This window comes from Gossypium hirsutum, chromosome A06 (genome assembly GCF_007990345.1).
Source record: "Gossypium hirsutum isolate 1008001.06 chromosome A06, Gossypium_hirsutum_v2.1, whole genome shotgun sequence".
NCBI lineage: Eukaryota > Viridiplantae > Streptophyta > Magnoliopsida > Malvales > Malvaceae > Gossypium > Gossypium hirsutum.
The window spans coordinates 88488275-88560363 of NC_053429.1; the positions used below are offsets into that span (position 1 = coordinate 88488275).

At 32.9% G+C, this 72089-nt stretch overlaps 3 protein-coding genes across 3 annotated transcripts in view; 2 read left to right on the forward strand and 1 right to left on the reverse strand.

The window, feature by feature from the left end:
- The first annotated feature begins 23463 nt into the window (after positions 1-23463).
- On the forward strand, positions 23464-24358 carry LOC107895351 (uncharacterized). The gene has a single exon (XM_016820662.2). The coding sequence runs from the start codon at positions 23779-23781 to the stop codon at positions 24217-24219; it is 441 nt and encodes a 146-aa protein (XP_016676151.1). The 5' UTR covers positions 23464-23778; the 3' UTR covers positions 24220-24358.
- Positions 24359-27218: 2860 nt separating this feature from the next.
- LOC107895350 (vesicle-fusing ATPase) lies at positions 27219-36899 on the reverse strand. Its single transcript, XM_016820661.2, has 21 exons — positions 36460-36899; positions 35971-36066; positions 35806-35887; positions 35652-35702; positions 35034-35204; positions 34514-34668; positions 34321-34429; positions 33648-33747; positions 33508-33563; positions 32966-33031; positions 32751-32833; positions 32152-32285; positions 31558-31768; positions 30475-30606; positions 30339-30399; positions 30191-30250; positions 29121-29179; positions 28948-29035; positions 28520-28642; positions 28066-28131; positions 27219-27744 (listed from the first exon to the last, which is right to left on the reverse strand). Exons 1-21 carry the CDS (start codon positions 36642-36644, stop codon positions 27601-27603), a joined length of 2232 nt encoding a protein of 743 aa, XP_016676150.2. The 5' UTR covers positions 36645-36899; the 3' UTR covers positions 27219-27600.
- Positions 36900-69581: 32682 nt separating this feature from the next.
- The window catches only part of LOC107895347 (50S ribosomal protein L21, mitochondrial), a 2580-nt gene continuing 72 nt past the window's right edge, over positions 69582-72089 (forward strand). The window contains exons 1-5 of the mRNA XM_016820660.2: positions 69582-70109; positions 70199-70279; positions 71178-71279; positions 71606-71680; positions 71766-72089. The exon at positions 71766-72089 is cut by the window's right edge and continues 72 nt beyond it. Of these exons, the coding sequence (XP_016676149.1) occupies positions 69714-70109; positions 70199-70279; positions 71178-71279; positions 71606-71680; positions 71766-71885 (774 nt within the window). The 5' untranslated portion in view covers positions 69582-69713 and the 3' untranslated portion in view covers positions 71886-72089. The remainder of the gene's footprint in view (positions 70110-70198; positions 70280-71177; positions 71280-71605; positions 71681-71765) is intronic.

Below are 72089 nucleotides of genomic sequence, written 5' to 3' on the forward strand. Positions count from 1 at the left end.
TCCTTCCTTTTCATTCACTGTAGTTTTGAACAAGCCGGCTCAGGAATCGGGACAGGTCGAAAGTTCGATCACACTATCCAAAGGACTTTTATCTTGGTAAATGGCTTGTACAACTACTTAAGTATGGCATGTATAGCAGTATACCTATTTTGTGTAAATAATTTTATGATATGGCCATGTTTGGTTGAGAAAATGTTTGATATTGATAAGTCATGGTGATGGCTAATTTAGATCATGTTTGATATCATGGAAGTTTAACAGGTTATCTAGTTCATAAAAATTCATGGAAAGATGAAACTTGCCTTAAAACAGAATATTGCTGCAGCAATGACATGAATTTGAAAAATCAGTAAAAATAGTATCAATGGAGCTAAATAATGAGTAAGTTATGAAATTGAATATTAATGAGTATATTTTCATGTGGATTGAACAAAACAGGCATATAAATTATATTTTATGAGATATTTAAACTTTTGTGAAACAGGGCCAGAGTGATTTCTGGATCCCCTGTTCTGACTTTAAAAATTCATAATAAATTTTAAAAAAATAACTAGAATTTTTTATTTATATGTACAGATTTATTATTGAGTCTAGTTTTAAGAAAAACAAACCTTGTAGTCATTGAAATTCTGTATAGATAGATATCTGATTCGTAATACACAGATGTCAGAGCAGTCAAACCCTGAAACAGGGAAGACTTTAACTAATAAACTGTACTAATTGGCCCAACCAAAAATTCTAGAAAAAAAACTAGTAAATAGATATATGAGTCTATATTTAGGTAAAATTTACAGATCTTGATTTCGAGTTTCGTAACTCGAGATATGATTTTTCTTGTAACTGTGACGCGGGTAGTTAGAAAGCTGTGAATGTAAAAACAAATGATTTGAAGTTCTTAATTTGATAAATTATGTTCGATAACTCCTCAAGCTTGACTCCGGCGATGGTTTCGGGCATGGGGGCGTTACAAAACCACTCATATTTACTATTAATTCAATTAATTAAAATTTCTCAAATCAAAATTCAATATAAAAATTTTTATAGACTTGTATAATTTAAATGCTAATTATATGAACTTTCTCGTCGATTTTGTGGTCCCAAAACTATTGTTTCCAACACTACTGAAAATCGAGTTGTTACAACTCTCTCCACCTTAGGAAAATTTCGTCCTCGAAATTTTTACCTAGCAGTACTTGTTTATTCTAAAGTTTGTCTCATGAATTGAAATTATTACTAGTTCATCGTTTGTCTCATGAATTGAAATTATTACTAGTTCATCCGAATATGGAAGATAAAAAAACCCCATAACAATCTCGAATGACACGAACTTTACCTTTGCTTTCACTATTCATGAATCATATCAGGCTGTAATAATTCCGACGGTACATGATGTTTAGTTTTTAATTCAGCAAATACAAAATTATTATTGTAATCATCACTTCCCTTCCCAGATTCAGGATAGGTCAATACAGGAACTCCCAGAGATATTTTTCAAAGTTTTCCACATAGTAATAGAAAATATTCTTACCTGGATTTACACGAACCTATCAACTAGATTTACGTAACCAAGGAAACCAACTCAGCTGAGCCAATCTCACCGTTGTTAATTTTCACATAAATTATTTTCTCGTATAAAGTCTGTAGTACAATTCTCAATTATTCAGCATGCACAGATTTTATTTAGAGTGGATCAAAATAGCATCAATAAACATAACTATGACTATATATAAATATCAATCTAAAACTCAACAACCTGATTCATCAAATTCATAAATTAACAGAGACATTAGTTATCCAGATAATATTACCAGAAATGTTTTACAATCATTTCAAATAATTTTCTGTACATAGATAATTGAAAAAGCTTTGGTTTGTACTAACTGATTTATTGGACGCAACTCTAATCACTACAGTAGTCTGACACTTCAATCAATTCATTTTAGTCACCAATTCACTACAGTATTATATAAATTTAGCCAATCTATTCCCAGAGTAATACAAGTTCATGAAATGGTAGTAACATCAAATTACTAGGAAAATCACAGTCTTAGATTTTCAGCAGACAATTTTGACATGCCTAATTAACCTTTATACTCTATTCCAATGGATTATGACCCAAGCATCAAACTCATTTGACTTAAAAAATAGATCCTGTTAGGATTTCGACCCGATCACTGTATAACCTTCCAGAATATAAAGATTGCCGGTTCTTTTACCTTTTAACAAAACGAGAGCTCCACGAGATACTTTAATACCGCTCGACTCGATGTTGATTTTGCATCCTTTCAAGTCCAAAATACTTAAGGAGATGAGATTCTTTCGTAAATCAGGTACATATCTGACATTTGAGAGTGTCCTAATCGTCCCATCGTGCATCTTAATTTTAACAGTACCAATACCAATTACCTTACTAGATGAATCGTTTCCCATGCGCACAACTCCACCTTCAATCGAACTGTATGTGGAGAACCATTCTCTATTGGGATACATGTGGAAAGAACATCCTGAATCTAGGATCCACTCGGACGTGAGCTTGGTGTTATCACTTGTTGACACTAACAAGAAATCATCCCCATTTTCATCGGCCAAATTAGCACCAGCTACATCTTCCTCGTTACTCTCAGCAGCTTTTTTATTTCGCAGTTTATAACAATCTGCTTTGACGTGACCTAACTTTTTACAATAGCGACACCTTTTATCTCGTTTCTTTGATGCTACCAAAACGGAAGCTTGCCTATCTGTCTTGCTATCCAAATGAAGCTCATTGTCGAGTTTGTCTCTACTCAACAAATGACCTTTCACATCTTCGAACGAGAGTTTATCTCTGCCATAAATCAAGGTCTCCCTAAAAGACTTGTATGAAAGAGGTAAAGAGCACAATAATAGCATAGCTTGATCTTCATCATCAATATAAACCTCAAGGTTCTTTAAATCATTTAAAAGAGTAATGAATTGACTGATGTGATCCTTAAGAAGCTCACCTTCGTTCATGCAAAACGTAAATAGACATTGTTTCAACACTAAACGATTAGCAGAGACTTAGTTGCATAATGAGTTTCTAACCTTTTTCACAAGGCGGATGAGGTCTTCTCCATCAATACCTCCTGCAATACCGTATTCGCGAGGCACAACTAGATTGCAGACAAAGCCTTTTCATCAAGCTCTTCTCATTCTGTTTTATTTAGATTCTCAAGCTTTTTCCCAGTAACAACCTTTTTCAAACCGGATTGAACTAGAATTGCCATCATCCGAACTTGCCATAGATTGAAATTTGTCTCACCATCGAACTTCTCAATTTCAAATCTTGTTGCTGCCATCTTTGAACAGACTGATCTATGAAAATTCAACTAGCTCTGATACCACTTGTTAGGATTTTGACCCGATTAAGCAACGAACAAGAAAATAGCGAAAAAAATTGAGAAATTGAAAATACAAATTTAACGTGGAAAAACCCCTCTAAAGAGGATAAAAAACGACGGGTAAAGATAATTTCACTATAATGGCAAAATAACGAAAAGTACAAAGATGGAGATAAAAACTAAACCCCGAAAACCCGAAAACAAAGAACCCACTAAATGTAAACACAAAATTCTTTAAATGTGTTATGAGTTCTAATCTCTAATGGGTATATTTTTCTAAGGTTGTAAAAGAGCCTATTTATAGGCTAAATTCATAGGTCAAATAATAATAAAATAATCTAAACTAACCAGTATTTGATTGAAACAAGTAAACAGAGTTTAATTGAAAGATAATTTTTCAAATTTGACCGAAAATAGGAGTCATATTTAACAGATCCTTATCCATTACTAATACAATGCAAATATATGAGTAGGTTGATCCAATATCACCCAGTGAATATATAATAAATAATATCAAAGAGATAGAACGAATGTACCAGAAATAATATCAGATGCGGTAGCTTTAAATCAGACAACTGTGTTTTCGGTCCCACTACATTTAATTCCAATGTTACTACTTTTACCAAAGATTTTACCTTTTCGAGACGTAGACAACTACTTAACACTATTCATAGACATAATTTATCAATTATATTTATTAACATGTACAAGTTCCTATCTAGATGACATTTGATGACATTTCCCTTTCTGAATTCAAATCTTGAAGAAATCCCAATTAATCTTGTCTCTCAATAGAACTTTTGTTAATGTCAACCACCAATTATGAACATTACCGTTTTATCAAATACATGACACATCTTTTTAATTTATTAATCAAGAGTCATCAAACTATGTCAGTTAGTTGAGGATTCAAGGGTTGCCATAAGACACACAACATGGGGTAGAAGTTTTGTAGTCACTAAATTGGCTCGCACCAATTTTCTGAACCACTGTCTCATTAAATCAAAAAGACATTTTGGCTTCACCATCAGACATTTACAAAACCAATAAATGGGAATTTACCTCCTGTTTAGAAGTTAGAGTATTATCATTTACCTCATCAAGGTCATTACGATAAGCTTTTATTATCATTCATTAAATCAGTAAGAAAATACTGTTAACCTCTTTTTTTACATTTTTGGAACCAGTATTCTATGACTTGCACCAGAAACAGTAGTCAGAAGGTTACTGTTAACTTCATTAATTTTTACCACGTTTAGAATCAGATGACATCTTTAAAGTCTACAATAAAACAGGGATTAGATCGGATCAATCAATATCACACTATCACAGGTTATTTGGTATGTAATTTCCAGACTTGATTCACGCTATGTTCAGTCTGAGAATTGGCCAAACCTTAGCTCTAATACTACTAAATGTAACACCCTATACCTAGTCCAATTGCCAAACCCAAGCTATAGGATATTACAATAGTAAACCAAAATATTCACAAGTGATTTATTTGATAATACTTAATAATTAATAAATACAAGTTAATTCCATGTTAAACATGCATTACAATCAAAACCGAGCCTTAATCGAGCTTATAAAAGCCTTCAAACAAGTTTAGAGCTAAATCATGACCTGTAACACTCATATCTTATTTTTGCCACTGAAATAGGGTTCCGATATATATCAGGACTTCTCATAACAATTGGCATCCAAATATCAAATAAATTCCATTAATATGGATATGTTTAAAAGAAATAAAACATATATGTACAGGCTTTAAATTGGCCTTCGAGGCCCTAAAAATAGTTTATGAATAATCAAGGACCAAATGGGAACAAATTAGGACATTTCAGGCAAAACTAAAAATTTTTCACCTACAGGGGTCACACGGCCATGTGGCTCTCCCACACGCCCATGAGATCTACCATGTACCTGCTTGTGTAGCTCACTGACTTGGGCCACACACCTGTCTCTTAGCTCGTGTGCCAAACCATGTGAACCCTGCACCTAATACATCCAGACACATACCCATATGGGCTGCCCGTGTATGACACACGGTCGTGTGCCAACCCGTTCCCTAGGCTATGTGCACCATTAATTGACCCAAAACTTGCCCCTTCCATGCCTAAATGATTGTGTATCTAAACATACCCAAAGTATATGCATACTAACCTTTAAAGTACATTAAAATATGCTCAAAACAAAACAAAGCAATTAGTCTAAGTGCCAAACCAATTTGTCATCAATGACACCACAACTCAAACACCTAGTCAATTCTTTACTTTAAATTGACATACAAGTCATAAATGCACATCTAACGTCTTGCTTCCACAACCAAAATGCCTTACTCATTTCATACTCAAACCATACCAATTTCCAACTCATTCAACACACTTGCATATGCTACAACATGACTCGTGTTATCAAACATGTACTTACCTTAGACCACAAAACTCCAAGCCATCGCAATGGTGTGTATCGACAGAGCAGAATGTTCGTTTAGTATTCACCGACTCAAAGCCTGATAACTCGTCAATTGATCATTTCTTAGATATTTTCAACCAATCAATTATTAAGCATACTACGAATTTAATTATATAACAAAGAATGTATAAAAAGAATCATTATATTAGAGAAATAATAGTACAAACTTACTAGACTGTTTTGCAGTAACTGTGAAAGTAAAGGGATTATTTACCAACTTCTCTGTGCCTCGATTTTCAACCTATTCTTGATCTAAAATGTTAATTTCATTTAATTAACAGAATCCAACAATAAAATTAATTAATAGAATCCAACAATAAAATTAACTCTTTTATGCATTTAAGTGTTTTTATTTTTACATAATTGCCCCAAACATTTTACTTTTATGCGATTTAGTCCTTAAGCTTCAAACATGCAAATTAACCATTTTTACCTTAAACCCAATGCAACTAACACATTAATGGTCTCCAAATAGCACTTATTTCTAATTATTACACACCAAGTTCTTGTATTTTTACTATTTTCACATTTTAGTCCTTAAACATTAAAATTAACAAAAATTATTTTACAAAATGGTCCTATTTAGCAACCAAGATTAATATTTTACCATAAAACTTCAAGAAAAACTCAAATTCATTAATGGCCCAATGCATAACATTTGACAGTTTTACAAATTAGTCCACGGGTTAGCTAGATTAAACTAATATGAGCTCAAAAACATAAAAATTACCAAAAACAGACATCAAAACATACCCAATAGAGAATCCTAGCTAGTCGAAGCTTGTTCTCCCCTTAACAGTGGTGTTTTGGCCTTTAGAAGAAGAAACAATGAAATTTTCCTAGCGAATTTGGCTTTTAATTCATTTAAATTTTATTTATTTACTTAATTACTATTTTACCCTCAATTAGTTCTTGAAATTCTAGCTAAATGAAAGCCAAAACTGTCCACTACGGGTAACGGTGATTTATTTACAATCCAAACCCCTTTAATTTAACCCTTTTAACTAATAAATCTATTTTTTCAATATTTATAATTTAGTCCTTTTTACTTAATTAACCATCCAAACTTTAAAATTTCCTAACCAAATTTTAATACTACACTTAATATTAATGACATGAAATATCATAGTTATTGTAACACCCTTTACCTGTATCCAACACCGGAACAGGGTCCGAGGCGTTATCGGACTCAAACATAAACAAACATACAAAATCGGGCCATAATATTTTGCCCAATTTAAAACCATTCATTAAAATACTTGTCGTCCCTTATATGAGCCCACGGGGCCCAAAACATACATTAGGTATGGATCGGGACTAAACCGAGAACTTTTGAAACTTTTGTGACACTTAGAAAAACTTCTTGTATTGGAAGGTTACAAGCCTATGTAGGTAGGCCGTGTGGTCACACACGCCCATGTAGCTTGGGACACGCTCGTGTCCTCAGCCTGTGTAACTCTCTGTTTATGATGTTATCAACACAATTAGGGTCACATGGCCAAGTCACACGCCTATGTGCTTAGGCTGTGTAGCGAATTAAATTCCAAAAATTAGGTGCAGACTTCACACGGCCAGGGCACATGCACATATCCTGAAGCCTTGTTCTACACACGGCTGAGACACACGGCCATGTCTCTGCCCGTGTGTCTACTACTGGGCTATCTGTTTTTACCTACTTAGGGTGCAGGGGACACACGGACGAATCATACGTCCATCAAGCAGACTATGTGTCATACAAGGCCTAGACACACGCCCGTGTGTCCACCTGTGTGGACAACTATAAGGCTATTTTCCAAGCCTTTGCCACCCTTAGACACTCACATACTTAGACATATTTCATATCACACAACATGTCATATTTTAACAATCAATCATTCCTAATCAAGACTAATTCATGCCCATTAAATGTCACCATTTCACATACTCAAATTAAGAAGCTTACTTAAGGCATTCCACACCAATTTCATATCCAATCAATGTCATTAATCTACTCTCATTTCACACATTTAAACCTAGATTATAACCATACCAATTTGTCATCATTCATTCACCATACTTATATGCCATATAACACCATCCATCATCATCAAGACTTTGACACATGCATGCATAAATAATTAGGTTTACAACCTAAAAATCAATGTGAGCCACATCTCATGGCCTTATACAAAATGAATCAAATTTCATCATAAGCCAACACACTTGGCTAAACCAATATGACATATAACAAAAAAACCAAGTCCCTATACATGACATACTCAAAATGTTAAGACTAACTATACCCAAATGTCCAATTCATAGTGTGATCAAGCCTCCGACGTCCTTCGATCCTCGAGCTAGCTTGGCGATACTATAAAAAATGGAAAAGAAAGAGGAGTAAGCATAAAGCTTAGTAAGTTCACATGCAAATAAATAGCAACATAAACATGAATATTATACAATTAACATAACAGGATTTACATATATGTCATCATAGTTACATAGGCATAACTTACTCATTTTCAATCTTACCAAAAGTTCATCACATATCGAGCTCATTCATATGAGTTTTTCGTACATACCTGTACCAACTCGTAACACATTGTCATATTTCCTCATCATTGACTTACTTGTCGAATAACTCACTGATTTACCTGTTGAACACTTGGAATACTATCATATACACGAAAAGTAAAGTGCTTCATACGTAGCCACATGCTATCTCTTATCATATATTACACATTGCTCAGTCTCGAGCTAATCACGGGCCAACTCACACAAGCTGACAATTAGGACATAACTACTCGAGCTACTCACACAAGCTGACAGGTACCCGCAACACATGCCGGGCTACCCAGCCGTCGGTAGAACGTACAAGACCAGCACCCAGATTCACATAGACACATATCACATATCTAATGAGCTCAACACATATAGTTCCTAGTGATATGTTACTTGTATCCTAATCTATTCCTAAGGTTCAAACGGGAATTTCTCGATGTCACATATTTGTTGAACTCATTCACAATGTTATTCATACACTCGTCATAACAATTAAACATAGAGACTCATACATTAATAAAACATTAAAACATGAAACAACATTGCATTATTTATACATGAACTTACCTTATTACAAAATATGGACAATTAATTCATTTTAGTCCAAAATCTTTTTCTTTTCCCGTTCTAAGTCCAGACTTCGTTTTTCTTGATCTATAGTAGCAAATTCAACTTATTTAATCATCACATTATTCAAATAAATCCAAAAATTATATTTTGGAAAAATTACAATTTTGCCCCTAAACTTTCACATATTTACAAATTAATCCCTAGGCTCGTAAAATGAAATGTGTCCATTTTCTTTGTTGCCCAAGCCTAGCTGACCCTAACACATGCTCATAAAAACCCACACTTTCCTTCAAATTAGATTTTTACTACTCATTTTAACAACTTTTACAAAAAGGTCCTTTTAGGTGTTTTCAGACAAAATCACTTAGAAAAAGATGTTTATCACACATCAAACTTTCATATTCCTCTATTAAACATCAAAATACTTTCACATCACACATGGGTAATTTTTTGAACATGAACCCTAGCTTAAAATAATGGTAGAAATAGCTAGATCATGCTTCAAGGATCTCAAAAAACATAAAGAACATTAAAAATGGGACTAGGGTGTACTTACAATCGAGCTTGAAAGTTGAAGAAAAACGCTAGCTATGGCTCTTCAAATTTTCGGCACACACTTGAAGAAGATGAGCAAATTTTGCTTCATTTTCCCTTTTTATTCTTTTATTAACCAAATGACCAAAATGCCCTTTAATGCCTTTCTTTCAAATTTTCCTAACTATATCCATTTTGGTCCATAAAAATAGAAATTGGACAAATTGCTATTTAAGAACCTCTAATTAATAATCTGTGGCAATTTCATACTTAAAGCTTCTAGAACTCACATTTTGCTACTTTTGCAATTTAGTCCTAAATGTCAAATTGCACACTTTATTAATGAATTTTCTTCATGAAATTTTCACACAAGCATGCAATAATATCATAGACCTCATAATAATCATAAAATAATTATTTCTATCTTCGGACTTGTGGTCTCAAAACCGCTATTTTAACTAGACCCTAATTCGTGATGTTACAATTATGGCCCTGAAACCACCATTTTTGTTCATACTGAAAAACAGACTAATTAGTAAATCATTATTTAATTAGGATTTAATTGCAATTTACCACAACCTAAAGAATTCCTCATTATTTGTATTATTAGGCCATTTAATGAGGGTTCAATTACACAATTGGTTCTTCAATTATATTAAAATCAAATTAAACAAACTTATTTACAATTTAGCCTTAAACTAATTAAGACTAAATGAATAAATAACCTAAAAGTTAGTGGAATGATTGACATCCAGCACCGCTCAGACTTTTTAACCATGGTTTAACCACCATTTTGATCCCTTTACTATTTTAAATATATAGCAATTAACTTTTACCTAATTTTCAATTTAATCCTTTTATCTTAATTAAGCAATAAATTATCAAACTTTTCAGATAAAACTTCAATTCACATATAATACAACTCTGTAAATATTCAATAAAAATATTTTCGGTCTTAAATTACAAAAACAAGGCCCCAATAACTCATTTTCAACAACCACTTGACTTTTGGACTAAACTAGTCATATTAATTATTAATTCAATTAATTAAAATTCCTCAAATAAAAATTTAATATAAAATTATTATAGACTCGTATAATTTAAATACTAATTATATGAAGTTTCTCATCAGTTTTGTGGTCCCGAAACCACTATTTCTGACATCATTAAAAATAGGGCTGTTACAATATTTTTATACCAACTCTGTAAATATTCCTATTTTATATTTATGGAATCAGCTTATGAAAATGAGATTCTGAAATCGATTTTTCTAACTCCATTAAAAATCGGGTCATTACTGTTAAAGGCCTAGAAGTCCTTTGTAACCTTAACATCTCTCTGTTTATAAAGCCCTAACTTGCAACACTTTGTTGAGAAATGAATGATTTGAATTCCATCTTATGTATATACATAATATCTATATAGACTATTTTGATGGAATAACATGAACTACAATACTTTTGCATGTCTCTATGTTTGTCCATTCTGTAACTTTGTGAACCAAGTTGATTTACTATCAAAGTTGTAAGTTTACTACTCATCATTCTTAAGTTGTATGTTAGAATTATTGATTGAGTTGTACATATCTATTGATCAAATTTCATGTCTCACCATTGCTCAAGGGTCATCTAGTTGCATGTGTAGTGTCTTGAGTATTTGCTTAAGGACAAGCAAAGACTTAAGTATGGCGAAGTTTGATCTGTCATAATTTAATATGTCGAATTAAGCTCTCTCATGTGCTTAATAAGCTTGTTCTCAATTAGTTAAAATTCTTTTAATGTATTTTTATTTATTATTAGTTTTTAGTTTAAATGCTAGCTTTTATAATTTTTTAGACCCAAATTGGCAAAACTATATAACAACCCGATTTTGAGCCTAGTCGGAACAATGGTTTCAGAACCAATAATCTGAGGTCGGAGAAATTATTTTAATATTATTTTATGTGTTATAGCATGATTATATGAGTGTTTGAAATTTTTAGTGAACTAATTTCAGTGATTGCATGCTTAATTTTGAAAAAGGACTAAATCGCATAAAGTGCAAAAATTTTGTTCTACCAGCTAAAGGTGTCAAATAGCTATGGAACATTAAATTAGAGGCCTTTATTGAGTAAATAGACCACAATTTTTTTAGTGGCTAAACATGGAGACAAAGAAATTGTAAGGTCAAAGTTAGGTGAAATTTGGTGACTAATTTCACTAGAAATATAATAAAATAAGGAGAAGCTTTCATCTTTTTCATTCTATCTTTCTTCCCCATAAATTTTCTCCAAGAAAGAAGGCCGTGAAAGCTTGAAATTTTCAGCAACTTTAGACTCTTGCAAGTAAGTGATTTTGATGGTCTTTCTTGATGATTTTTGTACTTTTAGGGCCCTTGTAGCTTAAGCTAACTAATGGGGGGACTATTTTGCAAAATGGTTAAGAGTATAGGGTTTTACATGAGAGTACTAATGTTGGTTTCTGAATTTTTATAGAATAAAATGAATCATGGTTGTTAAATAAACAACTTTAGTGAAAGGGGTTTTCATAAAAACACCTAAAAGGGACCATTTTGTAAAAGTTACAAAATAAGTAGTAAAGGTGTGAAATAATTGGATTTGTGAGTTGAAATAAGCGTAAAATAGATTTGGATACGTTTGATTAATGAGGAAATTTGATGAAAATCGATTTACGAGCCTTGGGGCAAAATCATAATTTTGTGAAAGTCTAAGGGCAAAACGATCATTTTTCCAAAATATGAATTATGAAATGTCTTGATTAATGTGATGATTAAATTAGTGAATTTTATCATTATAGATCAAGAAATACGAAATTCGGACCTAGACCAGGGGAAGACCAAGCTAGTAGACTAATTCAATCTAGTCGTCCACTTTTTGTATACCGAGGTAAGTTGTACGTAAATAATACAACTTTATTATTATTATATATTGAAAAATTAATATGGCATAAAGTGTTTGATAACTGTTGTGATTGTGCATGATGAAAACTGATGTAGTAAAAACTCACGGTTGAACGTTAGAAATAGATTGAATATCCATGCCATAACATTTGGGTGATATGTGTGCTAGTGTAAGACCATGTCTGGGACATGGCATCGACCACATTATGAGAGCTAGTGTAAGACCATATCTGGGACATGGCATCGGCGTTGATATGTGTGCTAGTGTAAGACCATGTCTAAGAAATGGCATCGGCATTGAGAAGAGAGCTAGTATAAGACCATGTCTGGGACATGGCATTGGCCTCGACATGTGAGCCAGTGTAAGACCATGTCTAGAACATGGCATCGGCTATTTACCCTCTCGTGTGAGGCTTATCAGATATCTTTTAGTATTCCAAATGGTTCCACGGGTTACTTAACATTTTGAGTATGGCATGTATAGGGATTTGGTCTTTTTATTAAGTGTCATGTTGGTTTAGCCATAAGTGTTGCCTCATATTGATGTGATATTCTTTTTGTATAGGCCATTGATGTTGATTAATATTGATTATTTCTAAATGAATTTAATGAGAATTTTCATGGATGTGGTTATTGCATGGTCCACATTGATAAGTAAGAGATGTTGTACATGATAGAAAATAGATTAAAATCGATGGGTGGATGTTTGGTTGTGGCTGTTTTGGGTATGTGTTTATGCTTGGTTTGGAGATGTTTGATGTTGTGTAGGTTGATGCAAGTAAGGGTGGCAAAAAGGCTTGGTAGATAGCCTTATTTTAGTCCACACGGGCAGACACATGGGCGTGTGTCTAGGCCGTGTGTGACACACGGTCTACCCCATAGGCGTATAGTCAGGCCATGTGTCCCTTGCACCAAAATCTGGCAAAATAGAATGCCCAGTAGTAACTATATGAGCAGAGACATAGTTGTGTGTCTTAACCGTGTGGAGGACACGACCACAGTAAATGGGCATGTGCCCAGTCCATGTGAAGTCTGCACCTTAATTGCGAAATTAAATTCACCACACGGCCTAGCACACGGGCATGAGCCCCTAAATGGTTGATGCCGTCAGAAACAAAATGTCAAGGTTTTAGTACACGGGCTGAGACACAGGCTTGTCATGGCCATGTAAGGGACACCGGTCATGGACACGGACGTGTGCGAGGCCATGTAAAAACTCCTGTAGGTTCAAAATGAGAATTAAATTCACACGGGATAGGGACACGGGCGTATCCCGATAGGTTCAGGTCATGTGAGCTATACGGGCCTTCAACATGCCCATGTTAAGAGGACACGAGCATGTCGCACTCCCACACAGGCGTATGCCTTTGTTTGCATTGAAATTATTCAAAGTTTTCAAAAGTGTTCGGTTTATTCCTAAACCGTTTCCAAAGTGTGTTCTAGGCCTCATAGGTTCATATTAGGGACGTTAAGAGGAAGTTTGAAAGTTTTAAATTTGAGCAAAATTCTACTACCCGAAATTGTTAGTATACAAGTGTTTAAGTCTAGTAATGCCTCGTACCCTATCCCAACGTAGGATACGGGTAAGGGGTGTTACGAACTATGTCATTAGGAGTCTGGTGTTTGATTTGAGCTTGTGTAGGGGAGAGAATTAAGGTCATACATCAAGGAGAACTTCAATTGATATGTGTATCATGACATTGATTCGCCATCATCCCAAGGAAGTCGAACTTCACCAAAACTCACCTTGGAGGTGGCTTGTTTTTGAGGTTGCAACATTAAGCATTGGTGACACAACACTGAGCCCAAAGATCACGACTCCAAGTCTGCAGGGTTACAACTTTGAGTCAAATTTTGAAGTGAAATGAACCAAATGGCCTGTTAACTAAGTCGTGACACCAATAAGGGTGTGTAACGACACCGAGTGCTCACATGCCCCTCTTTAGTGTAGACTGCTTTGCGTGTCACAACACCCAAGCATGAGTGTCGTGACACTAAGGTCTAACATGTAAAAATACTACAAGGGAAATTTTGTGTCAAACTCAACTCAAGTCATCACATTTTTAAGAGCATTTTTATCAATGTTAGAGTTAGGAAATCTTATATAGTTAAGGTATTTTTATGGCACAAAAAGCTAGACATCCTTTTATCATTATATTTTATTCTCTTAATCATTTTAGATTCTTAGTTTTTTTTCCTTTTCTAAATTAGTCTTTATTTTTGTTGTTTGTTCTTTATTTTGCTTTACTTTTATCTTTATTCCAAAAAGATACAATGACTTATATTTTTATTTTGAGTTTTCTTTCAAAATATTCAATATATTTACGTGTTTTTAGTTATCAAAAGTGCATAGTAATAATTTGGGTTTTGGATTTGTGAATATTCTTGCTTACCTTCATTTTAATCAAGGACTTCTTCAAGATTCAATAAGCATTTCTCAACCCTTATCTCTTTTATGGTTATTTGATGATCCAATTTTGCATGAAATTGGTTGGGCTTTATGTTTTGATGATGAGTAGAAACTAAGATTTATAGTTGTTGATTAATTGAAATGTAGCATGGTTAATTTTAGGGTTAAAGGCTAAATTGAATAAACTTCAAAACCTAGAATTGACAACTCTATGGGAACATTTAGGTAGGTAAGACCAAGAGCAAATCCTATTGTAAACAAATTTAATTTTCTCAATTTAGTTTAGTGATGTCGAGAGATAAATTAGACTAAATCGTCCAATTGGTTAAAATGATAACAGTGAGGTAAAATTGGACAAATTAGGATTTTAAGCAATTAACTTGGATATCAATTGATGATTCTTTTTATCGAATTAATACTTTTTTAATTTTGAATTTTTTTTAATTTAGTCCTTTTAGGTATAGTTTAGTTTAATCAACCTTGAATTATGGATTGTCGTAATATAGCAGCCATTAGCTATCTAGACTTCCTAATTGCATGCTTGATCATTGTTCATTCACCTTATCACCCAATCTCTTTTGGGTTCGATTCTCGAAATACTCTGTGTCCCATTGTAACATACAAATATTGCAACTGACTTGTCACACTTGTAATTAAAATTTCTTTTAAATCTATATTTGTGTTAATTATCTTCTTGGTGTATGCACATCAATGTGAGCAATCAAGCTCAAGCTAGGTAGTGCCGGCTTACACAACAAAGCATAGTTAGGGAGTATGTGAAATAGTTCAGTGAACTCATGGTCTAGATTTCCAATTTAGGTGAGAAGAAGGCAATTTTCTCCTTTATGGATGGGCTGAATCTTTGGGCGAAGCAAGAGTTGCAACATGGAAGGGTCAAAGAAATTACTAAAGCCATAACCGTAGCAAAATCCTTACTCGTGATTGTTTCAAGGAAAGATAAGTTTGACTTTTCCAAGCCCAAGGAGAAGGGAAATGGTAAGGGAGATTAAGCAAGACATGTTAAGAATGGTAATGGCATAAATGATAGTAATGGGAAAGCACAAAAATGGGAAGTTGAAGCCCAAAAAAAAATCGAATGAGCTAGTGAAGTTCTTCTTAAGTTGTGGTCCACATAGAGGATATGAGACTGTCTAGAGCAATCCAAGTTGTCAGTAAAGAAAATAAGCAAAGCCTGATGAGGCAAAGGTACTAAGGATTGGATCAATGATACTCAATATTGCAAAAGCGAAGAAGGATCACAAGTAGAAAGGGTTGATGTTTGTGGATATCAACGTCGTGGGTCAAAGGAGTGCTATTATTAATATAGGGGCATTAGACTTGTTCATGTTAGAAAAAGCCGCAAGTAAACTTGGTCTCTCAGTTAGAAAATCGACTAAGAATATCAATATTGTTAATTATAAAGAGGTCCCAACTATGAGAGTAGCACAAGGAGTTGAGCTACAGATCAATCAGTGGAAAGGCAAGGAATACTTTGAGGTAATTCATTTAGATGGTTATAACTTTTTTCTTGGCTTGAATTTCCTTGACAATTAATTCTATGTTGGTTCATTTTGCTGATTGCATATGTATCTTGGACACTCACCTACAATAATGCATTTACCAGTGAGTTGTGATGAGAAAGGTGAAACCAATTTATTCTCGGCAATCCAACTAGTCGAGGATGTTCATTGTGGTATGAACATTGACTTGTTAGATTGAAGGGATAAGGAGACTATAACACCCCTTACCCGGCTCGGTTGCTAAACCTAAGTAAAGAGATGCTACATTAACATTCTACAATTAACAATCACATTATTAAACAATACATATTTAAATTTAATTGATATTCTATATAAAAAACATATTAAATTTTATATGAAAAAAATTATAAAATTACTTAATGATAAAATTCAAGCTCGGAATAAGACTTACTTAAAAGATATTTAAAGTTTAAAGTTTAAAATGAAAATGTGTAGTTGGTATTGATACCAAATCGATACCTTTTTGAAAATCGATACCAAAATCGAATATTGTTTTCTTTGCAAAACAATGGTATCGATACTTATTTTAGGGTATCTATATTTTATGAAAAAATATCGATACTCAAATAAAAATCGATACCAAATTAGCATTTTGTTTAATTAGAAAACTATTCAAATGGTCAAGTATCGATACCAAATGCCAAAGTATCGATACTTGCTTTAAAATGGTAAAACCTCATCTTTAAAAGTTCAACTCATGCCAAAATTCACTTATTTTACAATAGATAAATAAAATAATCTATTCAAACATCTAAAAGACTAACCAATGTGTCCTCGTTGATACCACAATTCAATATCCAAACTAAAATAACATTTCAAACCAAAATAATTGCATTTAAAGTACTCAAACATCTTTAATATCGATACGTACCAAAATACCACCCCTTTCAATCTATAAGTTAAATTGCCATATTCACACACTTTCATTAAACTTATACCAAATATGCCAAACAAACTCCAAATATAAATATATACCAAATCAACAACATATTCACATGTACCAAAATATATCTAAAGACAAGCATCATTCAAGTTTAACAACTTCACAAAAAAACCTCATAAATTCATTTAACCTATTACATGTCATATAACCTAATACGAGCATTCAAAAACTACCAATAGATTTTTGGATAGTGTGAATCTTGAAATTGATCCGATCGCCTAAAGCCTCAAAAAAATCTACAAGAAAGCAATAAAAAGAACACAAGTAAGCTTACTTAAATTTAGTAAGTTCCACATATTAAACAATTGACTTACCGAATAAACTTAATCAATACATAATACAGAAATGTCATAAATCATAGTCTTGCCATTCATAACCAAATCACAGGTGAGTCATAAACTTGTATACGAGTGAATCAATTCAATCAAATATGTTATATCATTAACTATACCCAATGAACATTGTAATGGATTTGGATACACAATTAACCAACCAAACACACCAAATCGCTTAAATGAGCTAACTAACTGAGAATACACCTGGGCACTAAGTGCCAAACCCGTAGGCTAACATCCCTCCAAAACACACCTCGGCACCAAGTGTCAAGCCCGTAGGCTTTACATCCTCCCTCAAAACACACCTGAAACACTATAACATAACGCGATAGTTCACAACAAATGCTAAACTTCAGTATATTCAGTAAACATGAATGAATTTATAATCATCATCTCAACATCAACCAATCTCGGACAACGCGCGATATAACATATTGGCATGTCAATCGTATCCTATCTTACGTTCATTGGCTCGCATATTTATCATTTAACAATTTTAATACAATTTCTTTCCCAAATCAATTCACTTACCACAATTTAATACTTTCAAGTCAATTAATAATTTTCAATCCACAAGCAATTTAATATTTAAATTATACTAAATTTTAACCATACAAACTTACCAAGGGGAAACAGTAGAAACAGTAAAAGTTCAAGGACTAATCCACAACACTCCCTTTTCCACGATTATCAACTTGATCTTGATTTATAATAGAATTTGTTTTATTTATTAGCCTCAATTTCACGTTCTACTCATTTAATACATCTAATGTCTTATTTAAAATATTTATACATTTGCCTCAAATATTTACATTTAATACAATTTAGTCCATAGTATTGAACAAGCCAATTTCCACAATTGATACAAAAACCCATTTAACTAAATTTTTATTCATATTACCCATAAATTCCAAGGATTCTCAAGAAAAATCAAGCTAACTTCCATATTTTTCCTATTTAGTCTCTAAAGTCAAATTTACTAAAATTTATTTTACAATTTGATCACATCTATCAACTAAGCTTCCAACAACACCAACTAACAACAAAAACATTCAAAATCATTAATGATAAATTTCTAAACACCTGGCTATTTCACAAAATAATCCTTGACCTAGCTACCTTAAGCTATAACTAAATAAAAATGTCAAATTTACAAGAAACAAATAATAAAATCACTTACATGCAACACACCAAATGACCAAACCTTCAAAACTCTCCCATGGCTATTTCTTTCTTCTTAATTTCGGGAAAAAAAAAGAGAAAGATGATAGGATTTGTTTGTTTTTATTTAATTTCAGTTTTATAGTCTATTTACTATTTTTCTCTTAAGTAAACATCCAAATTTCACACTATTTACTTACCAACCGTCCACTACATTTACTTACATGGTATATTTATCATTTTAGTCCATGAATTTTCAGTTCTATAATCATTTAGTTCTTTTTAACTAATAGGGTTAACTTTTACTTCTTTTTCAATTTAATCATTTTTAATTCATTAACTATCTAAACGATAAAATTTCTAAACAAAAATTTAATACAACACTAATGCGCTTGTAAATATTAAATAATTAATATTTACGGGCTGACACATCAGAATTGTGGTCCCGAAACCACTATTTTCTACACCACTGGGAATCAGGTTGTTATAGAAACCCCTTTGGAAATGCTGGAGCTACAACAAACTAATGTAAAGCCTGTTGAGTTATCAGTAAGGCTACCACCTATGAGAGAGGTGGGTTGTGCATCAAACTTTGTGGGAAAAATGATTATTGAAACTAGGCAATCAAAACGAGTAAATGCTATGAGCAAGGTACATTACAAACATTTTTCTAGTGTTTTTCATTACAACTTACATTGGCTTGGCAAAGACACAGGGGCCCTTTCAGAGTTCTAAAGCGGGTAAGCTGAAGGGCTTACAAATCAGAGTTGGTGACTACTCAAGGTTAACCCAATGTTTAGTGTGAGTGTGCCTAAGCCTATTTGTAAGGATCAAGATCAAGGGGATCCCAAAAAAGGCAAGTCAAAAATTGGGGAAACCAATAGTGGCGGGCTCTTAGAAGATGTACAAACGAGAGAGACAATTCGAATAAGATGAAGGCGGAGACATAAGCCAAGGAAAATGTTTAGAGGGGAAAAACTACATAATAAAGAGACTAGTTGGGAAACAACTAAGGTATTAAGGCTGTTCTAATACAAATCAAACCAGTGTCATTCTAAGGATGTGACGAGGGCATCGCGAGAATAGGTGAGGGAGAATGTCACGGGTCGCGAATTAAAGCTTGTGACGATTGCGCACAAAATCGTATGGGGCTTATTTAACACATTTGAACTAGCCCAAGTCATGGAACACATGGATAAGCCCATCTACTTGAAGCATTGGTGGCCTAGTGAAACACTTTAGTAAAATCAGGGTTATCATGGTGAATATTGTACATAAGCTTTGATCTTGACCATCGATGTAATTTAAATTGTATTGTTGGATTTAGGGGAACTCAACTATAAATAGAGACCTTCCCCCTCATTTGTAATCACTCAATTGTATTTCTTTAAAGTATTAGAATATTTTGAGAGCATACTCAAACATTTGGTGAGCTTAATTTTCTTGTGGCTTTTATGTCCGCTTTTTGCTTCTTTGCTTGATAGTTTGCTTCCGTTTTGTTTCAATGGCTTTGAGAATTTCTTTGAAAATTCTCGCCTTTTCGAGAGATAGGCTGACTTGGGCAGATTTGAAGTAAAGGAATCACTTAAGACTACATGGTTTGCCTGCCTAAAGTTCTAACCCCGTGACATTAGTATGTTGCATATTTTATAACTTCAATTATAGGTAGAATTGAGATTATCCATACTTTGAAAAGTATATAAAATTTATAATACATATGATTTTTATTTTGTTATTTTTATTAGTAATTATATTATCATCTACTTTTTTAGACTAACATAATACATATGATGATTTGATTTTAATTTTTGTTATTTAAAGAAAAAAACATTTTTATCATACTAATAAGTTTTATAATAATTATATAATTGTTTAATCACAATTTATATTACTAAACATGACATAGAGAATTATAATATAATTACTCTAATAAACAAATATGTGTAAGAAATTACAATTATTTGTGATGAAAGAGATTATAATTATTACCCTAATAATACTGGGTACAACACAAACAACACCTAATGAAAAATGTAAAAATAAATAAAAATCAAAACTCAAAAAAGAATTTCATTATATGATTACTTTTCCAAATTTAAAGTAAATTGAAGAAGGATCTGGATTCTAATTTCCAGATTTGTCAAATTAAATCAACTGCCGCAACAATCATGATTTCGACATTGTCAAAAGTTTCAACCAGCAAGTCTTTTGATTTTTTGCTTATTTGTTCATAGGTTTGGGATTTTCTAACTTTTTTTTTTCTATTAAGAAGGGCAGTAATTGATTAATCATTAATCTTAGCATCACAACTTCATTTATATCTACATTCAGTATATCCGATAGAGAATAAAAGATAAAATATTATAACTGTTGATCTCAAGCCATTGAAGTTAGGCTATCAGTGAGTTAATTTTTTCTGACTTTTATTAGTTACATGACCTATTTTTTTTTCTTTTGCATTATTCTATAAATATAAAAATGGATTTAAAAATGCTAAATATTGTATTTATTAATTAAATTATATTCTACTAAAAATTCTATTGTACACATATACATACACATGTGAAAATAATGTATTTAAAAATAACATAATAAATAATAAAATATATGGTTTGAAATATTAAAATGAAAAAAAAATAAATTGTGAACATGTAAATACATCAAATTAAGAATATATTGTTTATTATTGTATTGTCATCAATCTTTAAGTTAATATCGAATTAACTTATGACACAAATTCAATTGAATATTATCAATATATACAATTGATAGGAGTAATAATAAAAGTAAAATTTTAGTTGAATGATAAAATTAGTTATTATTTTTTTAAAAAATAAAAATACAAAACTATTTCTGTGAGCATGTTATGGTAGATATTCTCATCTACCAAATTAAGTGACACTGTTTTAGAAGACAGAGAAATATAATTTCATTTATCTCACTTAGCAATCAATTATTTATGTTAATTCACTTAACTTACTATTGAGTTTGATTTTTTATTAACTTCTACCTTTCACCTCCTATAAAACAAACCAACTCATGGCTTTAAAATGTTAATTTCTGTTCTCGGTCTCTATAATTTTTATATTTTTGAAATTTAATCCTTCAAATTTATTTTTTATATTTGTTTGAATTGAAAATTAAATTTTAATTGATAACATTGTTATTGGATTTTCAATAAATATGAATAGTTGGTGTTTTAATTTTTAAAAAATTTGATTTAAAATTTAAAGTCCAATTTCTAACACATTTAAATTTAGCAAACATTAGTTACCATTGTTATCAATTGGATTTTAATTTTCAAATTTAACTAAATGCTTGAAATTAAAAGTGAATGGACTAAATTTCAAAAAATTCTAAAGAACATAGGGACTAGAGACAAAATTAAATCTTTAAAAATTTATGTTTCGAAATAAAATATATAATATGTAAATGGTAAGAATGAAATGCATATATTATGAACAAATTAGTTGAGATTCAATATAATATATAGAGTTAATTTCTCCAAACATCCCAAAACTATTACCCTCATTCTAAATTTATCCCTAAATTTCAAGTCATTCTAATTAATCCGTAAACTATCAAGATTATATCAACCAAGTCCTTTCGTTACTAAAATTATTAATTTAACTATTAAATAACATGTTAGATCTTATGTGACATAATTTAAAATGAAAAAGATTAAGAAAAATAAATATGGTAAAAAATATATTTTTAAAAAATATTAGTTTTGGGGTTTTCAAAGTTTTTACAGAAGATTTATCATTTATTCTTCCTTTTTTTAGTTTTACTTTTAAAAGTTATGCAATAACATTCTATTTCTTTAAAATTTTCCATTTTAAATTCAATTGCATAAGATTGGCCGTGTAATTTAATGGTTAAATTAATAGTTTTAATAATGAAAAGACTTAATTGGTATAACATTAATAGTTTAGGGATGTAATTAGAATATTTTAAAGTTTAAGATCAATTTAGAATGAAGGTCACAATTTAAGGATATCTGATGCAATTAACTCAAATACATAGTAGAAAAATACAAAAACATTGATTTATCAAATTCAAAAATATTTTAAGAATTGCAAACTCATTACTAAATAAGCATATAACAGAACCATTTAATTGAGAAATTGTTATGAATACTATATTTCTAAACAATTTACTACTCAATTTACATTATTTTTAAAATCCAAATTTTAAAAATTCTACTTCCCAAACACCACAAAAAGTTAAAACATATTTCAACAAACCCATTTATCATCTAAACTCTCGTTATAAAATGGTTAAAAATGCTACAAGTTTTTTTACTTTTTTTTGTAAATTTAAAATTTAATCCCTCAATTTTTATTTCACTAAATTTAATTATAGATTTTATAGATTTTAAAATTTATGTCCAATTGTTAACTTCACCTTAAAATTATTCTTTCAAATTTATTTTACAATTAAAAAAACATTTTAATAATTTAATAGAAAAACTTTGAGGATGTTAATAATTAGATTTGTATTTTTAAATTTAAAAAATAAAATGGCTAAGTTCTTTAAAATAAAAATGAGAGGACTAAATTTCAAATATAAAAAATAAAAAAGTATAGGGAATTAAAGAAGTTTTTTTTTTTTAAGATTACTTAGTTAAACTTACAAATTGTTTACTAGTCAAATAATAATATAAAATAAATATTTAAGGGAAAAAAAAAGGAGATGGAAGCGCGGAGTAATCCGGCCGACAAACTGGCGTAAGCTAAGCTGAAGTTAGCGATTAATTTCAAACATTAATAATAATAATTATTAATATTATAAACCTTTGAAATTAAATAAAACTGGAACTAACCAAAAATCACTTCCCTTTCCTATTCATCTTCCTCTTTCTTCTCATTTCATTCGGTTCCCAAAATGAGCTTTTGGGGTTAGGGTTTCTTTCCACTACAATCATGTCTATTTTTAAATCAAACCACTGATCACCATCCCTTTCAGACACAAACAAAAAACCCCAATCCCCCCCTCCCCACCACGAAAAATGTCAACATCAGCAGCAGCTTTCAGGCTGATCTGTCTCCTCCACTCGGTGATCGCCTTATCAAGCGGCGCACTCATGATGTTCTACATGAAAGAAATGTACACATTCACCCACGGGATCGAGACGGCCACCAAGCTCTTAGGATCCACTCCACACGATCAGCTCTTGATCCGGACCTCCGATTCCTTCGCGGGTCTGCTATTGTTCGCCGTGGGGTTCTTGCTTTTCATGGTCTCATTTGTTAAAGACAGAGAGTTCCAATCATTCTTCGCCAAAGGGTGCACGGTTTTGCATGTATCGGTGGCGATGTGGAGGTTCTGGTTCGAGAGAAGAGTAGAGGATTTGGCTTGGGATTGGCTTCGACAGACGGTTGGTGACATATTGTTGGCTTTTTCTTGGGTATTCTTTTTGGTTTACTCTTGGAGAGAAAAGTATGATTAGATTTCAATTTGTTTTTGTTTGCTGCTTGGGTAGTTATGGTGTATATTTTTGTGAAGTTGATAAATTTGGGTTGTTTTGATTCGAAATTCAGTGTAAGATGATTGGGTATGAATCAGAATTTGAAAAAGTGATTTATTTACACTTGATTGTTCAATCTTTCTTGCTATTTTTTTGTTATTAAAATGCTAATGATCTCGTGAAATGAAATTAGATAAAGTGTTTTTAGGTTAAAATTGGGTTCTCCTTGTACCTAACATACTGAAATATACTTCATTTAAGGATGAGATAAGCGATTCTGGTACTTCACTCTTGGTTACACATTAGACCATCCATTGCAAAATATATTGTAAGAAAATAAAGAGAGCTATAATCACAATTGCAATTATTATTTCTACCATTATTTTTTACTTTACCCAAAAAAAAAAATATGCAACTCACCACACATCCAGCAAAATATATGGTAAGCACAGACATTTTAAATGATATCAGATCACACTTCTTTTAACAGATCTGGTATTTGTGAATTTCCATTAAGGTTCTTTATTTTGGTTCTGCCCGGTGATGTTTTAAATTTTGGAATTTTATAAAATTTTATAGAAACATTAAAGAAATTATAAAAAAAATTGTAAAGAAATATAAAATTCGTAAAAAATTTATAAAAGTTATCATATTAAAAGAAGTATTTTATAATTTTTCTATAAATTTTTATCATTTTTCTCCACATTTCATGTTATGTTCATGATGGTTTTAATTGAAAAAATATATAAAATTTTACAATAATTTTTACGATTTTTAAAAGAAATTCTAATTTTTAATAATTTATAAATAATTTTACATTTTTATTAAAATTTAATGATTTTTATAACTTTTATTGATTTTTATTTTTTATAATTTTTTGTCACATTTCACGCCGTGGTTGTGGCACGGGGTGACTTTAACTGAAAAAAATTAAGGATAGTTAGTTTTAACGGTCAAAGGGTCTTTTTGATATATTTTGAAAATTTAAGTACCCAACTAAATGTAAAAAAAAAAAAGCAAGGGCTTAATTGTTTTTTTTTTTTTTAAGTTTGAGAGCCTTTTACATCCTTAAACCCTTTTTATTTTTATTATGGATACTTATTACCTCCATCAATTGTATATATGTATTAATAATGTTGTTGATTGAGAATTGAACACAATGAGATTTGACCAATTTAATCTAATTTTTTTTAATTTTAATATAATGCATATTTCATTTGTTATTATTATTAATTAGTAACAATTTTTTTGTTTCATTATTTATTAGATATTATTTTTAAACACGCATTTGTATTTTAAATTTATTGTTTCTACACACATACACATATAATAGTAAATTCTTAATACTTCAAATGTGTAAAAAGTAAAAATAAAAACTTTTTTCATTTTTTCCTTTCCTCTCTCTCTTTTTTTTTTCCTCCTTTCTTCTCTGATATATGTTATACATGTATAAATTATATTTTAAATATTAAAATAATTTCAAATTATTTTAAACAATTGATAAATATGTTTATTTAAGTAATAACATTTTAAAAACTTTTTTATCAAATAAACAATTTCATGCTTTACTAGTCTCATAGGTAACAATATAGTAACAATAAAACAATTTCAATTAATACAATAACATCAATGGCATTAATGAAATTTTAATCAATTGTTCAACTCATGTAGTTAATCAAATTACTAATATTGATAAATGAATAATGGTGTAAACATCAACAATAATAATATTCTCAGACATTGGAGATTATCCATACAATATAAACTCTTAAAGTTTCTCAAATTTAAGTAATGTTTATTATATTGTTATTTTTTTAAATGTTTATTTAATGTACTAACATTTTTAAAATGTTATCAATTTCAAAATATGTTGAACAATTGATAGAAATGTTTTTAAAATGTTATTACTTAAATATTTTATGTTATTAAATTTAGAATTAAACTTGAATAACATTTATAAAATATAAGTTAGGATAAGATAGAATATTAGAAATTGATACAACATAATAAATAAATAAAACTAACATGAATACATGAACCTGCAAAAGTCGGTAAACATTTATATTAAAAATTATCAACAAGGTCGTATGAATATTTTCACTAAATTCAATTATTACAACAAATTATGAAAAGTATATATAAAAATTAAAATGCAATGTAAAACATGTCAAATGAATGTCATCGTGTCCATTCTTAATAATTTTAGGGCGTGAAACAATAAATTAAGATTTTTTTTAAAAAAAATATAAAATATAATACAATAAAATAAATAAACTTAGAGTTTTTTTTTATCCCTACTTATATTGAATCGTCAATCAAAAAACTTAAAAGATTAATTTTTTTTTCATGTTAAAAGTAGGAAAAAATTTTTGAACCCCTTCCTGCCCTAAGCCCTAGGTGACCACACTCTCAAACTAACTCTAAGCCAGACTTAAATATGATATGAATATATAAAAACATCTAAAATAAATTAGTAATATATAAATTTTTAATACTTCAAATGTGCAAAAAGTAAAAATAAAAACACTTCATCATTTTTTTCCCTCCTCTTTTTCTTTCTCTTTTGTTTTCCTCTTTTATTATCTTATATATATAAAAGCTATATTTTAAATATTAGAATAATATACCAACATAACCCTCACATGTTTAAATATATAATGGTATATTTTTTCAAATAAATATAAAAAACAATATAATTATATACCGAATATAAAAAAAATACTTGAAGTGAATTCATTAAACCATAAAGCTTTTATAAATGAGGACAATTTTGATATTTTACCTTCAAATCATTTTTTATAAAAAGCGAAAAGCACTAGGATATTTTGTTTGAGTTGAATAGCCACAAAAATAAAAGTGGGCTATTTAACATTGTTTATGCATGGAATAATATGGATCGAAATCTATAGATATATACGTTCAGATGTTTACTGAAAAATAAACTATATTCAATGCAACACAGAAGATGAAGACAAATGTACTTCATTTTACACCGCGGCGTTTTTTTGGCCTACCTCATGCATTGGATCAACTGGGCCGAAAGCACCTTTGGGATTATCTAATATAGCAGATTTACATAAAAGTTTTAGAATATATATAATAAATATATATCGTCGAGTTACAGAGAGTGGGGGAGGGGGATTTTACTAAGAGCTGAAATGCAGCTGCAGCAAACAAAGGCCCGGAAAAAAACTTCCCAACATAAGTTCTCCCATGACCTTCAACCAATGTCTACAAATCGTCAAACACAAAGAAAAAAGGGAACTAACGGGAGAGGAATGGAGAAACCAAGTAGAAAAATGAAGATGTATCCAGAGTGTATGAGAAAACGACCAGATTGTAAAAATGAACAAAACGTGTGAATTAGACTCGGACTACATCCTGGAGGCAATCATAAAAGTGAGATATCTTAATCTTTTCCTTCCCTGAGTAGATTGCCTCTGCTGCTCCACCTTGCTCTCCTTGTGCTGCCATCTCAATCAACATATACAGCTTCTTGATAGGCATCTAAACAGAAACAGGCATGAGTTAGTATGATAACCACGTCATTTGCTTTCAAATCATTGTCTAGAACAAGATATAAACGTAAAGAAAGTGTGAATTTCCCAACTACAAATTCATCATGGAGATTCATTTTATCTATAGCTCAAGGTTCTAGAAATAATGATGTGGCACTTGGAAAGCTCATTCACCATATTCATGCACTCACACCTACGCCCTACATGCACAAATGGACATTCCTATATACACCAGTACACATAAAGAGAAAGAGTAAATAAAAAGATATGCCTATGAATGAACCAAATCAGGCAGATTGTTTAAACTCACATCATTCAGGGCTTCTGCAGCTGCATCGACATCTCCTTCAGCAAATACGTTCAGTTGTTTCAAAACCTGGGGTATAAAGAGCAGATTAGATAAATTTAACTCCCTAACTAAGAGCAATACTAAGTTGTTTTGCTTTGGAGTTTGAGACAAACATGAAAAATTTACTTATAATGTCCACAAATATCAGACAACATTGTTAGCAATGCAGTTCAGTAACGAAGGAGAATAGTAAAATAAAACTATCTGATCGAAAGAAACTTCCACATGTTTGAGAGTTGTGTCAGAAGCTTCTATAAAAAATGACAGGTTTAAATGTTGTTTTTTTTCTGCTATTGTGGTATAACAAAGAGATTAACACTAATTGAGGCAAATGAACACTGACAAGCCGAAGAAAGCAAAGCAAAATATCAAACCCCTAGATGACTTAAAGCAATAAAATTGATAACATTATTACCTTCTTTGCATCAGCTGTCTTCAGTGTAGGAAGATGGTAGGTGACAGAGAACGCATCACAAATGCCTACTGAATCTAAGAAGGTAATCTCACTGGTTGTACCAAACACCAGAAGTTTTTTCCCCTGAAAGACAAGCATTTGCAGATCTAAATAACAATACACTTAATTCAGATTAAACAAGATTCTCAATATACTTGTTTGCTAACTGATCCGATTAGCATATGAATCAAATTGTATCTTCTACAATGTTAATGATTTAACTAGTAAGCAGCATGGGACTTCTCAATCAAGAGAATGGGAGAAAGCATTGTTAACCTAGTTCAATTATCTCCTTTTTTTTTAAAAAAAAATGGAAAAAGTCTTAAATATTTCCCAAGTAACCATTAGGAGTACTTGATTGAAACACATAGAAAGAACCAAAGACAAACCTTAGGAGGAAGACGTTTGAGAAGGACCAACAATGTCTGAGAAATTATATTTGAAAAGCGGGGCCCAATAGCAACATACTCCAGTAGCCTGCAACAATAATTAACCAATTATTTCTGTCAACATTGCACATTTCAAGTCAAAATGAATAGCATAAGTTTCTCATTCCCCTAACCTTTCTATGTCATCAAGGATGATGATGCTCAGGGGTGACTTGTACGCATCCTCAAATACCTGCCAAAGTGCACTAAATTCAAAATGTTCTAACTTTTTTCTAATGTAAATTATCCTAGTTTGATACATGAAGCACAAATATTCCTAGCCATCAATTTTTCAAACGTAAACCAAAATTTCTTATACAGTCAGCCCTCTCTATAACAACCAGGTTTCTAGTAGAACCGATTTTTATGTTTTATTTTAACCCTCTATACCAGCTTTTCACTTATAACATCAACATTTATAATTATTAAGTACATTCTTTATTAAATTAGTTCTCTATAACAGCATATTGTCAAAAATTTTAAGTAAAATTATAACTATTTCATATAAGCAAGCCTATTAATTAGAATTTATTAAATAAAAATTATATTAACTAAAATATTATTCCAATAAAATGTTTAAATTTCACATGAAAAAATTATTAATCATATTTTATTAAATGAAATAATCTTTAATGAGTGAAATTAAAGATATCAATTCAACAAACAATTAAGTTCTCTAGTTAAATATTCTACTATGAATTTGGAACATCATAAACCTATAAATTGATTACTTAAATTCAATAGCTAGTGATAAATTAATTAATTTAATTTAATAACTCATATTGATTAATGTAACTTGTTAGATTTATGAACTTAATAATTAGCATGTGAAAGAATGTAAAATAAAATATGCATAAAAGCAATAATGCATGCACCTGCTCTCTGTCTTTTAATTTTGTTGATTTGATTCCAACTTTCTTTTTAACATAATTCTCACATTCTCCATTTGATAAAAATCCACAATATGAATTTTAAGGTAGGTTTACAACAATTCACTCTCTAAAACAGCATGCTGTTATAAGTGTATAATAACCACCTCTTTATAACAGGCAAAATCTTAACTGACAAATGGGGCTGTTATAGAGAGGGTTGACTGTATATGTTAACAGCTTAGACCAAAGCAAAGTTCAGATTTAGAGCAATAATTTGTTCAGATAAAAGTATGCATATCACTTCCAGATTTAAGGATCATGGCACCACAAACCTTGACAATCTGAGCACATTTTGTACTCTCATGAAGACCAATCATTGATTCAGCGGAGACCTATAAAATAAAAATTAAAAAAACAAGAATCTTAACAACAAATAGAAGGTTGCAATATATTTATACATGCTACAGGTCAGAAGCTTACTATCTTGACATATGGGAAATCACTGTCAATGCCAACAGTAGCTGCCAATGCTGTTTTGCCACTGTACAAGTCAACCTAGATTCAGTTAAAGTTAAAGATAAAAGATGTCAAACAAAAGGAAATTCCAGCTGCCTACCTTCCACTTGACCCTTCTAGAAGACAAGTGACCAGAGGACTTCCTTTGCTTACTTTGACCTGCTCTACCAGTAGCATGGCTCTCTGATAAATGTGCTTGTGCCGGTCGCCACAATCCACCATGCCATTAAGTCTAAAAATTATGTTATGTGAAACAATTCAGGCAAAGCCACTCAAAACTGAAAGATATGAGTCATACAACTAGGAAACTAAAAAAAGAGAGAGATAGAGAGAGAAAATATTTTAATGAACGGTCTTTAATTCCCCATAAAGCGAACTCAATGTTCAAGATAAATATTCGTATTTTCCCAAGCCAACGCAGAAACAATTATCTTTAAATTAACCAAGGCGACCAAGAAAATAGACCAATGGGATGCAACAAAAAGAAAAAAATTAACAATCAGCTGAAAGCAGAACCTAGAAGACTACATGTGATACTCACAGCTCACTATTTTGTTTAAGAGAAATGTTCAAAAATTATTAAAAGCAACAAAAAGAAAAAATTAACAATCAGCTGAAAGCAGAACCTAGAAGACTACATGTGATACTCACAGCTCACTATTTTGTTTAAGAGAAATGTTCAAAAATTATTAAAAGCAACAAAAAGAAAAAAATTAACAATCAGCTGAAAGCAGAACCTAGAAGACTACATGTGATACTCACAGCTCACTATTTTGTTTAAGAGAAATGTTCAAAAATTATTAAAAGCAACAAAAAGAAAAAATTAACAATCAGCTGAAAGCAGAACCTAGAAGACTACATGTGATACTCACAGCTCACTATTTTGTTTAAGAGAAATGTTCACAAATTATTAAAAGCAACAAAAAGAAAAAAATTAACAATCAGCTGAAAGCAGAACCTAGAAGACTACATGTGATACTCACAGCTCACTATTTTGTTTAAGAGAAATGTTCACAAATTATTAAAAGCAACAAAAGTTAAAGGCTCGAAGCATCATTGCAAAGACTATTGCCTTCTAAACCTACTTCTAGAACATAAAAGTAATGAGAATTCAAGCAGAATGGAATTAACATCTTCTAATCAAAGAATTGAAATTTCTACTAAATTGAACAAAAAGAATCACCTGCATCGTTCAAGGTCATCAGTTGAGGCTCCAAATGCAGGAACGATTTCCAGGAGTGCATTGAGAAAATCATCCATTGTAACCTTAATGTTCTCTTCATCCACTGGCTTGGTAAGATCATCCATACTTACTTGTCTATTCAAAGCAAAAGACACCGCACTTTTCACAACACCTTCAAGCTCTGCTCCACTATAATTCTTTGTACGAGCAGCTGAACATAAAAGAAGTAAATAGAAACTTGTAAGGCTTTCTCAAATACTGGATTAGCCACAAGATCATTGTCAACATGATGTGCATATGCTTTAGAAAGAGAAAGCACAAAGCCAGGTACATTCAGAAGGTATTATAATAAAGATTTTACTACCAAGTTTAATCATCCGGAGGACCCTCAAGAATATTACACAATCTATTGAGAACAAAACTAAATAAATGTAAAACACAACTTTAAATAATCATCAAGTTATCTGTCAGCCTGTATATCTTTTGAGTGGATGGACAGTGGAATAAAAGAACTAAACTCTTACTTTAATAGTTAATTCTTTCATAGCAGTGAAGAATATACATATCACAATCATAAATTACTAATAAACATACCAAGTTCTTGAAGGTTAACATCAGGAGCAAGAAAAGAGTTCTCTTTCATCTTGTTTGTGTGGATCTGAAGAATCTGAAAACGACCATTCTCATCTGGAAGACTTATCTCAACTTGAACCTCCAAACGTCCTGGCCTACAGAAGAAAAGGATTCAAAGATTTAATTAAGATCAAGATATATCAACAGTCATCAAACTAATAAATCATCAAGAAACTGAAAAGACCATAAAGCAGAAAAAATACACAAAAAATTACATAGCAAAACATTCCAACAGCTTATTGCCTGTTATTTCCAGATCCTAAGTACAACTCTTAATCAAAGGCCATCAAATTCTTCATAAGAACCAAGAATTTTCTGTAACTCTTAGTATACTTCGAAATTTTAATGTCCACAATCCACAACACTAAAATGCGCCAAATATTTGTTTCTACTTGATGGGTGTTAATCAAGCTTCTTACTGTAGAGGATGACCTAATGTGAAACAGGTAGACAGATCAATTGGTTTGCCTGGTGACTGTATGCGCGCATGTGTGTATGTTTTTGTGTGTGTGTGTGTGATAGTGAGAGAGAGAGAGAGAATGGAGGAGGGGGGGAGCAACCTCAAAAGGGCCTCATCAAGTAGATCCTTTCTGTTGGTCATTCCGATAAGCAAAACATTGTTTAGAGACTCCACACCATCTATCTGAAAAGTAAATTAACTTTAGTTAAAATAATCATATCACTAAGACAAGTTAGCGACAAGAGCCCAATACACATGCATGAGACAAACAGTAGTGATTGTTAAGAAAAAAATTGTCAGGAGCTAATCACTGACCTTGGTAAGAAGCTGGTTCACAATGCTGTCGTGAACTCCAGTACCATCTCTAGTTGAGCCTCTTGACTGAAAAAAGAAGAAAATAAAGGCACATATTATATCAGAATGTTCAAAAATACAAATAAACAGCCTCAACTCAATTGTCTAGATTCTCATTAGCATGGGATCTTAGAATGACTCAGCATAACAATCAAAGGGTGTTATATGTAACTAGGTCAGATCACCGATTCCTTCACACATTAAGAAAAAAAGTGGTCTCTAACTTGAAATATTTTTTGTTATGAAGATTCCCTCCGTTTTGTTAGCATCTAAAACACATCAACATGCATATAAAGATGCATGCATACATGATCAACATCAGAGAATGATTCTAGGACTTAAATAATATCCAAATCTTTGCCACGATTTTATCATCCACCAGTTCAATATTTTAAAGAACATTGCGTAATGAAAGTTATAATGTGAAAGAAATTAGAAACATCAAATAAAACCATGTAAAAGTACTATAGGGATGAACAAATGTATACAAAGCAGTTTTGTACCTTACAAATAGCATCAATTTCATCAAAAATTATGACATGCAAATCACTCTCATCACCTGAAAAGTCAAAGAACATAATGTTTCACTACAAAATTAGAAGAAAAACATAAAAACTAAAACTAGTAAGCACATATCTCTTACCACGCGTCCTTTGGTCATTCTCAGCATCTGCAAATAGGTCTCTGACATTCTTCTCCGTTTCACCAACAAATTTGCTCAGGACTTCAGGGCCATTAACAATCTAAATAGATACAGCAAGAAGCAATATATTGCATTATGCCAATTACAATATTAAGTAATAGTCACCATATAGGCAAACATAATAGTTAATTAAGTCAACTGCAGCATCTCTGAAACATGAAGGCAAGCAAGCAACCTCAAAAGAGTACACTATAAAGCAGACTCCGCCAACAGAAAGTTACAAACTCTGATGCAAAAACAGCAACAGCAGAATGGAGAAGGCAGAAACTATATGATGGACAAAAATATACAAATCGAAGGACACACAATTGAATTGCCAACTAAAAGTTTTGTCAAAATTGTGTCCTGAATCAGCTTACAACAGCACAATTTCAAAATGCTATTGACACTGGGTCAAGCATGGCATACATGTCTTAAATAAAAAATAGCATCTCTAAGTATCTATAGCCAAACAATCATGTGCAATTCAAGGTCATAATACTGAGATCAAACATAGACAAATTCATAAATTTTATTCCATCCGAAAAATTAATAATCAGAATTAAATGATTAAACGATGCCCGGCTCAAAATAATATAAATCACGTTAATCAAAAAGGTGACAAACACCAAACCTTTGGTTCCTTTCCATTCAACATCTTTCCAATTTGACGAGCCATGAGAGTTTTGCCAGTACCAGGAGGTCCATAAAGTAGCATCCCTTTAACATGCTTAATTCCCAACCTAGAACCTCAAGCTTTCTTGTCAGAACAAATAAATAGGTATCTTATATATAAATAGTATGTTTTAAAGACTAAGTTATCATACTTGTTAGTCACATGTGGAGGAAATACACGAGAGGCAAAAGCTCTTCGAAATATATCAGCAAACTCTGCACTTAAGCCACCAATACCTAGTGATTGTAGATTAAACTCTTTGTGCCTAAAGATATTACTACTAGCAGCTTCACGTTGATTGACAACCTGCATTGCAAACACAAGTCAGTGAATTAAAACTAATCAAATCAAGTGGATTAAATCTAGGTTATTCATACTCAGGGGTGAGTGCTGGACGCAATTATGAGCTTGAAACAGGTATGCTCAATTTTTTCGAAGTTTTTTCATATATTTAGAGGATTGTACCCTCATACTTGCATTGAATATGTTGGAAACAAGTGTTAGATACAAGTACTTTAAAGAAAATAAATAGTCAGAGTATAATAAGATTAAATTACAATCTTGAAACATAAATATAATACAAATCTAATATCTGCGAGTGACAATGATGTCCATTGGTCAATACACTTTTAAAAGATAAAACTGCAACAACTAACATATCAATATATCACCTTTATTCCACTTGAGTTTTGTGCGTCAAAGATAAAGTAAGTATCACTGGAAATCATCCCCCTTTCAGGAGCATTAGCTGCTGCTTGCCCCTCCAGCTGAGCTTGACTGATTGTGAAAATATAGTTATTACCATGATACTCAAATGTAGCCTTTTGCCCCGCTGTCATAACCTGCCAAAAGGAAACCAGTATTCAATGACTTCAACAAAAATCATTCAATCTATTGCAGATGTGCATGCCTAAGGAAAGAGAGGAAAGTACCAAACCAACATTTTACATGAGATATGAGTGAAAAAATAGATAGAAGAAATCTATTTTACATGTGTTAATGCCTGAGGAAAGAGAGGAAGTACAAAACAAGCAATTTGCATGAGATATGAGCATGAAAACAGGTAATGTCATCAAGCAAATTATTTCCAAGTGTGAATTGATATAACATAAGAACAACAAAAACACTGACATGTACATTTGAAACAAACTTTCTCCAACATGGCCTTCGTTATGAAACAGAGAATTAAGGAAAAAAATCTAAATTTAGCTGAATCAAGAATTAGCCAACTACGCAACCATAAAATTAAAGCAAGCATTTTACAACAGGCAAACCGCATGTAGCTCTACCTGATTGATAAACCTCTTTCTAAGCTGGTTAGCCAGAAGAACAGCATCAACCTACAACAATGGCAAACAGCATTTAATCCTACTCCCAGCCATCCAAGCAATTAATATCATCTAATATATATATATATATATCAAATCCTGCATTAAAATCTACCTGCTCATTTTTTGTACCCTTCTTCACAAATTCTAGCTCAACCCTAAGCAATGCAAGGTTAAAATCTTCAGGGGGAATAAATCTGCAGGTGACAGGAAAATAGAAAAACAGTTAGTGATTAGGCACTATCTGACCATCAAATTTCGAAAGGTAAGGTTAACTAACCTGCTCACTGATACATTGTCACCATTAGAAACTTTTGCAAGGCGACGATGGATAGCATTTAGAGCAATATATCCATTGCGTATGCTTTCATGAGAAGTATTTATTAGTTAAGGTTAGACCATAAAGTTAAAACAGCAAAGAAGGAAAAGAATAGTTCAAAATAAATAAATAAACCCGGCAACATTTAAAACTAAAATACATGTTTTCAAAATATGAATATTCAACTTCTTTTAGTAATAAAGGGGAAAAAACAATTCATTAATAAAAAATGAGATTCTAATAAATTGAAAGAATTAACAAATTTACATCTCCCAAAATTATCAATTATGAATTTACATTCCATAATTCCATGAAAATGAGCGTAGTAAAGAATAATTAATATAAATAGTGTAGTATAACATTATGCTACTCAAACAATAAATTATGAACAATGCAACAATAAATCGTGCGAACTGCGTTTAACTAAAAATATTAAAAAAAAAAGGATATGAAACAGTAAGAACGAAGGCATCCCCGACGTTAGCGAGGAAGAGTTTGGAGCCAGGGACGGCGAAGCTTTGAAGATCGGAAGGGGAGCAATAAGCAAAATTAGTCAAGGCGAGATCTGTGGATGGTGTGCTGGTGACAATCATGGGTGCAACCGTAGAGGATTGCGATCCGAACAGCCCCGCCATTACCTTTGGTTTTGCTTTTTTGTATGAGATCTGCTGAAGAATTTAAATTTCTTTTTTGGCAGAGATAAGAAGAAGAAAGGAAAAGAGAAATGCTTGATCTAACTTGAGGAATTGAAACGCCACGGAAGATATGAAATGGAGAAGAATTGGGTGTCGCGCGGGACAAATACACACAATTGGAACAAATGGATTGAAACAATTGCTCTGATGATCGACGCAAGCCAGACCAATGTCTGTTTTCACAAAGGGAAGGAAATTTCAATTTATTCCATTATACGACGTTACAATTTATACGACATCGTTTTCATAGCTATTATGTTCAGAACATTTCGTTTTTCTTCGTACTTCCTTTTTATTATTAATTTTTGGGTAAATTTTATCATTAGTCACTATACTATGGATAAATTTTCATTTTGGTTACTAAACTAAAAAAAGTGACAATTTAATCACTAAACTATTCAGAAGTTTTCATTTAAGTCAATGGGTTGCTAAAGTCGATGTTATATTGTTTTCTATGTTCATATTGTTTGCACCAATTGAAAGCTTTATTTTTCCTTTTATTTTACAGTTTAGTTTTTTTTTCATGAAATAGCTTTGGATATCATGAATCTGCGAACTAAAATTCAAACAGCTTTTTTCTCCAATCTCCGACACTGACCCTTGATCGACTTGGATCTAAGGTATGTTCTTTTACTAGTTGTTGGATATCGATCTACCGTACCAATCATCGAATCGTTACTTGGAGCTCGTTAGTGAAATGTAAAAAATAGAATCGTTACTTGGAGCTCGTTAGTGAAATGTAAAAAATAAACTTAATAACTCAACGGCTTAAACAAAAACTTTTGATTAGTTTAGTGACAAAATTGTAACTTGTTTTAATTAAGTGACCAAAAATAATTTAGCTTAATATTTTTACAATTGCGAGCGGAGATTGCTCCGGATTTGCGCTTCAGTATATATTCATGATCTTTTCTATTCTATTCTTTTATTTATATTTCCTTGATTTCTCCAATTAATCATTGTATGAATATTAGAATAGATTGTTGTGCTTTACTCATATCTCACATACTTCGGTTAATAAACTAATTTATTTATTAAGTAATTATTTATCTGAAATTGGTTGTTTATTCAAGAGTACTTGGTATATTAGGGAGTGACGCCCCTCATAGAATATCTAGATATGTGAGACCGAAAGGTTATCCTATTGTGTATAACTTTTGCCAAGCGGAGAGATCGAGAGGGTATCTGTATGCCTAGGAAAATACTGGAAAGGTAACTTAGGTGGTAATCCTTAGTGTAGATGAGACCAGAAGGGTGTTCTTACTAAGGGTGATGAATAACTCAATCTAGGATAATTAATTATTTAATTAGATAATTAGGGATTTAATCAATCATAGGCTAGAAGCACGCATTGTCGACACTAGGAATCACTACAGCAAAATAAGTTTTTAGCGGCGTTTGGATAAAAAACGCCACTATAGATCGAGCATTAGCGGCGTTTAGATCGAGCATTAGCAGCGTTTCATGAAAAACGCTGCTATAGATTGAACATTAGCGGCGCTTTTTGAAAAACGCCCCAAGAAAATTAAGTACAACGCCGTCGTTTTATGTAGAGCTTTAGTGGCATTTGGCGGTGCTTTTTTAAAAACGCTGCTATCGCCGCTATAGATCGAGCATTAGCGGTGCCTTTTGAAAAATGCCGCTATAGATCTAGCATTAGCGGCGTTTTTTAAAAAATACCGCAAAAAAATTAAGCACAATGCTGTCGTTTTATGTTGAGCTTTAGTGGCATTTGACACTTTTTCAAAAACACTGCTATAGATCGAGCATTAGCGGCGTTTTTTGAAAAACGCCGCAAAAGAATTTGCTCAACTCAGCAACAACAAAAAAATTAACCACTACATAGAGGAATGCTTAGAGTGGTGGAGTGGTTATATTTATTGGAATGGTAGAAAACTGACTTCCATTAACAAGAGAGACGAAAAGGCCTGCTCAAGAAAATTAGGGGCAACAAAACTACATCAGTCCCGAGAAACCAAACAAACATCAAAAGCCCCAAAACAAATAGTTGAGCTCTCAACCCAAACAAGATGCCAAAACTAATAGTGCAAAAAGAGCTCTATTTCCTCATCAAGACAGAACAAGGTCACAGAAGTTAAATCGACCGAACTTATCATTAAAGCAAATACTTATAATTATATACATAATCAAATTTTAAAATATTTCTTTTAACTTATTGTAAATATTTAAAACATATATCTATTAAAGTTGTGAATCATTAATTATATATCAGTAGTAAATATAATAAAATTTAAAAGTGCAGAAAGTAGTATTTGAGTTAATGAATCCTAAAAATTGAAATAATGGACTGAATATAGAATTTTTTTTTGAATCGAAATAATGGACTAAATATAGTATTTTTTAAAAATGAAAAACATTAAAATACTATTATTTAAAATAATTTTAAAGTTTTTGGGGTATATGGCTGATTTTTTTTTAAATTTATATAGTAAATAATTTCTTATATAATTGTAAAAGAGATAATATTAATATGAATATATTAAAATTATAATTATAGTTTAAATTGTTTAAGAGATGATAGATAAACTTTATATATATTAAAATTTAAAAAATTGGTAACCCGTGCATCTCTAGAGAAACAAATTTAATTAGTAAATTGAAAATGTTATTTAAATTTCCTAAAATATTAAAAGAATATATAATATTCAAATTTTATCTAACTAATTTAGAGTTTAAGAGTTATAGTTAAAGATGTAGTGGTTTGTGGTTTATAAGATAGGGTTTTGAGTTTAAGGTTTTGAAATATAGGGTTTATAGTTCAGGGTTGGTGGTTTAGGGGTAAGGTTTTTAGGTTTAGGAATTAAGATTTAAGGTTTAGGGTTTATGTCTTGGGTTTAGGGGTTTAGGGGTTAAAGTTTAGAGTTTTCATATTATTTAAAATTATTTTCATACACAATCATAAAATTTTAATGGAAGAAAATTGGATTGAAATTAGCGGCGTTTTATGATAAATGCTGCAAAAGGTAAGCAATAGTGGCGTTTTTTATAAAAACGCCGCAAAAATTTACCGTAAATAGTTTTTCTATTTTAAGCAAAACGACCACGTTTATTTGAATTTTTAGTGGCGTTTTAAGGTCGGCTTTAGCGGCGCTTGGTTAAAAACGTCACAAATGGTTTCTTTGTTTTAATCAAAATGGAGCCATTTAGTTACATTTTTTAGTGGCGTTTTCATCAAAACGCCGCAAGAGGTGGGGATTTAGTGGTGCTACTTAAAAACACTGCAAAAATGTTTATTTGTTTTAGCCAAAACAACGCCATTTTGTAGGTTTTTTAGTGGCGTTTTTGCTTAAACGCCACAAAAGATGATTTCTTTTAGGCAAAACGTCATCGTTTTGCTCTCCCCTTTTTTCCATCCAATAAACCCGATGATATTGTATTCTTTTCCCTCTTCTTTCCTCTCCTTTTTTTCCCCAACCAAAGTCTAAATCCCTAAATTTCTCCAAAAAATTGCAGCTACCCTTTTTTTCCTCTGCTTTTCTTCTCCAACCTTTTCTCCTAATTCTTTTTTCCCCCCGAAATCCCTAACTTCCACCTAAAATCAGCAACCCAACTATTTTTCCCCAAATCGACAGCCTTGAAATCGATTTTGGCGCATTAAACAAGTATCAAAAGTGAAACAACAAAACGAGAAGGAGGCTTTCACCATCCCTACTTCCAAGTACATAATTTTTCTGAACATTAATATCTTGTTATGAAAGCATTCCATGCCATTTACCAAGGATCCAGTTTAATGAGGTGGTAGCTTAACTTTACGTATGTTCAATGTCCGCTGATTTGGTCTGCATTTGGTCGACTACAAAAGAAAAGTTATGTTGCCATTTACAAGGTTATGGAATGAGAAATGAATAAAGTAAAAGCAGGCGAATAAACAAAGGTGATTTTCTGGTTCCTGTTCGTGGTTTGAAAAAATCCCATTAGTTATTTCTTTACTTTAACCTATTTAGATTCTAGTCACCTATGAATTTGATTTTTAATTGTTTTTTCCCATACGTTCAGGTTATTTCAAGTGCTCTTTTCTGTCAAACTTACCAGCCACTCTGAGCAACTCTTGTATTGAATCAGGTAGGAGTATCAACTTTCCAAGTTGTCTAGGCAGCCCAACTATTTGATTATCCTTGCTAAAACTTCATGCTATGTTTTAATGAGATTTTGGCGCATATTCTAAACTCCTTTGAGAAGATATATCCATATTCCATGGCATAGAAACTGTAACTTTGCCTGCATTTTGAGCTCTATCTAGATTACAATGGAATGTGATTTATGTCTTGGTTTAACCATGTCAATGGCTATATCTGGAAGCGAGACATTGACAAGTCATCAGTTTTAAGTAAATATAATGATTTTAAGAACCTTTAGGATTTTATTTAGCGAACGATGCTGTGGATTAATATAAAAATTAAGGCTTATTATATAGATTACAGGGACGTAGTGTTAGTTGGACCAGGATTTGTTTGATTGATTGGGTTTGGTTTTTCTAAGTTTTTATTATATTTGGAGGATATTTGAATCTTGTTGATATGCCCATAGGGGACTACTGGAATTATTAGGTTATAGGTACAACCTGTGTTTGTATTTCCAGGGGATTAATGGAACCAGTAATGAAACCTTAAAAACGACTAGTACATGCTAATCCTCTACATGACTTTTGAGGTTTTTTTTTTGTTTGTTTCTATCTTGAAATTTACTGTTTAAATTTCCATTTCCTTTTGCATGTGTCCTAATATCATTTCAAGAAACAGGCCTATTTCTATTTTTCTATCCAAAATTAGTTTCTCATTTTCTTAAGCAATAAAACATTTTATGTACATAGAAGTTTTTATTTCAATGTGGAAAGTTATGGATTTCTTGATAAGAGTTCTTTTTGTTATTTTTACTAATGTTTTTGTAGTATTTGGCCTTTGATTCATAAGCAATACTTTTCATATTACATTATTCAAAATTATTTTTAAGCATCAGTAATAAGAAAATGAAAATTTTGTTCCCAAAACTGACAAAAGCATGAAGCTCAGTATTATAAATTATACTAAATTATTTTAAGGATCAGTAATGGCTTTCGCACCTGTTTCCTTGGTGTTGTAGGTGATTCAAGGGCAAGCATAGAAAACCCATTGTGGCTCTTTTCTAGCAGTTTGGCATCTAATTATCAAGACCTACATTTGCTACTCATCATCTCCCATCCAAAAGTTAGTATATTGATTGAATCTCACCTTTTGATTGAATGCGGATGAAGGTGGGGCACAGTTAAGAAAGAAGCTAGCCAAGATTTTGTGATATTTTTCCCTAATACAAGACTTCAAAGGCTTTTCATGTTGTCAAAGACAACCGATTCTATGAGGTGGCATAATGATCAACGAACCGATGATGGATTATTAAGGCATCCTACGGATTCTTTAGCTTGGAAATCGTTTGACAGTAAATTTCCAAGCTTTGCAAGCGATCCTCAGAATGTGAGGCTTGGGCTAGCAACTGACGGCTTTAATCATTTTAAAATCATGAGTACTTCGTACAGTACTTGGCCTGTAATGCTTACTCCTTACAATTTGCCTCCATGGATTTGCATGAAGCAAACTTCTTTTATATTATCTATGATTATCCCTGGAGAGAAAGGTCCCGAAAATGATATTGACATTTATTTGCAGCCACTTATTGAAGAGTTAAAACAGTTATGGTTGGGTGTTAAGACATATGATATATTAAGAAATGAGAACTTTAATTTACGTACAGCTTTGTTGTGGAAAATTAATGATTTCCCGGCTTATGCCAATTTATCTGGTTAGAGTACTAAAGGACGTTATACTTGTCCTTGTTGTGCTGCGTAAAATGTTCAAAGTGGTTGTATAATGGGAAGAAGTTCTCTTATATGGGGCATCGTCAGTGGTTAGATGGAAATCATAAATTTAGATTTCAAAAGACTCTATTTGACGGTACTAAAGAGTACAGAGGAGCTCTTGAGCAGACCATTGGATCTGAAATCTTATTTATGTTAAAAGATATCAATTTTAGTTATGGGAAGATGAATCAACCACCTAACATGCAAACAAAGAGAAGATCGAGGGATGAATATGATGATGAATCTGATAAAGAGGGTGATCCTAATGAGGCGGACTTGTGGAAAAAATGAGTATTTTTTTAGTTACCTTATTGGGAGCACAACATTTTACGCCATAATCTTGATGTCATGTATATTGAGAAGAATGTTTGCGAGAACATAATTGGGACAATTTTGAATGTCGATGGAAAATTAAAAGACAATCTTCAGAGTCGACTTGATTTAGTTGACATGGGAATTCGGCGTGATCTTCATCCCCAAGTACTTTTGAATGGGAAATATTGATTGCCACCTTCTATTTTTGCAATGTCAAAGGAAGAGAAAGAAGTGTTATGCATGGTGTTGAAGGATATAAAGGTCTCAGATGCGTATGCATCAAATATATCTCGATGTGTGAATCTTAAAGATCGAAGACTATATTCATTAAAATCATATGATTATCACATCTTGATACAAGATTTACTGTCAGTTGCTTTACGGTGTTGTATGTCAAAAAAGGTGACGCCCTGTAAAATTAAACTATCCAATATAATGAAAGCTATTTGTGGCAAAGTTCTGGATGTTGAAGAACTTGAGAAAGTACAGGATCGAGCCGTTTTGACTTTATGCAATTTGGAGAAGATCTTTCCACCTTCCTTTTTCACTATTATGGTGCACTTGCTAATCCATCTCCCTCGTGAAGCAATACTTGGTGGACCAATTTTCTATCGATGGATGTATCCTATAAAAAGGTGCTAATTTATTTGTAAAGTATTTATTCATTCACCTCTATATATTTAGTTACATCTTTTGATAATGTTGTATATCGTGTTTAGGTTCCTAAGCAAATTGAAGTCTTATTGTCGTAATAAGCGTTATCCAGAAGGATCAATTGCTGAAGGCTACTTGGTAGAGGAGTGTATGACCTTCTGTTCTAGATATTTAGAAGATGTTGAAACACGATTGGATAGACCAAGTAGAAATGCTAGGCCCAATGATCATAACTTGGCCGAAACTTATTTATTCCAAAGTTACAGAGAACCAATCGGCGAAGTTGAAATTGCAGAATTAGATGATATATCTTGGATACAAGTACATCGATATGTTCTTTTTCACCACGATTCAATTGAACCATTACGCAAGTAAGTTCTAAAATTTGATAAACATTCAATTTTTTGATTTATTTATCTTCTAACCAATTAAAATTTCTTTTTAACATAGTGAGTACAAATAAATTTTGAGATCTCGTTCCCGCTCCCGAAGATTACAACATCGAGAGATTAATAAATTATTCACAGAATCTTTTCATGAATGGTTAAGCCAAACGGTATGTAACTGAAGTTAATAAGTTACACATAATCGCGAAATTTAGTTAACTAAATAATAATGTTTTTACATAATACATTTATAATTACTCAATTTATTTTCGATTCAATAGGTTTGGAGTGGGAAGGACGTCAATGACGAAGTTAAATGGCTTTCCTAAGGTTCGAATAGAGTAGTAAAAATATATAGTGCCTTCCTCATCAATGGATACAAAATATCGCGAGAGAATGAGGAGAACTCAAAATTGTGGAATTGTTGTTAATTCTTCAATTACAAGTTATGCTAGTGCTAGGGACAGTAATCCTGTTGAGAGAAATGTGGAGTATTACGGACTTCTTACTGATATTATTGAGTTGGATCACTATGGAAAATGGAAAGTTGTCTTATTTCGATGTGATTAGGCTGATGTTAATACTGCTCACGAAATTAAAAAAGATCAATTTAGTTTTACAATGGTTAATTTCTCTCGTTTGATTCACACTGGACAACAATTGATGGACGAGCCGTATGTATTTTCTTCTCAAGTGAAACAAGTTTTTTATTCGAAAGATCCAACTGATGAGGGTTGGTACGTTGTACTCCGGAACACCCCTAGAGACTTGTTTGACATGGGCAATAGAAGTAGAGATGACATCGTCAAAAGATCAGAAATTTTGTCTTTTCCAGAACAAAAAATGAAAATATCTCTAATACTAGAACACAACATCAATGGGTTCGCCATGATGTGGATGACGATATTTACGAATAATGATGTAGTAAGATTTTACGATTTTTTAATTATATATAACATTATAATTTAAATCTTAGTCTTGTTAAATATTCCAACTATTTTATATGTACTATTATTATTGTAATTAGTTACTAGAATTTCAACTATTTTATGTGTATTGTAGGAAAAATACCTAGAAGAAGATTACGAGATCTAAGTATTGTTCAGAATACTCTAAATTTGAAAGCAACAAATAGTGAACAACAGACTGCCATTGGATCTTTGAATGTTCCAGAAACACCTGACGAGTCTGCAGAAATTCAAAGTAATGTTAAATTTAATTTACATGCATGTTGACTTTTATTATTGATTTCTTGTTCAAATTCTTATATTATAATATACCATTTTTCAGCTGAAAGTGGTGGGACGCGTAGAGGTCGAGGGCATACGCTGCTTAAAGATTTATACAAGTTAACTCTTGTCGAGCGTGCCAAAGTATCTAGAAACAATCTTGGTCAGCCTGTTGGATCAGAAACTCGACTTTTAGCAGGATATTTGGGCATTATAGCACGAAATGCCAATATGTTGCCTACCAACTATGAATCATGGCATCAAATGCCTGATAGTAACAAAAATCAAGCTCTCGATAATATTAAGGTAACAAAACATGAATGTAATTTATAGTACTTTGGTTTAAGTTTCATTTATGTTTACTTTTGAAACTTGTGTTTTGTTAGGAGAGATCTGCTTTGGAGGTCTTAGATACTTATATCAAGAAGGCATTGGGAAAAAAATGGAGAGACCATAAAAGTAATTTAAATAAAGAATATTTTAAGAAAGATATAAGTCTCAAAGAGAAATTGCGAAATGTCTCACCGGGGATGTTGAGGTACCAATGGGAAGATGCGGTTAGATTTTGGAATTCAAAGAACGGAGAGGTATTATGTACTTCCAAACTCTTATAATTATTTTGGTTTATAGTATTTACTATATACGTAATAATAGTTTCATAATGTAGGACCGTGAGCGAGTTGGAACAAGCAGCAGGCAAAAACAAAAATTCACGCATACAGCAGGGTCAAAAAGTTTTGCTTGTGTAGCTGAGGCCGAGGTACTTTGAATTTATTAATTGTGTCAAATATTAATTACTTTCTGTTAAATAATATTTTTACTACTATATTGTAGGAACTCTCATCCGGTCAAAAAGTTGGACGCCTTCAGCTTTTTGACATTACACATAAGAAAACAGATAGATCTCTTGTAACGCCCCTAACCCGAATCCATCACCGGAATAGAGTTACGGAGCATTATCGGAGTTACGATTTATTTATCAGATATTTTATTTCATCTAACGTTCATATTTGGAACCAATTAAAATCAAACATATTGTCCCTTAAACGTGCTTATTTTTCTCGACATGTTTTACTTGAATTTATTACTCGTCTCAATATACTTAATTTCCTTGTATCAATGTATCAAAGATAATCACATATTTACATGTCACGATAAATATCATTCTCTTGCCATTTCTTCATAAACATAAATCAGATAATTCATTATATCGATATCTCATGCATTTAAAAATACAATTCAAGTTACACTAACGTAGCTCGTTGCTTGTTCATGTTTATAATTTCATTAATCCGATATCTTTTCTTTTCTATGTTCAAGTCTCGTATTCGAGTCATCCAGATCTTTATAAATAAATTTGACCGTCGTTTTCATTTATTTCATGTTCTAATACATTCAATTAATGCTCTAAACAAAATTACCATTTTGCCCCTAAACTTTTAAATTAATGACGATTTCATCCTTAGGCTCAAAAAAATAAAATTCTTTTAATTTAATCCTTATTCCCAGTCGTTATTCTCATACAAATTGATAACAACCCATGAATTCTATAAAATATCAGAATTTTCTATAATTTCAACACTTTTCAATTTAATCCTTAAAACATGGTTTTCCCCGATATTGAACTAAGTTAATAATTTCATTCAATTTTGCAATTTTAAATAATAAAATAATCCATTTCATGCAAATTGGTCATTTCTAACATTTTTTTACAAAATTGCCTATAAAGTTTTACTTTTATTCAATTTAGTCCCTGAGCCTAAAACATGCAAATTAGCCATGCTAGTTGAATATTCATACATATTTTCCTCCTCCTCTCCATTCCACATCCTATATTTATATAACATGCTATAGGTAACATTATTAATAATTTCACTATTTACTTATATGTATATTCAAAACTGTCCATTTGCATCATAGTCACTAAATTATTTATTTCTTGAGCTGCAGAACTCGAAATTAAGATCTGATAATTTTATATGAAACTAGACTTACATATATTATTACCATAAAATTTTCAAAATTTTTGGTTTATCCAATAAGTATAGTTTATTCTTTAAAGTCACCCTTATTTTGCTATCTGACAATTCCGACCCTTCTTTACTAAAAATTAATTATATCATTGTACAGGATTCAAATGATGTTCTCGTTTATTTCTATTGAAAATAGACTCATTCATAATTTTAAACATATAACTTTAAGAACTTAATTATTTTTCTCCAATTTTTATAATTTTCCAAATTTATAACAGGGGAACCCAAAATCATTCTGACCTTGTGTCACTAAATTTATTATATCTCACAGTTCACAATTTCATTGCTTACACCGTTTCTTCTATAATAAACTAGACTCAATAAGATTTAATTCCATATTTTTTTTATCCTCTAATTAGATTTTCACAATTTATGGTGATTTTTCAAATTTAGGCTACTGCTGCTGTCCAAAACTGTTTTAGTGCAAGATGTTAATTTACCATGTTTATAACACCCTTATTTTTTTTCTCTACACTATTTCTCATTACTTTCTCTTATTTTCTCTTCACTAACATATCAAGAATATAAGACCGCATATAAGAAAACTCTACATTAACATCAATTCCATTCTTTTTCAATAATATTAATCTTTAAAATGTATTGAAATCTTGATGTTCTTACCTTGTTCCATTGATTTTAATCTTTAACTTGATTTTGTCTCTCCTTCAACTTCCTTTTCTTGAATCCAACTTGATATTCTAACTTCTCATAGTCTTCTTAACATTTTTCTCTCTTGGTAGCCATGGAAATTTTTTTTATTTTTGGGTGAAAATGGTGAATTTTTGGTAGAAGAACCAAATTGTAAAGAAAGTAAAACTTTCTTTCTTTCTCTCTTCCTCTCACGTTAGTGCATGGGAAAGATGATGGATGGTGTGTGTGTGTTTTTTACACACACACATATATATAGACTAAATAAAATAATAAAATATCTTATTAAAATATTAAATAAATAATAATTGTCTAATTAAATAATTATAAAATATCACCAACATCATCATTACTTTCTAGATTTCTCTCTCTTCCAATTGACTATTTTGCCCTTTGTGATCTTTTAAAATTCCATTCTTGAGTCATCACTTAATTTGATAAAATTACAATTTAGTCCCTCATAATTCTTCACCTATTCAATTTGGTCCTAATTCATCAATTTTCCTTGGTTTCTAGATCATTCCACCCTTAAAATATTTGTACTATTAGTCCTTCAAATTTTTTATATTTGCACTTTAATCCCTCAAATTTTGAGTATTTACTATTGGGCCACAAAACTTTTTTCAGTTTTACAATTTAGTCCTTTCTTGAATCAATATGTCATAATAAACTTCCCAGTGACATAACTCAATTTTCCTCTTCTTGTCACTTTATTTCCTTATTTTACTATATTAAGGATAATATCTTACTATAGAAATTTTCAAGGTGTTACATCTCCAATGACTTCAGAAGCTGGAGAAATTATGGTATATTTACTTAATAAAATTTGATTTATTTTAAATATTTATAATGTTTAATTATAATGGTGTAATTCGTCGTTAGTAGTTTTAAATTATGTTAAGTTATGTTGCATTTGTTTTTATTATATATTTCGTTTCTAACTCTTTGATTGATTTATTAGGAGAAACTAAAGGATAAAAAGGCAGAGTATGAAGCGATTGCTTCGAGTGATAGTTCTGTTAATCTTGAGGACATTGATAATAGAATTATTACTGAAGTTTTGGGTCCTGAAAGGTATGGTCGGGTTCGAATTCAATGATCTGGTGTTAACCCAACCCAATATTTTGGATCCAGCTCGCAGCAATACATGCCTTCCGAGAGTCAAGCTCAAGCTGAAGTTCAGAGGTTAAGAGATCATATGGCTTAGATACAAGCGAGCATAGTTGAGCAAATTGCTCAACTTAAAGCGGAGGCAGTATCACTTAAAGAAGAGGCACCAGCGAGGGAAGCAAAACAAAATAGAAAATACAACAAACTTCAGCAACAACTTTAGAATATGATGCAGATGTTTCAGTGGTCCCAGAAGCCACCATCTTAGACGTTTATTTCCTTATTGTAAGAACGTTTTAACAATATAACTTTTAACATTACTGTAAGAATATTTTGCTATTTTATTTATAAATATATCTTTCGTTGAATTTTTTAAGTATCATTTAGATTTGCTGTCATTGGTTGGATTTGATGTTGCTTGAAGTATCATTTAGAGTTACTGTTATTGTGACAGCCTTAAATTGACCCTAGTCGGAAAGCGGTTTCGGGACCGCTAAACCGAATCACCGAAGTATTTGACTATGATATTTATTGTCTAAAATGTGTGAATATGAATGTGTGAAAGTTTTAAGCTTCGATTTAGTCGATTGCATGTGAATTCAGCTAATAGGACTTATGTGTGACACTTTTAAAATGTGACAGGTTAATCTATAAGGATCAATTAATGCATGTTATAAGAATGATGGGTTTGCATGTCAAATTTCCAATTATAATGAGTAGTGGTCGGCCATGGATGGGTCATTGATGATAATATGAATTTTCTATTAGCATTATTAGTTTAGAAAATAAAATAGTGAATTAAGAATGATAAAACATGAGGGGAGTGGGAGGAGAAACCAAATTTGTCTCACCCTTACTCCCCCATTGCCGTGACTAGAGAAAGAGGAAGAAGAAAAATCTTTAGGGAAGAAATTCGGCCAAGGTGGATAGCAAGAGGAAGGTAAGTTCAATGCCATTCTTGAAAAAAAAAAGAAAACTTATGCACCATTTGGATGACTGGTTAAATTCTACCTATTTTATGGTTTGAAGATAGGTTTTGTATGAGTTAAGTTTCGGCTAATGTGGATTTGTGTTGATGTCATTAGCATGCTAAGTGTGAAGCTTTGTAATGATACATGTGATGGTGGATTGATGATTCTTGGATTTTCTTTTTAGCATTTTTGAGTTAGTCATTAAGTTTTTTGCTTAACCCATGGCAAAATTTGAGACGGTGTGGTAGCTAGAGCATTCGGCCATGGTAGAAAATGGAAGAGATATATGGTTGTTGTTTCGTGTTAAATTTAGATGAACGATGGTAGATGAGTGTTTGAACTATACAAATAATCATATGTGTGCATTGGGTGCTAAGGGTAAAGAATCGGCTACCTTATTATGTGCCAAGACCGAATGTGAATTTGGTTATGTTTGAGTAATTTATGTGCTTAAAATTGATGTAGTATAAATTATCATGTCCTTGCCGAATATATATTTGATCAAAGAGGAGTTTGTTATTGAATATTGGTTCGGCTACTAAGCTAGGAAATAATTATTGGAAACATGGTATCTAAGCACTTATGCAGATATATATATATGTGGCACTTTAAGTAAAATTGTTCATTTGATAAAGTTGGCTAATAGTTCAAGTAAGGATTACTCTATTTGAGAATGTACATGAATTGAGGGTTGATGTTTAAGTGAGGTAAGTATAGGTATATTCAGCTTGTAGTTTTATAAATGTGATATGAGTGTTTTGTTTTGTAAATGAGTAGTATGTTAAGAATGGTTCTAAAATATATATGGATGCCATGGGATTGTGTTTGATTGGGAAGCAAATTGTTTGATTTAGCTCAAGAGCTTAGAGGATCAAAGTTGGATAAGGGAAAGGAAAAAGTGACCGAATAGCCGTTGAAATCGCTCGACAACATCTGAGGTAAGTTTTCGAGTAATGGAACTTAGTTTATGATTTGATTAAGTCATGACATATAGCATAACAAATAAACAGAGATATAATGATTCAACTTGAATTATATATTGAGGTGACTAGTTTATACTTGTGACGGGTAGCCGAATGTGTATGGAGCTCATGTTATAAGCAAATCAAAATCATGTTCGTTGTATGTGGCTATTGAGCCGAAAATGGTAATGCTTGATAAGTGACTTGTGTTTGAATTCTAGTTATGAAAATGAAATATAGATGCGTCATGATTTATTGATATGTGCATGAATATTCGGATGATAACCGGGCTAAGTCCCGAAGGCATTTATGCTAGTGACTAATTCCGGGCTAAGTCCCGAAGGCATTTGTGCGAGTTACTATATCCGGGCTAAGTCCCGAAGGCATTTGTGCGAGTTACTATATCCGGGCTAGGTCCCGAAGGCATTTGTGCGAGTTACTATAACCGGGCTAAGTCCCGAAGGCATTTGAGCGAGTAGCTATATCCGGCTAAATCCCGAAGGTACTTGGTTTGGGAATGAGCGATCTTGCTGTAAAAATTTCAATTAATACGCTCGTAAAATCCCAACGATGAGGTATGTTTTGTATATGCATTGGAATAATTAATTCCTTTTAAATAGTATTCGCTCAATCTGTGACAGCCCAAAATTAACCCTAGTCGGGAAGTGGTTTCGGGACCGCTAAATCGAGTCACCGAAAGGTTTAAATGTGATGTTTATTGTCTAGAATATGTAATCAGGAATGTGTGAAAATTTCAAGCTTTGATTTAGTCGATTGCATGTGAATTTAGTCAATAGGACTTATATGAGAAAATTTTAAAATGTGATAGGTCAATGCATGAGGACCTATTAGTGCATGTGGAAGAAAAAGGGGACTTGCATGTCAAATTCCCCCTCCCTAATATGTAGTGGCCGGCCATGCTATGGGTGGAAACATGTCACCAACATGTTGTATTAGTGATGTATGGTAAGGGAAATAAAATATTAAGCATGATAATTAAATAATGAAGGGAAGGGTGATGGAAAAAAAAATAATAATGGTCTCACCCCCTTGTTGCCGTGAATTGAAGAAAGAAAACAAAAAAAAAGTGTTCATTCTTGAACATCCTTGGCCGAATAGAGGAAAGAAAGGAAGGGGGAAGAGCTTGAGAAAATCGGCTATGGTGGTTTGCTAGACTAAGGTATGTTTGATGTTGTCTTTGAGATGCATGCATGTTTTAAATAGCCCATGTTCAAATCTTGAATCTTGTTGATAACATGAGCAATCGGTCATGAGAAAGTGTTCAAGGAATGGTTGTTGTTCATGTTATTTGGATGAGAAATGGTGAGTTTTGTTGTTTCATGTTAAAGTTAGGTGAATGATGATAGAGGAGTGTTTGAACTATAAAAAAAAGAATCGGCTACCTTGTTATGAGCTAGGGCCGAATGTGAGTTTGGTTGTGTTTGAATATTACATGCTTGGTAGAATGGTGGATGAAGGTGCCGAATGTATGTTGGATTGATAGAGTCTCCAAATTGATTTTATGTGTGTATGCATGACCGAATATACGTGGTCACATGAGTAAGGAAATGAGTTATTTGATATGTGGTAAAAGTTAAGTACTAAATCGAAGGTTGCTAAAATTGCCATTTCTTTAGCCGAATATGTGCTTGATCAATGAAGGAATTGTTGAAGAATATAGGTGAACTTGGTGAGAGTATTCGGCCTAGTGTATAAATGATATGAAGATTTTAGGAAATTGTTTTGGTTAGGTGTATGTATGATTAAGTATATTCGGCAATATACTTAAAGTGGGTACATGATATTACATTATAATTATTGAGCTTAAGTATATGGATATGTGTATATGTGGTCATATAATGACATCTTGGTTTGAAAATTTAATGATGTGTGATTGCCGGATGTGATAAATAAATTCATGTTATTGGGTTAAATATTGAATACTCTTATTTGTATTATTTAAGCTCAAAAACCTAAAGGAGAGGCGTCCAACAAGGGGAAATCGAAGGTCATCGAGTAGCCGACTCGGAATTATTTTACCCAACATAAAGTAAGTCATTAAGCATGTAGTTGGTATTATTTCAAATGGTCATAATGTGTATGTATTGATGCTGAATGGAATGAATAAATATACATATATATATGCATGTACGTATGTGATGATGAAATTGTTGAATGAAAGAAAAGAGGTAAGATGTACTGAGTTGTTGATCTCGGCACTAAACGTGCGGGATAACCATTTATGACCATGAGATTGGCGCTAAGTGCGCGGGATTAAATTGTACAGCACTAAGTGTGCGATTCGACTATGTTGCACTAAGTGTGCGAAATGAATATGATGCACTAAGTGTGCGAATTGATCATGCGGCACTAAGTGTGCGAGTTTGACTATGTAGCACTAAGTGTGCGATTTGGTTACATAGCACTAAGTGTGCGAGTTGATTATATAGCACTGAGTGTGCGGGCTCAATATACATTCGTGAATCATTATGGACACTATGTGTGCGACACTATTGAGTCGATCGCGGACAGCGGATCGGGTAAGTGTCTTGAGTACATGGCTAATATGTGCTATGCTTATACTTGGTGTTGAGCTCGGTAAGTTTGAACCTATGTGACAAATATACTTGAAGTCACGTACATAAAATTTATCGTAGGATGGGTGAAAGGCCGTTTAGTCGTTTGATTGTAACGAAAATAAATTGATTTATGAAAATGCTTCAATGTCCTATTGATGAGTATATGGAACGTGAATGCATGAATTGATATGAAATTGAATCGATAGGTTGGAGGAACTATGGTATGGTTCGGAATGGATGGAGTAATTAGCTTCGTTCCATTTTGTTTTCTCTTGTGATAATGTTATTGATGGATGGTAGTGCATAGCTTATGACTTACTGAGTTATAAACTCACTCGATGTTTCCTTGTCACCCATTATAGGTTGCTTGGACTCATCTATTTTTGCGGGGTCGGGCCGTCATCGAAGTCATCACACCGGATAGCAAGTTTTGGTACTTTCTTCTTAGTTGGCTTAGAAGAACATTTTGGCATGTATAAGCTAGTACGTTGTGTTTGAATTATGGCATGTAAACTTTAAGCCATGCGAAAATGGCAAGAATGTTCGATTGAGTTGGATCAAGGGTAGGCATGAAATGGACCTAGTTACTTTCGTAACAGATGCTGGCAGCAGCAGTGTCATGAGATTGAAAAATCACTAAAAATAGTAGGAGTGGAATTAATTGATGAATAAATTATGTAATCGAAGCTCGATGAGTCTGTTTTCATGAGGAAGTAACGAAAAGATCATATGGGCAGTATATTAAGAGATAATCAGATTTTTGTGGGACAGGGCCAGAACGGTTTCTGGATTCCCTGCTCCGAATTTGGAATTTCATTAAAAATTAACCAGAGATAATTAGGGGTCGTACCATATATGTACAGATTCCTCTCTGAGTCTAGTTTTCATAGAAACAAACGGCTTCAGTATTGGAGCCCCGTGCAGGGAGATATCCAAGTCGTAATGGGCAAAGGTCAGTGTAGTCGATCCCTGCAACTTGGGAGACTTTGACTAATAAACTGTACTAATTGGCCCGACCAAAAATTCTAGAAAAAAATACATAGATGGGCACATGAGTCTAGTTTCTGGGAAAAATTACGGAACTGATTTTCGAGTTACGAAACTCAAGATATGATTTTTAAAACGACTAGTACACAGATTGGGCAGTGTCTGGAAAATAAATTTTATAAGGGGTTAAAGTCAGTTAACACCTCGTGTTCGACTCCGGTGTCGGTTTCGAGTTCGGGGTGTTACACAATCGATTAACAAGCTTCCGGCCTTTAGTCAAGTTAATACCTTATGTATGAATATAAGGGTTGGAAATGTGAAGTAGGTATGATTTTGAGAATATGTGTATACAAAACTATTCGTTTAGTCATATGAATGCTATACTTCAGTTGTGCATGATTTCATTACTCAAAACTTACTAAGCATTAAATGCTTATTCCGTTTCTTTGATTCTCTGTTTTATAGATTTTGGTTCGTCAGCTATCGGACTCGGGAGTGTCAAAGTCGAAGTCATCCACACTATCAAAGCCCTTTTGGTACTCTTTTAGTTGAACTCTGAAAATGGCATGTATAGGACTACCCTTTTGTTGTTAGTCAAGTACCTTCGGTAATGTATATATTTGGATAGCCATACGAAAATGGCTCATATATATTTTGAGCATAGCGTTATAATCATTTTGTATGTTGTTAATTGAGTGGTATGGAAATGTTGGTAATGATTAGCCATTGGAATGGTTAATCACGATCATTTTGGTGCTATGTATGACAAAACTCTAGTTGATCCATGGAAAATCATGAAATAGGTATAGTCTACCTTAAAAAACAGATGCTGACAGCAGCAGTGATGTGAATTTGAAAAATCACTAAAAATATTAGGAATGGAATTAAATAGTGAATAAATTATGTAATCAAACCTTGATGAGTTTATTTTCATATGGAAGAAACGAAACGATCACATGAGCCGTATTTTAAGGGATGTTTAAGTTTTCGTGAAACAGGGCCAGAGCGATTTCTGGATCCCCTATTCTGACATTGGAAATTCACTATAAATTAACCAGAGATAATTAGAAGTCATTCCCTATATGTACAGATTCCTTTTCGAGTCTAGTTTCTTTAGAAACAAACGGCATAAGTATTGAAGCCCTGTACAGGAAGATATGTAAGTTGTAATACATGAAGGTCAGAGTAGTCAAACCCTTTAACAGGGGAGACTTTAACTAATAAACTGTACTAATTGGCTTGACCAAAAATTCTAGAAAAAAATTTGTAGATGGATATATGAGTCTAGTTTCAGGAAAAATTTACGGAACCAGTTTTCGAGTTTTGGAACTTGAGATATGATTTTTAAGGTGACAGTGACGTAGTTAGCCAGCTTGTCTGGAAATTTTAAAATGGACTGTGCAAATAAGTGAATTAAGTCCGTTAACACCTCGTGTCCGACTCCGGCAACGGTCTCAGGTACGGGGTGTTACAATTTTATTGGTATTAGAGCTATGGTTTAGTCGATTCTAGGACTGCCGTAATACGTTTGGGTCTAGCTATACATGCCATTATGTGTTTATTTGATAGTGTGGTGATTTCTGACAGTTAAAATGTGTTTCCTTATAGAAATGGATCCCGATCCCAACCGAACGGTAGATGATGATCTTGAGAGTGTAGCGCCTGCTCCCGCACAAGGGACAGCGCCGACGGACTCTCAACCTATTGCTAGTAATCAGAATGATGAAGCTAGACAAGCTTTTTATAGCGTGATGAATGATTGGTTCAACCAATACATTCGAACTAATACGGCTGTTCCACAACCTCCATTCCCTACTAATACAACCCCCGCACGTACAATACCTCTGGTAACTGACCAAATAAGGTCAAATAAGCCCCTGGTTGACAGAGTCCGAAAACACGGGGCTACTGAATTTAAAGCTACGGACAGCGATGATGCCGAGCAAGCTGAATTTTGGTTGGACAACACTATTCGGGTACTCGATGAGCTATCTTGCACACCCGATGAGTGCCTAAAGTGTACTATCTCCTTGCTACGTGATTCTGCCTAGTATTGGTGGAATACGTTGATTTCTGTTGTGCCCAGAGAGCAAGTAACTTGGGAGTTTTTCCAAACTGAGTTTCGGAAAAAGTATATCAGTCAGAGATTCATTGATAAAAAACGGAAGGAATTTCTTGAACTTAAACAAGGTTCCATGTCGGTTACTGATTATGAACGAAAGTTTGTAAGACTTAGCCGGTATGCTCGAGAATGCATTTCTTCAGAAGCTGTGATGTGTAAACGTTTCGAGGATGGACTGAACGATGATATAAAGCTGTATGTTGGCATTTTAGAAATCTGAGAATTTGTGGTATTTGTCGAGCGAGCTTGCAAAGCCGAGGAGCTCAGTAAGGAGAAAAGAAAAGCTGATATGGAAGTAAAGGAGTTTCGTAAGAGATCTTCGGGAAAGCCCTTTTAACAGTCATCGAAGAAATTTAGAGATTATTTAGGCCGATCTAGAGACACTTCGGGCTTTTCTAGATGAGATCGTGATCGACCCCCTGTGGGTACACGAGTCACTTCGGTCGCCAGTGTTGGAAATGAACGTCGAGACAGAACAGAGTGCCAATATTGTGGTAAATGGCATTCGGGGAGTTGTAGATTCCATGACCGCTCCTGTTACAAGTGCGGATCAGCTGACCACTTTATTAAAGATTGCCCGAGATTGTCTGAACAGAATGTAAATCAAAGTGGGAAACCGGGTGCTACCACTGCTCGAGGTAGACCATCTAGAAATACGGGAAATCCTAGTGGTGGTCAGAGAGGATCTAGAGACGCTACAACCAGATCTGAGGCTCGTGCTCCTGCTAGGGCTTATGCTATACGCGCACGCGAGGATGCTTCCTCGCCAGATGTTATTACCGGTACTTTTACTCTCTTTGATACTAATGTGATTGCTTTGATTGACCTTGGTTCTACTCATTCTTATGTATGTGAGACTTTAGCATCCAGTAAGACTTTACCTGTTGAGTCTACTGAGTTCGTTATTAGAGTGTCGAATCCCTTGGGTCATTTTGTGCTTGTTGATAAGGTGTGTAAGAAATGTCCCCTAGTAATTCGAGGTTCCTGTTTTCCGGCAGACTTGATGCCTTTACCGTTTGATGAATTTGATGTTATTCTCGGTTTGGATTGGTTGACCGTGCATGATGCGGTTGTGAATTGCAAAAGCAAGACTATTGATTTGAGGTGTGCAAATAATGAGATAATTCGAGTTGAGTCTACTGTCTTGAATGGATTGCCAACAATAATATCCTCGATGTTAGCTCAAAAATATGTGAGAAAGGGGTGTGAAGCGTATCTTGCATACGTACTTGATAATAAAGAGCCAGAAAAGAAACTTGAATCGGTACCGGTGGTTTGTGAATATCCGGATGTTTTTCCCGAAGAATTACCGGGTTTGCCACCTGTTCGGGAGGTAGAGTTTGGTATTGAGCTTGTACCTGGGACTACACCGATTTCGATAGCTCCGTATCGTATGGCACCAACAGAATTGAAGGAATTGAAAGCTCAGTTGCAAGAGTTGATGGATAGAGGTTTCGCTCGACCAAGTTTCTCACCTTGGGGTGCACCAGTATTGTTTGTGAAAAAGAAGGACGGAACCATGAGGTTGTGCATCGACTATCGTCAGCTGAATAAGGTGAAATAAAGAATAAATATCCGATACCGCGTATTGACGATTTGTTTGATCAACTAAAGGGAGCCTCAGTGTTTTCAAAGATAGATTTGAGTTCGGGTTATTATCAGTTGCGAATTCGAGATTCGGATATACCCAAAACTGCTTTCAGAATGAGATACGGTCACTACGAGTTCTTAGTGATGCCGTTTGGGCTCACTAATGCCCCCTGCGGTATTTATGGATCTGATGAATCGGATCTTCAGACCGTATTTAGATCGGTTTGTAGTTGTGTTTATCGATGATATTTTGGTCTATTCGAGAAATGAAACCGATCATTCTGAACACCTGGGATTAGTGTTGCAAATTTTACGGGATAAGCAGTTGTATGCTAAGTTCAGTAAGTGTGAGTTCTGGTTAAGAGAGGTTAGCTTCTTGGGACATGTGGTATCTGCATCGGGTATTCGAGTTGATCCGAGCAAAATTTCAGCCATACTTAACTGGAAGCCTCCGAGAAATATTACTGAAGTTCGGAGCTTTTTGGGGCTTGCCGGTTACTACAGACGCTTTGTAAAGGATTTCTCAATGATAGCCACACCAATAACGAAACTACTTCAGAAAGATGTTAAGTTTGAATGGACAGAAAAGTGTCAGAAAAGTTTCGATCAACTGAAAACTTATTTGACTGAAGCTCCAGTACTAGTGCAGCCCGAATCAGGCAAAGAGTTTGTCATTTATAGTGATGCATCCCTACTTGGGTTGGGTTGCGTATTGATGCAAGAGGGTCGAGTTGTAGCTTATGCGTCGAGACAACTGAAGCCACATGAGAAAAATTATCCGACCCATGATCTCGAACTAGCTGCCATCGTGTTCACTTTGAAAATATGGCGACATTACTTATTTGGTGAGAAGTGCCATGTATATTCGGATCACAAAAGTCTCAAATATTTGATGACTCAAAGAGACTTGAATCTGCGACAAAGACGTTGGCTCGAGTTGTTAAAGGATTATGAGCTTGTCATTGACTATCACCCGGGAAAGGCTAATGTGGTTGCGGATGCTTTAAGTCGTAAATCACTATTTGCTTTACGAGCGATGAATGTACACTTGTCTGTTCTATCCGACAATGCGTTAGTAGCAGAATTAAAGGCCAAACTATTGTTGATTCATCAAATTCGTGAAGCTCAGAAAGTCGATGATGAATTGGTCGCAAGACGGGCTGAATGTGTTTCGAATATGGAATCAGAGTTTCAAATTCATGATGACGATTGTTTGAGGTTCAGAAGTTGTTTGTGTGTTCCAAGAAATTCAGAACTTATTTCGATGATTCTGAACGAAGCTCATTGTAGCCGAATGTCAATTCACCCGGGGAGTACGAAAATGTACAACGATCTGAGACGTCAGTTTTGGTGGCATGGTATGAAACGAGACATTTTCGAATTTGTTTCGAAGTGTTTAATATGTCAGCAAGTGAAGGTGGAACATCAAGTGCCTACGGGTTTACTTCAGCCGATTATGATACCTGAATGGAAATGGGATCGAGTCACGATGGATTTTGTATCTGGGTTGCCAGTATCGGCAAGTAAGAAAGATGTGATTTGGGTTGTTGTTGATAGACTGACTAAGTCGGCTCACTTTATCCCCGTACGTACGGATTTTTCATTGGATAAATTAGCTGAATTGCATGTTTCTCAGATTATAAGATTACACGGGGTACCTATTTCTATTATGTCGGATAGAGATCCGAGATTCACCTCGCGATTTTGGAAGAAATTGCAAGAAGCTTTGGGTACCAAGTTGCATTTTAGCACCGCTTTTCATCCCCAGACCGATGGTCAATCCGAGCGGATAATTCAGATACTTGAGGATATGTTGAGATATTGCATCCTCGAGTTTAGTGGTTCATGGGAGTGGTATTTACCTTTGATTGAATTCGCTTACAACAATAGTTTTCAATCAAGTATTAAGATGGCACCTTACGAGGCTTTGTACGGTCGTAAATGCCGTACACCATTGTTTTGGACCGAGCTCGGTGAAAGTAAAATTTTCGGAGTGGATTTGATTAAAGATGCTGAACAGAAAGTAAAAATAATTCGTGAAAGTCTGAAGGCAGCATCAGATTGTCAGAAGTCATACGCGGATTTAAAACGAAGAGATATGGAGTATCAGGTGGGAGACAAAGTGTTTCTTAAAGTTTCACCTTGGAAAAAGATACTCAGATTTGGCTGTAAGGGCAAACTGAGTCCGAGGTTCATAGGGCCGTATGAAATATCCGAACGAGTTGGTCCAGTGGCATATAGATTGATTTTACCCCCTGATCTCGAAAAGATTCACAACGTTTTTCATGTTTCGATGCTTCGGCGTTACAGATCCAATACTTCGCACGTAATAAACCCCTCCGAGGTTGAAATTCAAGCCGATATGAGTTATGAAGAAGAACCGATTCGTATCCTAGCTCGTGAAGTGAAAGAGTTGAGAAACAAACGGGTTCCGTTAGTAAAGGTGTTATGGCTCAAACACGGGATCGAAGAAGCTACTTGGGAAATCGAGAACTCCATGAAAGAACGATACCCAAACCTATTTACCGGTAAGATTTTCGGGGACGAAAATTTCTTAAGTGGGGGAGAGTTGTGACAGCCCTAAATTGACCCTAGTCGGAAAGCGGTTTCGGGACCGCTAAACCGAATCACCGAAGTATTTGAATATGATATTTATTGTCTAAAATGTGTGGATATGAATGTGTGAAAGTTTTAAGCTTCGATTTAGTCGATTGCATGTGAATTCAGCTAATAGGACTTATGTGTGACACTTTTAAAATGTGACAGGTTAATCTATAAGGATCAATTAATGCATGTTATAAGAATGATGGGTTTGCATGTCAAATTTCCAATTATAATGAGTAGTGGCCAGCCATGGATGGGTCATTGATGATAATATGAATTTTCTATTAGCATTATTAGTTTAGAAAATAAAATAGTGAATTAAGAATGATAAAACATGAGGGGAGTGGGAGGAGAAACCAAAGTTGTCTCACCCTTACTCCCCCATTGCCGTGACTAGAGAAAGAGGAGGAAGAAAAATCTTTAGGGAAGAAAGTCAGCCAAGGTGGGTAGCAAGAGGAAGGTAAGTTCAATGCCATTCTTGAAAAAAAAAAAGAAAACTTATGCACCATTTGGATGACTAGTTAAATTCTACCTATTTTATGGTTTGAAGATAGGTTTTGTATGAGTTAAGTTTCGGCTAAGGTGGATTTGTGTTGATGTCATTAGCATGCTAAGTGTGAAGCTTTGTAATGATACATGTGATGGTGGATTGATGATTCTTGGATTTTCTTTTTAGCATTTTTGAGTTAGTCATTAAGTTCTTTGCTTAACCCATGGCAAAATTTGAGACGGTGTGGTAGCTAGAGCATTCGGCCATGGTAGAAAATGGAAGAGATATATGGTTGTTGTTTCATGTTAAATTTAGATGAACGATGGTAGATGAGTGTTTGAACTATACAAATAATCATATGTGAGCATTGGGTGCTAAGGGTAAAGAATCGGCTACCTTATTATGTGCCAAGACCGAATGTGAATTTGGTTATGTTTGAGTAATTTATGTGCTTAAAATTGATGTAGTATAAATTATCATGTCCTTGCCGAATATATATTTGATCAAAGAGGAGTTTGTTATTGAATATTGGTTCGACTACTAAGCTAGGAAATAATTGTTGGAAACATGGTATCTAAGCACTTATGTAGATATATATATGTGGCACTTTAAGTAAAATTGTTCATTTGATAAAGTTGGCTAATAGTTCAAGTAAGGATTACTCTATTTGAGAATGTACATGAATTGAGGGTTGATGTTTAAGTGAGGTAAGTATAGGTATATTCGGCTTGTAGTTTTATAAATGTGATATGAGTGTTTTGTTTTGTAAATGAGTAGTATGTTAAGAATGGTTCTAAAATATATATGGATGCCATGTGATTGTGTTTGATTGGGAAGCAAATGGTTTGATTTAGCTCAAGAGCTTAGAGGATCAAAGTTGGATAAGGGAAAGGAAAAAGTGATCGAATAGCCGTTGAAATCGCTCGACAACATCCGAAGTAAGTTTTCGAGTAATGGAACTTAGTTTATGATTTGATTAAGTCATGACATATAGCATAACAAATAAATGGAGATATAATGATTCAACTTGAATTATATATTGAGGTGACTAGTTTATACTTGTGACGGGTAGCCGAATGTGTATGGAGATCATGTTATAAGCAAATCAAAATCATGCTCGTTGTATGTGGCTATTGAGCCGAAAATGGTAATGCTTGATAAGTGACTTGTGTTTGAATTCTAGTTATGAAAATGAAATATAGATGCGTCATGATTTATTGATATGTGCATGAATATTCGGATGATAACCGGGCTAAGTCCCGAAGGCATTTGTGCTAGTGACTAATTCCAGGCTAAGTCCCGAAGGCATTTGTGCGAGTTACTATATCCGGGCTAAGTCCCGAAGGCATTTGTGCGAGTTACTATATTCGGGCTAAGTCCCGAAGGCATTTGTGCGAGTTACTATATCCGGGCTAGGTCCCGAAGGCATTTGTGCGAGTTACTATAACCGGGCTAAGTCCCGAAGGCATTTGAGCGAGTAGCTATATCCGGCTAAATCCCGAAGGTACTTGGTTTGGGAATGAGCGATCTTGTTGTAAAAATTTCAATTAATACGCTCGTAAAATCCCAACGATGAGGTATGTTTTGTATATGCATTGGAATAATTGATTCCTTTTAAATAGTATTCGCTCAATCGATTAACAAGCTTCCGGCCTTTAGTCAAGTTAATACCTTATGTATGAATATAAGGGTTGGAAATGTGAAGTAGGTATGATTTTGAGAATATGTGTATACGAAACTATTCGTTTAGTCATATGAATGCTATACTTCAGTTGTGCATGATTTCATTACTCAAAACTTACTAAGCATTAAATGCTTATTCCGTTTCTTTGATTCTCTGTTTTATAGATTTTGGTTCGTCAGCTATCAGACTCGGAAGTGTCAAAGTCGAAGTCATCCACACTATCAAAGCCCTTTTGGTACTCTTTTAGTTGAACTCTGAAAATGGCATGTATAGGACTGCCCTTTTGTTGTTAGTCAAGTACCTTCGGTAATGTATATATTTGGATAGCCATGCGAAAATGGCTTATATATATTTTGAGCATAGCATTATAATCATTTTGTATGTTGTTCATTGAGTGGTATGGAAATGTTGGTAACGATTAGCCATTGGAATGGTTAATCACGATCATTTTGGTGCTATGTATGACAAAACTCTAGTTGATCCATGGAAAATCATGAAATAGGTATAGTCTACCTTAAAAAACAGATGCTGACAGCAGCAGTGATGTGAATTTGAAAAATCACTAAAAATAGTAGGAATGAAATTAAATAGCGAATAAATTATGTAATCGAACCTTGATGAGTTTATTTTCATATGGAAGAAACGAAACGATCACATGAGCCGTATTTTAAGGGATGTTTAAGTTTTCGTGAAACAGGGTCAGAGCAATTTCTGGATCCCCTATTCTGACTTTGTAAATTCACTATAAATTAACCAGAGATAATTAGAAGTCATTCCCTATATGTACAGATTCCATTTCGAGTCTAGTTTCTTTAGAAACAAACGGCATAAGTATTGAAGCCCTGTACAGGAAGATATGTAAGTCGTAATACATGAAGGTCAGAGTTGTCGAACCCTGTAACAGGGGAGACTTTAACTAATAAACTGTACTAATTGGATTGACCAAAAATTCTAGAAAAAAATTTGTAGATGGAAATATGAGTCTAGTTTCAGGAAAAATTTACGGAACTGGTTTTCGAGTTTTGGAACTTTAGATATGATTTTTAAGGTGACAGTGACGCAGTTAGCCAGCTTGTCTGGAAATTTTAAAATGGACTGTGCAAATAAGTGAATTAAGTCCGTTAACACCTCGTGTCCGACTCCGGCAACGGTCTCAGGTACGGGGTGTTACAGTTATTGGTTGGATTTGATGTTGCTTGAAGTATCATTTAGATTTACTGTTATTAGTTGGATTTGATGTTGCAGGAAGGATTGTATATGAATGAAATTAATGTATTAAAAATCTGCTAAAATTAGTGGCGTTTTTGCCAAAAACACCGCAAAAAGAACACGCATTTAGCGGTGTTTTAAAGAAAAGCACTGCTAAAGGTCAGGTTCTTTAGCGGCGTTTTCTTTAAAGCGCCTCTAAAAGTCATGTTCTTTAGCGGCATTTTTTTCATGAACACCGCGAAATGTTAGCAGCGTTATTTTTAGAGGCGTTTTTTTGCGGCGCTTTTAGTTTTAGCGGTGCTTATAAATGTCACTAAAGGCAAAAAAGAACGCTGCTAAAAACCTATTTTACTGTAGTGAATAGGAAATTCCATTAGGTTAATTTTGGTTAATTAATTTAATTAGTTTAATTAATATTTTAATTTGGATTAACACTACTAATTTGTTACTCGATTAGATTAATAATTATTTTTTATAATTAATTTAATAATAATTTCTCCAATCTGCAATCCCATGAGTACGATCCTCGAAATACTTACTAGTGTTCCGTTGTAACACAGTACTGTATTACAATTTGACATATACACTTGTGGATACCGTTGATTCAATTATATATATTTTTGGTATGATATTTATACTATAAATGGTAACACGTTTATAGGCAGTCAAGTTATTAGCGCCATGGTCAAGGGTTGCGACGGTAAAAATTTTATTAGATTGATTATAGTAATAATAATAGTAATCGAAAGATGAACGAACTAAATAGTGTTCTAAATTTTTTTGTATATAATTAAATATTTCTATTTTGAATTTTTGTAGTTAATTAAATATTTTTATTTACCTTGTCAATTATTAGATTTAATCATGAACATTGATTTTTATAGGTTAGTATATGAACAATCCAAATCGAGTTGGTTGTATAGAGCTTCAACAAGCTAATGGAGTTATGATTACAAAGATAAGCAACCCAAGTATTCAAACGAACTTCCACCTAAGACGAGCAAGTATACATACGAGAGGGATGGAAATTCGATGAACCTATGGGATGAAGACGAAGTATACGAGGAAGGAGTATATGATCAATGAAAGATAATAGAGAACCAAAGATCAATTATGCAAGAACTACTTCAACGAAGAAACGAAACAATAGAAGAGATGCATGAGCGACCTTTAGGGACATCCTAATACCTCACCGAAATTCCTGGTGATTCGTATCACTATATGTTTGAACAAGAAATCCATGAGAGAGAATTCCAGGTTAAATCAAGGAGAATCCGACAACAGTTGGATCAATTAAAGGGATTTTTTCTGGAAAAAATCCCAAATAAGTACTCCATTGAAAGATACCAATTCGACAACAGGATAATGTGAGCTTAAAGTTTATCTGGCCTAATGCGTTCCACAAGGTGATCTATAAGGGAAAGGGAAAACAAATGAGGTAAGCATATTGAATGTTTAGTAAGTTCATAGGCATTAAACAAAAGCTTACCTTAGCTTACAACTAAACGCAACAAGTTATTTAGCTTGGCAAGTTTGCCTATACATGGCAATTCACATAACAATAAGGTGAGTTTAACTTATAACCATATCATATAGTAATTCAAACATATAACATTTCAATTCACTTATAATCAACATTTCAATACCATTCTCATAATCAATCCAACATTTAGCCATTTGCATATCAAGCTTATACCATTTCATTTCAATTTATCACTTTTCATTAATCATTTAGCCCGATGAACTCTAGTGAACAGATTCAAATGCATAGGTAACTACACCACATCAAATTGCTCAATTGAATAGTAACTACACCACACCAAGGCACCCAAGTGCAAAGCCCGTAGGAAATTATTCATAAAATCATATAACAATACATCCCTCCACCACACCAGGGTATCCGTAGAGACATATAATACTCAGTGATCCGCAACAAATGCTAGATTACGATATAATATGTAATGATCTCCGTACAAGCAATTTTCCCGTACAAGTGTATATATAACCCTATTGGCATGCTAATCATATCCTATCCTTTCTTTATAATTTAGTCCATATCTCACATTTTGTACCAAATCACAAACAATTCAAATTACAACCAAACATACACCTATTCATAATTTGAACAAATAACAATTTAAATACAATCATACGATATGAACTTACCTGGTTAAAACAATAAATAACCAGATCTTCAAGGACTAATCAATAATTTTATCTTTTTCTTGATTATCCCCTGTTTGGTTCAATTCCCAATCTATACAATTATTCAATTTGATTTATCAACATCAAACACTTTTATATCATCCCATAATATGCATGAATTGGTTTAATTTTATTTTTGAAATGCCTCTAAAATTTTGCATTTTATTCAATTTAGTCCCTAAAATCTAAATTGCTATAACTTTCAAATTTGTACTTCAATTTCAAAATTGATCTCAATTAAATCCTTTTAGGACCCCCTACTATCAATAATTACACTTTAGTCCCTATGTTAAAAAAACTAGCAATAAAACTTAACAATCTAATCCTTTTTCACTTCTAATCATAAAATCTAACAATTTAATATGAATTTCTTTAAGAAACCATCAATGAAAACTTTTAGAAACTTTAACAGTTTTGTAAATTGATATATGGGCTAGCTAAATCAAGCTTTTATGACCTCAAAAACATAAAAATTATAAGATGAATGAAAATGCTTTGTTTTTCTTTAATTATTTATGCTTAAATTGAACTCAATTAATTAAGATTAATTTATTAACCATTAACTAATTAAACCTTAAGCATGATTAGCCAAATTTAAAGGATTTTATCATCCACCACCACTGTTTGACCTTTTATAAGTGGTCCAATTGCTCAATTGGTTCTTTGATCAATTAAAAATCTACAGTGATAAATTTTTATAATTTAGTCCTTATACCTTAATTAATTATCAATTTAACAAAATTATTAGACCAAACTTTAATAAAATTTAACACTAGCCTTGTAAATATTAAATATTAATATTTATGGACTCAAACTATGAAAATGGGGTTTCAAAATCGCCGTTTTGACACCGTTAAAATTGGGCTATTATAAGGGGATGTATCTGATGGGACTTATTTTGTCATTCCTTTTGAATCGTGGCACATGATTGTTATGTTTAGGTATGATTTGGTGGCCTAAAGGGCATGCTCACACTAAGAGGAGTGTTCACACTAGAAAAGTGGGTGGCCTATTCACAAAGATGGATGGACAAGGCCTTTCTGAATGGAGCATGTAGACCAGTCACAAGGGTGAATGACTTATCTTAGGAAGTAGCTGATTAGAAACCTTCTGAAGAGATCGAGGTTGAATGAAGGTAGGCCATTTGGGATGTGGGTCATCCGATGATTACTAGGTAATGGAGAATGGCAGGTTCTTTTGGACGCTTCTCGGTGGCTCACTATGTTGCCATGTGTCCAAAGTCAGAAGGAGAATAACACACTTCTAATTCACATTATTTACATCAATCATGCGTTGATGAATGATGTTGAAAAAGTTAGGCAAATTTAAATTATGTGCAATCAACACTAGCAACTTACTTTCAAGCATATTAATAGAGACCTCAACAATATTGTTGATTTGATGGCTAAACTTGGATGAGACAATTTAAATGGATTGTGTGTTCAGGACAACCCTTCAAGTGTTGTAGCTACTTGCCTAGAGTATGAGAGGAATTGTTATATTAACGATTCTATTGTAAATGACTTTGATCATATTTAGGTTCTTAAGAACCCCCCTTTTTTTACCAAAAGAAACAAAAATTTGTATAGGCAAAGAAAATGTCAGTGCAACATCACTTATATGTGTTGGTCGTCGGACCAAATAAAAGGTGTTATAGTACTACTTTTGATAATAATAAAAAAGGGGGTTAATAACCAAATTTGCTTTTTTGGGTAGTATGCTATTATGCTTTTAAAATACAGGCAAATTTGTTACTTTAATTTATGCAAATAAAATTTACAATAAAACTTTGATATTAATAGAATTTTGCTATTTTGACTTTGAATTTCTAAAATCAATTTTTAGAGTGTTTAAATGTTTTTAAAACAAAATTGAAACAAAAAATTCTCTCAAATATAAAAACTTATTAAGAAAGAATTAAAATTTTTAATAAATTAAGAAATTTAAAAAAGTTTGCTTTTTAATGAAATAAAACCATTTTAATAATTAATTATTTTAATTACTAAAATAAAATTATAAAAACATTATTTTTATTAATTTTTGTTTCAAATTATTCAAAAAGTTTAAGTCGAAAATTCAATAAATAACCCAATAATAAATTTTAGGGTAAATTATAAAAATAGTCATGTATAATAATTAATTACTAAAATGACTTTGGATTTTGCCACGTAGGACTACTGTGAGGGAGGTAATAGGGTTTAACGGTAGAGTGAATATTTCGTAACAAAACGATAACGTAAGTGACTAAAATGTAAAATTTCAAACATAAATGACTAAAATGTAATCTGAATCAAACAAAAATGACTATTTTTATAGATAAACTATTTCTTCTTTTAACATTTGCCAAGAAAACAAAGCTTTAAAAGTGGTATAATTTTAAATTTAGTCTTTCGAATATGCTCAAAATTTAAATTTATATCTATAAACTAAATATGAAAGAACGGCTTTAAGGCATTTCAACAGGAGACATGTCCTGCTTTTTTACATTATAAAATAATGATTCAATTGTAATTACGATCACTTTAATTTTTTTAAATTTATATAATAATAGTTAAATTTTAATTTTGATAACTAAATTATGCTTAAAATTGAGATTTAATTTTTATATTTAACTTTTAACATAATTTAATACCTGGAGGGCCCATGTTCTGCTGTTCTCTTTTCATTATAAGATGATGGTCCAATTTAAATTTTGATGTGTTTACTTTTTATTACAAAACTGTGGTCAAATTTTAGTTTTAATCCTTATACTACCCTTAAATTTAAGACTTTATTTTTATATTTAATTTTTGACATAATTTAATTTTTTTCAAGAATTATGTATATGATTTACATATTAATTGTATACAGATAAATATATTTTATTACTTTATTTATTATTTTATTTTTAAATTATATTATAGAAATGATTTATCCACACTTTGAATAATGTATCATATTTTAATTCTATCATATAATAATTTTAATTTCAAATTATCTCATATTTTACTAATTTATCTTAACGTAATTCCAAATTTATTTTCATAGAAGATATAAAATAATATTTCAATTGACAAAATTTTGAAAGCTATTTTAATTGACAATTATTCTCTATAATTAAAATATTATTTTGAATTAATTATTTAAATCTCCATTATTGTGGGGGCATACAATCTAGTTAGGAATTTTACCATTAACTAGTATCAATTTAGGAATGCAGTATGGTAACTCTTTAAAAACTAATTTGAGTTCAAAAAATTAATTTCCTTACATACCCAAATATTATCGGGTAAAAAAAAAAGAAATGAAAATCTAAAACCCCGATTTTCATCTAGCCGAAGTGCTAAACCCTAGCGAGCCATCGCCTGAACTCAAAAACAAAAAACAGCGCCAAGTTTTCAATGGCTCATCGACGGTGCCTCCACTCAGCTCTCCTCCACGGCACGGCTCTCATTTCTTTGAAGAAGTCTCCGCCACTCTCCATCGTCAATGCCTTAACCCCGAAACCAAATCCGGTGATAACGACTTCCAATTTGGAACCCTCGTGGTTTACCCCCTGGTCCTACGTTCGTCACTTCTCATCCAGAAAAAGCGACGACAGCGAGAACGAAGCCGAGATGGAAGATAGCAGCGATGTAGAAGAGGAGAGCGACGAGATGGCGTCGGATATGGTTAGAGACTACTCACCTGGGGAGAAGGAAGCTGAGGCCGCCGCTATTGGATACAAAGTGGTGGGGCCGCTCCAGCGGTCCGACCGGGTATTCAAAGACTATGAGCCAGTTTTCGCAGTGGTTCAGGTATTCAATTTTTGGTTTTGGTTTCATTTTCAACAACCGAAAATTTGGAACATTATTAATGATCGTTTTTTTTTTTGAAAAAAAAAAAGATTGGATCACATCAGTTTAAGGTGAGCAACGGGGATTCAATTTTCACGGAGAGGTTGAAATTCTGCGAAGTTAATGACAAGGTAATTTGCAGTTTTTTTGTTCTGCTTATTGTAAGTTTATAGCGGCTCTATTTTCATGCCAACTTTTAATTGTCTGTTGATGCATTTTTTGGGGAGGATTTTAGTGGCTTGATGATGACATTACGTCAATGAATATTATATTGTTGTTTAATAAGATAATGCATTGAAGAGTCTCATCTAATTGAATTACAACTTTACAAGGAAGTATTTTATCAAAGGTAATCAGTGTTTTTTCTTGGATGAATTCCTTTGTTATATTTGTTTGCTAAGAAAGATTACTGAATTTTTGAGTTTTGACTCATTTATGTAGTTTCTTGCATTAAAAGGAATCATCAACTTTTAAACAACAACGGGTCAGTGTTGCAGGCTATTTGTTTATTTTTAAATAAGGAAGTTGCTTGCAATTTTAATAAGACCTGTGTCGTGTTAATAATATTTGCCTGGTACAATTTTGGAAGAAGACGTATCCAAAAAATCTTAGAGGGTTAGAGAGAAATCTCAAATAGTCTGATATTTAGAGAAATGAATCAATGACAGGTGCAGTTTTGTAAATGCTCTTTATCATCATGTTTATGTTAAATCTAAGAGAGCGGTTTAGATGTACTTTTTGCTTAATGGTACAGAACGAGAGCTTGTCGAGAAGTTATCATGTTTGTGAAATATTTGATTAGCTTTAGTACAAAAAGGCTTGTGTTTTTCAATTAACTATTGGCAGTTTTCTTTTCCTCTGTACTTCTCAATTCAGCAATCAAATTTGCTGAGAGTTCTGCTAGCCTTGGATGATTTGATTCTTTATCATATGTTTTGTGAAAATACTACGTGCACTTGTCCATGTTTGTTGCTCTTTTTCCCCTCCTATTTAATTGAATCCTCATGCTTCAATGGCTGTACATTGCAGTTGATATTGAACAAGGTTCTCTTACTGGGATCACCTACACAAACAATTATCGGTAGGCCTATACTCCCAGATGCAGCTGTTCATGCCGTTGTCGAGGAGCATGTTAGCTTCACTCTGATCTTTCTCTCTCTTAATTGCATATTGCATTTTCAGTGACATCCCATTACCTAAATTGCAAAAAGCAACTTACCCTTGTATCCCGAGAAAAATATCTTCCTTTTTTATAGGCAACAGGGGTAGACAAGTGAAGAAATTGAACTACATTTTCCTCAGCTTCATTCTGCTACCTGGATCATTTATAAACAATGAGCATTAAATGAAGACATGCTACAAACAATAACTGCAGGAGCATGCATTTGTTATTTTAATCATTGACTCTTTATATTGTTCACCTAAATTTATACGTATTTTTAATTTTTTTCTGTTAGGCATTAGATGCTAAGGTGATTATTTTTAAGAAAAAGAGACGAAAGAATTACCGTCGAACCAAAGGACATCGACAGGTTTGTCAATGACCATTACCTAAACCATTATAGTTTGTTTGTCCTGATCTCATAACATTTCTCGATTGTTGTTGTTGTGTTTCAGGAACTGACTAAGTTGAGAATAACGTATATACAAGGAATTGAAAAACCAGAAATCAAAACTGATGGGAAGCCACTAAAGGCAGCTGATAAGAAGCCAGAGAAGATTGCTGCTATAGCTTAAGAGAGATTTTCTCCCCATGGCTTTGTTTTGCAAAATAATGGCTGCTTGTGTTGAGTCTCGAGGTAATGCGATCTTTATACTAGTGATGATTGTACTCCCAATTCTTCATTTGATCGATGTACATTTTTTGGATGTCCTGTGAAGCATTGGATTTCTTCACCTTTGCTTTTCTGCACCAAGTGAGAAAAGAAATATGCCCCATGC

Bases quoted from the DNA above. Each gene is read 5' to 3' on its own strand.
- LOC107895351 (XM_016820662.2), top strand. From the start codon at position 23,779: ATGTCAACATCAGCAGCAGCTTTCAGGCTGATCTGTCTCCTCCACTCG.
- LOC107895350 (XM_016820661.2), bottom strand. From the start codon at position 36,644: ATGGCGGGGCTGTTCGGATCGCAATCCTCTACGGTTGCACCCATGATT. The intron at 34,669-35,033 runs GTGATATATTGA...TTTGCAATGCAG, and splicing joins AAAACTCAAGTGGAATAAAG to GTTGTCAATCAACGTGAAGC. The intron at 30,251-30,338 runs GTAAGCTTCTGA...TTTATTTTATAG, and splicing joins ATTTCCCATATGTCAAGATA to GTCTCCGCTGAATCAATGAT.